A 72,089-nucleotide genomic window follows, 5' to 3' on the forward strand; every position below is an offset into this window, starting at 1 on the left:
TTGGCAGGAGTTGATGTTGTCAGGGTTCAAGACAATGTCCTTCGTTTCCAAGTAGTCAACGACCCGTTGTTCAATCGATTTTGTGTCTTCGTCATTCGGTTCCGTTGCCTGTCTCAACGCACTCGCGTAACTCCTGGGTTTTATCTTTAGGCCTGTAATGATGACATCTTTCTCTCTTCCTTTTGTTCCAGCTCTTCGACCCTCACGTTCAACAGTTTTTTTCTTCAGCATTCCTCTCATTCTGTTGTTTCAGTACCTTTGCTTCACTTTGAAGGTTTCCAGTGATTTTTCCAGCGTCTTTTCCAACGACTTTATCTTGGTATCCGTGTAGATAGATCGTCTTTGATAGACGATAGATTGTCTTTGAGGTTTCGTATCATCTCCTTGACCTCTTCCAAACCTGGATCAGGTTCTGTAGCGCCTGCAGGCGGTTTTTTGACCATTTTTCTTTTCGTCTTGGGCCCAAGTTTTATTTCTCAGGCTGTCCAGCTGCAGCTGTAAGCTGTTAATCTCACAAGGTCGTGTAATCGGAGCGAGTGAACACACGTCCTTTCTCTCTGAAGACCAGGGAGAAGATTTGAAAAGGATAAGGATGAAGAAATTAGTTGCCACTAGGGGGAGCAGTAGGATCAAATACAATGTATTTATTACAATTAATTAATCAAGGAAGAGTGTTGCTGTTGTGCTGTGTGGAACTCTTGTCACTTCTATTGCTCAAAATACAGTAAAGAGAATTAGAGTAGGCGAGTCATGGAAGTGTTGAGAGGGGTTCCCCCCCATTCAACAGGCTCAGAAAACCTTGTCTTTTACATTACACAGCATAGCAACATTCATCCACAAAGTGACTAGTTTAGGGCTTTTTAATTTGTAAATTTTGAATAAAAACACTGCATAGCACCCAACATGATGAATTCATGTTGGGTGTGGGATACATATGTATGTGTTATACGTATATATGCATATGTGTTATCCATAAAATGAAGAGTCCGTCCTAAGACTGCCTCTACTGTAAAGTGCCTTGAAGATACCATTGGTTATGATTTGGCGCTATACCAAATAAAGATTGATTGACAAATAAAGATTGATTGAGTTAGGGTTCATGTTGAAGAAATTTGTGAAATAGTTGTCACATTACAAACAGTTGGATATTGCTTTGATATATTTGTTTAAGTATATATTTTGAGAAATACATGGTTATATTGAAAATTTTGAGATTATTTAGCATTTAATACAATAAGAAAGTTCCAAAAATAGGCACCATTGAGTACCGATACCCAGGTACGGAGTATCAGTACCGTATTGGTTCAAATGTTAAAGGTACCCAATCCTAGGTAGGCCTGCTCTTATTGAAAAAGTAATGCATTGAAAACAAAAAATAAATTTTAAATGCATCCCATAACGCAGGAGTGCAAAACAAACAAAACAATACACCAAGTGAGCTAACACTAAATTAGCAAAACTTTTTTTTTTTAAATTCTGTTTTACAAAATCTAAAAGGCCTTTTTATGTCCTTTTTAGTATGCATTATTGTTTGTTATAGTTGGGTTTTTTCCTCAGGTGTCAGGATGAAGGGTGGGATGGGGTGTGTTTTGTGTGTATATATATCTATGTTTATTTTTTATTTTTATTTATATCGAACTTTCACAGACAGAGATCACAAAGTGCTTTACTGTACGTATCAGCTCATTCACACTCACATTCACACACCTATGAGTTGCCATGCAAGGTGCTAGTCAACCACTGGGAGCAACTTGGGGTTCAGTGTCTTGCCCAAAGACACTTCAACAGATAGACCGGTATCGGAATCAGATTCAGAATTCCTTTATTAATCCCAGGGGGAAATTGCTTAAGTTACAGCCACTTAAGAAAAATCACAGATAAAGAATAAAACATTTAACAAGACGAAAGAAAGAATAAACATTAAATAAGTGTGTAACTAAGTAAAGACTGTTAAAAATAAGGATCACACACACATTACATTAGTAAAAAATAAAGTAAGATAATAATAATAATAATAATAATAATAATAATAATAATAATAATAATAATAATAGTACAAATTAATATACCAATATGATACAGATATTTGCAAAAAACAAGCTGGAGGTTACAGTGATGCATCATACAGTTTGATCGCCTACAGCCAGGAATGATTTCCTGTGGCGCTCTGTGGAGCCACCGTGGTTGGATCAGCCTGGTGCTGAAGGTGCTTCTGTAATTGACCGCACATCAATGGAGTGGGTGGGACCACATTGATCAAGATGGCCTTCAGCTTGAACAGGCTCCTCCTCTCTGTCACCACTGTCAGAGAGTCCTGACAGAGAGGAGGACCCTGTCCAAGGTGAAGGGGATTGAACACCCAACCTCTGGATTAGAGGACAACCCCTCTACCAGAGGTATCTGTACATTCCCGGCACCAGTGTCTTAGTGAAGAGAACGTTCTCTACAGCAGGTGACGTAGTAACTGCGCAGTAGAACATGTTGACCAGCTTCTTTCCTTACAAAGGAACTTGAAAGTTTACAATCCTGAGACCTGAGACTGGAGGCAGCAATGATGATGAACAGCTGCACATTTCCCTCTGCACGTTAGTTGCCGTGGCATTATTATTTATTCATTGTGTTATGTTTTTGAAGCTACTTGATTGTGCGTAGCAAAATGTTTAGTTTCTTGTGTGATTTATGCTGCTCATTGAGAATTTTGTTTGGAAGTCTTTTTTTTTTTTTTTTTACTGAATAGATAGTTTAGTATTAGATACGGTTGAATACGGTTGAAAAGATCGTGTTTTCTTTTTTTTTTCAAAGTCTTTCTTTTTCAACTTTTAGAAAAATACAGGTACACTAGTACAGCTTGATGGTATGATTTATGCATTCAAATGATAGCGTTGCACTCATAGTACCCCAGATACAGAAACTAAGTAAAAAAAAATTAAATAGTTAATACATATTTATACATATAAATAAACCCATAGATACATACTTACATTCATAAACATACACACATAAAAGGCATAATTAAGAGAAGAAAAAAAGAACATTTTTAATGTCTCTTTTATGGGCTAGTCATTATCATTAAGTAGTCTAAAGAAGGTTGGCAGTTTAAATAGAATTATTTCTTTTCAAGTTCATTACTTCCTCAGTAATGCCAGGTGTGTAGGAGGAGTGTAAGAATCAATCTATGTGCTAGAAGTCTACATACAATACCATATTGTGTTGGAATTTTGTAAGTAATTCTCAGAAATGGTTTTGAATATTTTATTTCATTTTATTTGAACAAATAAGAGAGAATGTATAGAGTGGTTAGAAGAACATAACTGCAAAGAGAGAGTGAGAAGACCATTAGAGGTCTTATAAGACCACCTCCCCAAAGTTAATTTAAACAAGAACAAGGCATGAGCAGGTAGGTCAATGTTTTAAATATATTTACACATACATACACATATTAAAGATTACTTGTGTATTAGCATTCTTTTCAGCTGTCGTTTAAAAGAGTCAAAAGTGGATATAGTCTTTGGAGCAAGAGAATCAGAATCAGAAATGTTTTTAATGGCCATGTACAGTTTTAAGGACAGTACAAGGAATTTGTCTTGGTAGTTGGTGCACAAAACAAACAACAACAAAAAATTAAAAAAACAAAGAACAACCCAGCAACAATAATAATAATAATAATAATAATAATAATAATAATGATAAATATAAAGGATGAGGGATAAATAAATGATAGATCGAGAATAAAGGATAAATAGGATAAATATATATATATATATATATATACAGTGCAGCAGATAATGTCATCATGGAGGTGGTGTTCGGTTGTGGGGGGGGGGTTCAGTGGGTGACTTGGGGTGTGTTCATGTGGATGGTGGCAGAGGGAAAGAAGCTGTTTTTGTGTCTGGAGGTTCTGGTCCTGATGGACCTAAACCTCCTTCCAGAAGGGAGAGATTGAAACAGTTTATGACCGGGGTGGGAGGGGTCACCCTCAGAGGCCTGGAGGGGTACAGGTCCTGGAGGGGGGGCAGATTGCAGCCGATGACCTTCTCTGCAGAGTGGATGATACGCTGCAATCTGGCCTTGTCCTTGGCTGTAGCTGCAGCGTACCAGATGGTGATGGAGGAGCAGAGGATGGACAGGATGATGGAGCTGTAGAAGTTCACCATCATCTTTGTTGGCAGACTGAACTTCTTCAGCTGCTGCAGGAAGTACATCCTCTGCTGAGCTTTTTTGATAAGAGAGCTGATGTTCAGCTCCCACTTGAGGTCCTGAGTGATGATGGTCCCCAGGAAGCAGAAGTACTCCACAGAGCTCACTGTAGAGTCTCCCAGGGTGAGGGGGGTGAGGGGGGCTGGGTTCTTCCTGAAGTCTGCTATCATCTCCACTGTCTTTAAAGCGTTGAGCTCCAGGTTGTTCTGGCTGCACCAGGACACCAGCCGGTCTGTCTCCACCTGTAGTCAGACTCGTCTCCATCAGAGATGAGACCGAGGAGGTGCAGCTGTTGGTGTACAGGGAGAAGAGCAGAGGAGAAAGAACACAGCCCTGAGGAGATCCAGTGCTGATGGTCCAGGGAGCAGAGATGGTTTTTCCCAGCTTCACGTGCTGCTTCCTGTCAGACAGGAAGTCTGTGATCCACTTGCAGGTGGAGTCTGGCATGTTCAGCTGGGAAAGCTTGTCCTGAAGGAGAGCTGGGATTATTGTATTAAAGCAGAGCTGAAGTCCACAAACAGGATCCTGGCGTAGGAGCCTGGGGAGTCCAGGTGCTGGAGGATGAAGTGGAGAGCCAGGTTTACAGCATCGTCTACAGACCTGTTGGATCTATAGGCAAACTGCAGAGTGTCCAGGTGGGGGTCGGTGATGTCCTTGATGTGGGAGAGCATGAGGCGTTCAAAGGACTTCATGACCACAGATGTCAGAGCGATGGTCTGTAGTCATTAAGTCCTGTGATCCTCAGCTTTTTAGGGACAGGAACGATGGTGGAGGCCTTAAAACAGGCTGGTACGGTGCATGTCTCCAGTGAGGTGTTAAAAATGTCTGTGAACACTGGAGACAGCTGATCAGCACAGTGCTTTAAGGTGGAAGGAGAGACAGAGTCCGGTCCACAAGCCTTACAGGGGGTTTTGTCTCCTGAAAGTCTATTTACATCTCTCTCTTTGATGGAGAAAGGTGTCTCTGTGGGAGGGGGGGAAGATAGGGGAGAGAGCCTCAGTAAGCAGCTGTGGTGAAACTGTAGCTTTGATGTGGGGGGTGAAGGTGTTAGAGTGAGGCTGGTCAGAGGTGTGAGGGGGGTTGGAGTCAGGTCTGACCCATTGTCTGTCAAATCTACAATAGAAGCTATTCAGACTGTTGGCCAGGCAGAGGTCGTTAGCAGCAGCAGGGGCTCTGGGCTTGTAGTTTGTCATTTGCCTGAGCCTCTCCAGACAGAAGCTGAGTCATTCGCAGAGAACTGATGTTGTAGCTTCTCTGAGTACAAACGTTTGGCTCTTCTCACCTCCTTTCAAACGTGTACTTCGACTCTCTGTACCTGGCTCTGTCTCCACTCCTGAAAGCGACCTCTTTGTCTGCCCTCAGCCCTCTGAGCTTAGCTCTGAACCAGGGTTTGTCATTGTTATAACTCACCCTGGTCTTTGATGGAATGCAGCTGTCCTCACAGAAGCTGATGTAGGACGTCACAGCGTCTGTAAACTCATCCAGAGAACTGTTCGCAGACCTGAAAACATCCCAGTCAGTACAGTCCAAACACTCCTGGAGTTTCTCCACTGCTTCACTGGTCCATTGTTTAGATTCCTTCACCACAGGTTTACAGAGCTTCAGCCTCTGTCTGTATGAAGGAATCAGGTGGACCATCAAATGGTCCGATAAGCCCAGTGCAGCACGGGAAATGGCGTGATAAGCACTGCTTAGTGTAGTGTAACAGTGATCCAGTGTCTTCTCCTCTCTGGTCGGACATTTAATTCATTGTCTATATTTGGGGAGCTGGTGTGAGAGGTCCCCTTTATTAAAGTCACCAAGCACAATGATAAAAGAGTCCGGGTAGGTCCGCTCCATGCACAGGATCTGGTCGGCGAGTGTGCGCTGTGCCTCGCGCACATCAGCTGGCGGTGGGATGTACACACCAACCAGGATGAATGAGCGAACTCACGGGGAGAATAGAAGGGCTTGCTGTTGATAATCAAGGATTCCAGGTGAGGAGAGCAGTGCTGGAGGATCACTGTCACGTCGTTACACCAGTTGCTGTTCACATAAAAGCAGATTTCTCCACCTTTCCTCTTCCGTGTGAGCTCCGCGTCTCGTGCGCACCAACACACCACAGCAGCCATCCGCGGCGCCATCTTGCCTTGAGGAGACATAAATGATTCCAGAGTGAAGGTTCCTGGAGGAAACCCAACTGTGCCATGCAGAGCATTGCCCAGACGGGATAAAGGAGAGCCAGCCCTAAGTAAGTGTGTCCCTGTACTGCATTTAAAGGCTGTAATATCACCAGACCAAGACCGAGAAAAGCCGAGATTTAAAAAAATCTATAAATAAATAAAATTATGTCAAGGTTCAACAGTTAAATAACATTCTCTCTTTAATTTTAGTTTCTTTTAAATACATTTGACGGATAAAAAAGGTGCCTGAAAAAAAACTACTACTGCTACTACTGATAAATTCACAATTATTCTACATATTTTAAAACAAGATTTTTATGTCAGCTGAATGTACAGCAAGTGTTTAAAAGTATTTCTGCCAAGAAATAACACGGTGAAACTAAATAAAACAAACTCAAAACCCTGGAACAGTCATGTGACGAACAGTTGTTGTTGAGAAATATTATTATTTTGGATACAGTGGAAACAGAAACTATAAAATATAGTTATATTGTGAACCTATTTATATTGTAGGGAACATATTATATACAAATATGTAATGGGAGTATAAAGCCACAAAAAACACCACTTTAAAAAGATAATAGACTAATATAAGACCTCTTTACATTTATTTGAGTCATTCTGCGCTTGCGCGACTTGCGGCGATGACGCGCTGGTGACGACATAATCCAAGATGGCAGTGGCCCGAACTACAGCCGACACTATGTAATAAAGCCTTAAAAGACATGGATATAATGAAAAGAGTGGATGGACAGAGGCATCAACATGCAGACTTTCACACGGACTTATTAAACACACACGGACCTCTGTAAACGGAACAGGCTTCACTGCTCGGCTGGCACTAGGACCCAGAGGCAGAGTAAGTGCGTCCTCTGTATTGCATTCAAGGCTGTAATATCATCAGTTTATTATTTTACCAGTTGTTAGAGCTACTGTCTTTATCAGGGAGATAATATTTATTCCTGGTGATTGTTTTTCCAGAGTTTTACTGGGATTTTTACCGGTGTTAATTTCTATCTCCCTTCCGGTCCAAACTGAAACCTTAGCCACACACACACACACACACACACACACACTAAGGAAGGTTGCGGTCACTATACGGGGTGGATTAAATAATGAATAAAGGATTGTTTTATCCCGTTCTTCTCCGTGTTATTATCACATTATAAAAAAGTTTAAAAATAGCAGGAATTAGTGCTGGTCTCGAACGGTCTTGAGGGAAAATCCCGAGTCCGGGCAGCCCGAGTCCGAGACAAGACCGAGTCAAAATGCTTCCGAGTCCGAGACGAGACCGAGACCTTTAAAAACCAGTCTTGGTCTCGAGACCAAGACCGGTCTCAACTACTACAACACTAGTGTGTAGTGCACTCACCAAGACCCTACATGCTTGAGCAGAGTTCATCCCCCCCCCCCCACAAAAAAAAAAAAACAAACAATAACTAGTCAAAGGTCTGGCTATAGGTATCATATAACAGAGACTCCTAGCTAATCTTGTATAATAAAGGTACTATATAATTTACGGGTTTGAGTTGCCAAATTAGCTGTTTTGAGATTAATTACTTTTTTTAAAAATTCCTTTGACCTTGTGGTGGCAAAATTAACAAGTTATATTTACTCATATATCTTACTAAATGTATGCCTGCTTTGAGATGTAACTTTCCATCTTCTCTTTGTCTGTCTTTCTTGGGAAAGTCAGGGGTTCTCACATGCTTCACTCTGATAACACAGCTGATAACTCGAGATCAGTCAGCCTCCACACATTATCAAACACACACTACTCACACAATACACACACACACCTACGCACATTGCACACATGTGACTATATGTGATATGCGATGGCGCCATCCCCGGAGGGCAAACTGACCTCATCCCTTCCTATCTGTTGGGGTGGGGCTATCAATCTGTAAAATATTGTGTGTGTGGAAACTTTTCCAGTTAGTTGTTTTTCCCGGCCGGCCCGGTCAGACATCCCTCATCATTCCGCTTTGTACTCTTTTTATTTAGTTTAGAATAAATCATTTGTTTATTACTTCATCACCGTTCTAGTCTGGTTTTCATTTTTTTGGATTTTTGTATACTTTATTATCTCACAATGGAGAAATTCACTAACCATTCCTTGGAGAACAGTTGGCAGCCATTTTGTGGTGCCTGGAGCTGTTCGGGGTTAAGGGACTTGCTCAACACCCCACAGTGATGGCCTGAACCGGGAACCCTCTGATTACAAGGCCAGCGTCCTTAACCACTAGGCCACCACTCCCTCAATCATCATTTATCAACACAGAGCGTCCATCACAAGTTAAAGCCGAGGTAACCGAAAAATTGGCCCTGACAACTTTTTTTTTTAACCTCTGAAAACAATCTTTGTAGCTTTTACTTATGTCACCTTACCTGCCAGATCAACTCAGCTGACAATTCTCCAATAGACCGTGGGAGACAACTAGGGAGCATAAAATACCAAAATGTATTTTTAGTTCTCTGTCAAAGCAAAATATGAGGAAAAATCTGATTGATGTTACCCACATCCTCAGTGGGGTGTCCTGCCATTAAATTGCAATGTAATATTTGATCTACAAATTAGGCAATCTGTTGAACAGTATTTCTTTCTGAGGGAGGAGAAGAATCATGACCTCAGTGCAGACATTTTGTCCCTAGGCATGCTTGATTCATGCTGGTCTATAATTAAAAGTATAAATAGAGTGACAGTGACATGAACAAACATCCACTTGCGTGTCCTTATGATCAAGCAGTAAATTGACATTCCTGTTTATCTTCATACTTTCCAACTCTAATCACAGCTTCCTGGTGTAGTCTCTATTAATTTAAACTTGGTATTTTATGCTCAACTTGTTTAAAGAAGCCAGCAACCTACACTTAAGTCTACCAATCATGGATTTTTTTTTTTGACTATGGGCTAGCTCGGTAACAGAAGGGGAAAAAAAAACATCTGACAGAAGTGGTTTAAATATTTCAACCTATTGAAACCAGTTTTTCAGTGCAACATCTGAAATCGCAAAGTCCAACTATGTGAGACAAGAGTCCTTTATTCTGTTTCATAGTAAAATGTTTATATTCCTTCTGTCTAATTTATTATAGAATATTGTGCTACCAGATTCACTCCACAAAAAGTCCACAGCATTAAATAAAATAATTAAGCGCGGTATTGAGCGCGCTACTTCCGGTTCCGGGTCAGGTCACCAGTTCATGACTTTACTGTGTCGCAGTTTGTTTGGGTTTAAATAAGATCAATATTGAAAACGTTTAATATTGAAGTTATTTAAGTTAATATTTCACAGTTATTAAAAATTATTCCCGTGACTCCAAACTTCCTTTAATTCACGAGTCAGGTCCACAACACGGCTCCACAATGATTTTTGTTTGTTCTGCGCATGGGTGAGTGCGTTATAATGTATACACACACATGGCTGAAGCGCGTGCGTGTGTCATGTATGTGTGAGAGTGCCGGGATGTACATGCTGTAGGAGGTCATGTCTATGACAGATACCACGGCACTAGGGATGTAACGATTCACTCAACTCCTGATACGATTTGATTCACGATACTGGGTTCACAATACAATTCTCTTACAATTTATTTTACAAAATGGGTCGGTTGCCATGCAGATATTCTGTGCAGTGAAAAAAAGATGCTATGTGCTAGCAGACAGAGCTAATAGAAAAACGTTACTTTTACAGATATTCACGTAATATTACAGATATTCTTTCGGTGCTAAAGGGGTAAGGAATTATTTATGAACATATTTAAGAGTAGAAGGCGGCCAGAAAGAAAGTAGTAGCAGATTCCGCCCGACGCCTCAGCATTTGGACAAGAAAAGGATAAATATATAGCTGTTTAAAAAAAGTACTGCGATTCAATTTTCAGAAAATCGATATCAACCGTGGTACCTATGAATCAATTTTTAACACTAGAAGTCCCGTCATTTGATCTTTATACCTATAAAGCCCACCTGAAGGTTTTTACCTAACACCTTCTCCTAAACTGCAAACAGACGCTTTTGTTACGTAAACAAGGCACCACAGGAGGGGGAGCTACTTTTTTTCAGTTCTTGCTGAGATTTAATGATGAGGAGTGTGTGACATGAGAAATATACAAAAAAAACAACTGGGATTTGTTTTTTTGTTTGCTTTTATCATAGTTTAGGAAAACATGAAAATAGTACAAAACACAAGTAATAAAACAAATATTTACAATTTTAAAAAGTATGCATTATTAGGTGTGTGTGTGTGTGTGTGCGTGTGCGTGTGTGTGTGCATGTGCGTGTGTCATTTCAGCACTCACTCCCTCACTCAGCATTGGTCAGAACATACCTGGCACTGCCATGGTATGTTCTTTCTACATTTGCCACATGTGTATTTGTAGCAGTCAACACATCGTACAGAGGCACAATTTTTCTTGCATCGATGGTTGACCTGCCACTTAGCCCTTTTCCCAGGATCAGGTGTGGGAGGTTGTTGAAGAAGAAGTTGCTCCTTGCATGCCTTCTTCGCATCCACATGAGAGTTAGACAACTCTGTTGCAAGCTACAACTGCGACTGGCCATCGCCGTGTTCCTGTGCGCACACTGTACTCCCTCACCATCTGGTCCATCACATCTATGCCGCACTTTGTGGTGTTGTATTGGGTGATGGTGTTTGGCTTCCTTTTGGTGGTATCCTCAGTCTCAACCATGCTGTGCATGCTGCTGAGAACGTAGACGGTCTTCTTCCGTTTGGGCGCATACACTGTCAGCGTGGCACCAGTGGTTGAAAACACCTAATAAATAAGATAAATTGTTATTTTCACAGCACACACAATGACACAGGTGTTGATGAAAAAAGACCTGCAACATACCTGAGTGGTGAACTGAATGCGGTCTGTCCGTCTAATTGACAGAGGAATTTCCCTGCTAATTTTGTTAACTGTGCCAAGGATGGTGGTTTTCAGGCTAAGCAGTCGTTGTGCAAGTGACAGCGATGTGAAGAAATTGTTGGTGATGACAGTTCGGCCCTTGTTCATGAATGGTTCCATTAGCCTCATCACCACACTCTCTGACAGTCTCTCCCCACTAGGACGACTGGGGTCCTTGCCAAGACATGGGAGGATTTTGCAGATGTACTTGGATTTCAAGTCGTAAGCCACCCAAAATTTGATCCTAAACTTGTCAAGGTTTTGTTGCAATGTACTGCAGGAAACAACAGCGAGTCTTTGACGGGAAAAGCTGTTCATCAATAGTGATGTGTTGACCAGTGTTGTAGGATGTGATGCAATTGGTGACAAACGATCCCCACACATCGGAAATTGCAGCAAACTTATCGGTCTCCGCTCGCTCACTGCGCGTGAACATTTCTTCAAAGCGTAGGTGTTGCATGATGTTTTGGAAGCGGTTTCGGGACATAGTTGCAATGATCTGTGGGTTTCCAAGGTTTGCTGACCAGCTCAAATGAATTCTCATTTGAGGTCAAGCTACAAGCTATTTCTATAAATATGTAAATTCGGACCATTTCACATCTGGCCGGTGCCCCTACATGACAATGAGAGAAATGGTCAATCGAGTCCTCTGCTTGTTATACATGAACGATCCTCTCAAAACGCCCCTGTTTTTACGCCTCTTTTTGTGCCACAGTCAGACAATTGAGCAACAAACAAGTAAAATCTGCATTACAGTTGATGATACTGATATCCGATGTGAGAAGCAGTATTATAGTAAAAGCTCCTCTGTTTCCTACTTTTGTATTTTCTCTATTTACTTCTATTGTTGATAGTTTTTTTTTTTATTTTATTTACTTTTTTTAACAACTGTAAAGTGTTTTTGAAATGTGCTTATAAATAAAATGTATTGTTATTATTGATAGTAAAGCTAGATTTCCGAGTGTGAAAAGCACAATATGAGTTCTCACTTTGAAAAGGTAAATTTACGAGGTACACCATTCTCTAACCAGGTCCATGATTATTTTTATTAGATATTATTTTACAAATTTGAAGGAAGTGCACAAGATGGACAGGCCGATAAGTGAAACAGCACTGTTTAGCTGATTGATTTTTTAGCTTGTGTGTAGCATTAGCTTTAGCAGCTAACTCATCACTTCTACTTTGGAGGCCTAATGCGGAAATACTGAACCAAAGCGAGAGTGTGAAAAGGCTTGTAGAGTGTGAAAAATTCCTCTCCCCCTCCCCTGCTCAGTCCTCCAGCAATGGTCACATTGCTTCATTTACAAATGAAAGATGCTGATTGTTGGTGTCAGTTTAAGCTGAGGGTCTTTTGACCCATTGCTGGGACTTATAGGAGGTCTGGAAAATCCTGGGACTTCTAGTGTTAACTGCCTTACGATTAATTGTTACATCCCTACAAGGCACTTTTTCCCTTTCAAACAGAGACAAAGAAGATGAGAACAGGAATTTACAACTGTTAGTTCTTCCCCCACTGCTCCTTGAAGCACATGGCAGAATCTTTTCCCTTTGTGCTCTACTGTTCTCCAAGAATTAACAATGAAACATCCTAAAAGCAAACACAAATTTCTGATAAAAGTTTGAAATGTATTTTTCTACACTGTCAATAAGTCAAGGAGATCCTTAGAATAAGATCATATAATTGTTTTTACAGTTAAAGTGTTCCTAAAGAATATTTCTCATTAACTTTGCATAAAGTATATCATGTTTGGTGCCAGAATAACTGTTTTGAAAGTTATAATCTAACTGGTTTCTGAGTTATATTCATATTTCTTGTTCCAAAAGGTTTCTCATTCATTCATCCCTTATCACACATACATGATAGCCACACCCCACCAAACATCCAAAGCAATCTAATTGGCTCCCGAAAACAGGTCGACCAGTAGAAGACCACGATAAAACTGAAGCGGAAAATTCAAATCATTGGATTTCGGTGGTGTACGTTATTTAAGTCAGAACCAGTGGAAACCTGCTGACTAAACGAGCTGTGAAACTCGCTGAACACAGGCCAGAACCAGGTCCAGGAAAGGACCCTTTCGGACACACTCCAGCGGTACAGAGCCACGCTTTGCTGCTTCAGACTCCTCTCGCCAGTCCGCTCTGCCACAAGAGACGGACCACCGACCACGGACCCATCAGAACCGAGGTACTCTGGATCTCAAATTCTAATCGGCCATAAAGTAATCGCAGCCACATGGATCCACACTGATCTTCTCATAACTCACACAATATGACAACAACATACTAACAACACACTAATACACACCAACAACACATTTACACACAAATATACAAACAACATAACAACGTGTCTCACCTTATGAAGATGAAAATCAGCAGAAAATAAAAGACTGAGTGAACAGCTCAGAGTCAGGACACGCACGCACGCACGCACGCACGCACGCACGCACGCACACACGCACACACACAGAGAGAGAGAAATCATGACACTTTAACTCGATTTCAGATGGCACCTCTTGGCAAATTACTGTAATATTATTAATAATTTATATATAATTATCATCACTCCTTGTCCTAGCTCCTCCCCCTACAATGCTGAACGCACACAGAGCTGTTTAGAGAGAGTTGCAACTTATATGGTGTTGCAAAAAGGATTATTTTTCGTGCTACTTCTGGGTCTGTTTTTTTTCTCTTTCAACAACCTGTGACAACAACCTGAGAGAACCCACAGAGGAGATGGAGGTAGCGACAGGTAACGAGACGCACGTATGCACACAAAATCTGATCATTTCAGCTCAAAATAATGTGAGCAGCTGTTTTTCTGAGGGTGCACAGATCCTAGATGACTTAGATAGTTTATAAATGTTATGACTGGACTACAATTGAGTTACAAATAAGTAGTTTGATATTTGCAACCACTGTTTATTTGTCAAAAGTCACATATTAATTCAATTCAATTAAACTTTATTTATATAGGGACGTTTACAACAATAGTCATCTCGTAGCGTGAGATAACAGGCAACAAATTGTGTTATCATTGGTTTCTAAGGAGGGTTTACAGGGGCTGAATGGAAAAAAAATGTTTGAAGATGAAAAGGTCTATTATAGCTAAGTGTGTGTAAATACTGTATGTTTAAGGGGAGTAAATGGATCGCTACAAAGAAGTTTACGCAGTTCAAAAGAAACAATCAGAACTACACCGGTTTTCTGTATTTGGTTTTTTGTTTTCCTGTTTCTGGTTTAGAATTAATAAAAGAAAAAAAAATCTGTTTTTTCTATTCTTTTATTTGGTTTTGAAACAAAATAACCAAAGAACGAAGGGTACTATAATTACTAATTCACTAATTCACACTCTGCTATGCTAGTCCTGAACCCTAAGTGTCTCACTTAGGGTTCAGGACACTTGGACACATAGATGGTATAGACTGGGATCAAACCCCCAACCTCTATCTCATTAGAATAGTTCTGTTCCAATGTAAGACAATCAACTCAAAACATTTAAATGTACATTAAAATAATGTTTAGTTCAATGGTACGTACCATATCATCTTTTTTTAATAAACACACACACAACAATAAATGAAACCTCTAAAGTTAAGATAATCTAAATTAATTAAATTCAATTCAACTTTATTTGTATAGCGCAAATTACACCAAAGTCATTTCAATGCGCTTATCAAAATATAAAATTCATAATAAGAAAGAGAAAACCCAACAAGATCCACATGAAAAAGCATTCAGCAACAGTGGGAAGAAAAAACTCCATTTTAACATGAAGAAATCTCCAGCATTCAGAGGTGGCAGCCATCTGCGTGGACTGGTTGAGGTTACGGAACAGAAGGACCAACAGAACAGGATAGAGAGATAGAACATCAGAGTGTCTCAGACTAGTTGAGCCGTGAACCACAGATCAGGAAGTGACAGCATCAGCTTCACGACACCTGAAACAGAGCAGAGAGAGAAGGACGAGGAGAAGACACTGACTGCAGAAAAACATGAGACATTATTATCAAGTCAGCCTGTCTTGGGCCTCTCTCCCAGTGGCCTAATCAGTACTTATTATAAAGGTGACCAATCTCTTCCTGTTTATTGATAAGCTACTCCAAGGTCTGTAAATGCGACCATTCACAGACGAGCCCATGTCCGCTCTAGTGGTTATGTTATGATTCAGTCCTGTTTATGCAGACTGTAAATCATAACCAGCTCCATCATAATTTGAATCTCTTCCTGTGTATTTGTAATCTAAGGCGTAAACTGATGTGTGCCTCAGGATCTCGGTGCATTCAAAATGCCATCAATGAAATGCACCTGCGTTGGTTGTCCATAACATACCATAACCCCACCACCACCATGGGCCACTTTATCCACAATGCTGACATCAGCAAACCGCTCACCCACACCATGCCACACAGGCTGTCTGCCATCTGCCCTGAAAAGTGAAAACCGGGATTCATCCGTGAAGAGAACACCTCTCCAACATGCCAGATGCCATCCAATGTAAGCATTTGGCCACTCAAGTCGGTTACGGCAACAAACTGCGGTCAGGTGGAGACTCCGATGAGGACGAGCATGCAGATGAGCTTCCCTACGACGCTTTCTGACAGTTTGTGCAGATGTTCTTTGGTTATTCAACGCGATTGTTGAAGCAGCTGTCCGGGTGGCTGGTCTCAGACCTTCATGGAGGTGAACATGCTGGATGTGGAGGTCCTGGGCTGGTGTGGTTAAACGTGGTCTGCGGTTGTGAGGCCGGTTGGTTGTACTGCCAAATTTTCTGAAATGGCTTTGAAGACGGCTTATGGTACATAAATAAATAATCAATTCACATGTATTTATATATTTATTTATTCATAGCTTTATATATATTCATGTTCCAGGTTCTTCACTTTTTCTAAGAAATCTCTCTTATTTCCTATCAAAAAATGGGGAAACACGAATTAAATATAACACTCACACACACACATGCACTAAAAAATATTAAATGCGAAATAAATACTTTTATTTGTATGAATTTATGTCCATTATCAGATTCTACCTAAACCACTGCTTTGGTACAAACTTTATTTATCAATTCATAATGTACATGTTCCGTAGAATTAAACCAGGGAAATCGCACCCGCTATTTTACTTTGCACCCACAAATAAACCCCTTTAAAACACTAAAGAGTCCAGAGTATGTACACCTCTTTGTACATCCAACCTTCAAACACATACTAATTTGGCCATAACTGACTACTCTACTTAAGTTCCCACATGAATACATACTTCCGACGGGCACTGTACTAGTGGGTTGTAATTATGTTACTGAATTACTAAATTGGTTGCTTGTTTAGTCTGATGACTCTTAAAGAATTCCCTTTACCAGCTGTTTGAAGTGATTTCAGACAGTTTGGTGAAGCTCACAGGTGTTTATGCAACTGCTACCAGTAGTAATTTCTGAGGTTTTTTTTTTTTTTTTTTTTTTTTTAAAAGAACTTCCTCAAAGGAATAAAAGCCATATAGTTTCAACAAAGCTATTGATAATGATCCCAATCCCATTTTCTGGAATCTTCATTACATAATGAGATTATAACGGCCAGATGTCCAAAACTACATTTAAAAAATGGAAATTCCAACCCTCTTGTATGAGTTGATGAATTAGTGAAATTCATTTTAACCATGAAAAACAGACCAGAGAGAAAGTAACATATACATACAGTAAATATACAAACTAAACTGTCCATATAGGATTGGGTAATGCCCTTACCATAAATCATTTTAACGTCTCAAGTTGCAGCAAACTTACAGTATATCATTACGTGATCATTAACTCATCTGTGCTGAATTCGGAAGTATTTAGAGGTTCTTAGTCCTTTAAATGGGAAAGATTAAAAAGTAGGAAATTATGGTAATCTCTACAATTAAAGATAAAAACATGCACTTTTGTGTTGTTCACAGAGAGAAACACCTTTTAAAGAAATGTTCCTGCTTTTTGCTACATTTTCACAATGAGGTATAAAAATCAAACTCAATCAAAACTGATTCTCAAGATTTCAAATCAATCGTAAAATGTAGGATTAACAACAAATAACTTTGTACATTACAAATATTGTGTGCATGAGTTTCAAATACTTCCTTAATTACAAGTGTAATCTGTAAAGTGTAACAGGATTTTTTTTTTTTTTTTTTTTAAAGAAAAATGTACTTGAAAGAGACTACTTTCCTCAACAGCTTTACCCTCCCACAGCTAGCTTTAGAACAAAAAACAACCTTAGACTCCCCATTGACTCATAATGAATTACAAAGGGCTTTAGACAGTCGTCCGACAGGCAAAGCACCCGGTCCACATGGATTCCCAGCTGAATTTTTAAAACAATTATGGTTAATGCTGGACACTTTTTTTTTTTAGAGTGATTCAAAGTAAAGGCTGCGTAATCATGGCCCTAACTTTAAAAACAATTCTCTACCGTGAGCTTTTTTCAGTCGTGTTGTGCGTCGCTTTGGATAAAAGCATCTGCTAAATTAAATTGTAATCTTTTTTGTTTGTCAGTGTTCTTGTGCTAGAGTTTGCTGTTCCTGATCTGTGGTTCATAGTTTAACCAGTTTGTGACACTCTGTTTTTTCTCTTTATACTGTTCTGTTCTCCTCTTTCTGTCCTTTAAGCCCAACCAGTGGAGGCAGATGGCTGCCACCTCTGGGCTAAATAACTACCAAATGTGGACAAAAACTGCACAGTTACCAATCAATTACACCCGTCAACACAGAAATCAAAAATCATCTCTAAAGCACTCACTTCCAGATTACAAAAGGTAGTTCAGTCAATCTACCAGAGCCAGTGGCTTACAACCCACTCACACCAAGAACCTTAGGACACACACACACATCTATATCATAGACTCTTTGTATGTTGCACACTGTCATTTTGCACTGTATTCTATGTTTGCTTTTAACAAATAGCTGTTGCACTCAGTCCCTCTCTTTACTTATCTTCAGTGTCTGAGTAACAGGATGTTTCCCCCTATTTTCTGTATCCATATGTCATATACTGAGCAGCATAATTTAATAAATCAGCCTCTTCACTGCTTAGCACTTGAGTCAGATAATTGCTATATTTAAAAGGTTACTTTTGAATAGAAATTTGTTTGCATGGCAAATTCAAATAAATTGGTAAGAGCAGTAGAATTAGTTTTTATCAACTAATCAACTAAATAACTTAGACTGTAGTGTTCATTTACCCCAAAGGTGCTACAATTCCATATTCCTGTGCTGAAGACGTCAGATGAAAGCTAATGACATCAAAGAAGCTATGGAGAAAGGGAACATTGTCAACATACCATGAACGACACTCACCTCATGACCTGATATAACAACAACATCAGCAGTGCTCAGGTTTGACAACAACTCCACCCTTTCTAGCAACTACATCCCCTGAACTTTTATTTTTTTACATGGGTAGATACTGTATGTAGACGAATGACAGATTTAGTTTTACCGTAGAAAACAACACTAAAATCAACAAAGACTTTGGTTGTTGATCTTATTACAACCATAGAAATCAACCAAAAAATGTGGTGTTATGCATATGAGCCACGCACACACACACACACACACACACACACACACACACACACACACACACACACACACACACACACACCACACACACACACACACACACACACACACACACACACACACACACACACACACACACACACACACACACACACACACACACACTCTAGAAAGTGGTTTTAAAATTTTGTGAAGTTTTCGTCACCTTTCGGCTGAGGAGAAAGAAAGAATGGCTGTTTTAACAGTTTTAGAGCAATTCACAGACACAAATAATATTACCCTCTATATAGAGTTGAACCAAAGTGCAGCGCAAACGATCAAAAACAGTTTCACTTTTAGCAGCTGAATTCAGCTCGTATCACCTTTATCAGCTGAGCTGACATGTTTTTTGTGACTCAAACAAAACAATAGAATATCGTCTTAAATGGATTATTTCTGTGGCCAGAAGAGGTGAGGAGGACAGAAAAGTGACTAAACAGTTCTGGAGAGTGTTTGAAACAGCTGGCTTTAGTTAAATGACTTACGCTCAGTATTAGTCATACTAGGGCTGGGCAATTTTGCCTAAAAAAAAAAATCTCAAATTTTTTAAAGAAAAAATTGAGTTTCAATTCGATTTCTTTTTAATGTACTTAAAAATGAGTGTAGACATCAGATATTTTGTAAAAAGTGCAACTTTATTGCTGTGATTGTCCTCAAGAAGTAAAATGTACAGAACAATCCCAAAATAAAAAGTGAATAACACTCTGTCATTCAACAATTTCAAGCTTTACCCAAGTTTAAACAAAAGTGCAACAGCAACTTCACAGTTGCTTAAATTGTCTGATTAAGAAATCAGATAACTACATATCTTATAACATATAACAATACAATTATGAAAAATACTCTCTTTCCTTAGCATCTCAGCATAGTGCAAATAAAACATTAAACATGCCTGTGGCACACACAGATATCCTACTCAAAGGGTAAACAAAGAGGGGGCTGGCTCACATCGCGGTATGGTACCCACAGGAACAAAACGCAAAAAAGTTTAAAAAAAAAAACTTTGGTGGAAAAATGAATGAATGAATAAATAAATTAATTAATGAATACAATAAATTAATTTTGCAAAATAATAATAGTTTTTATCTACAAATTCAATAAATCGATAAAATTGATTTTTTGTTTTGTTTTGCCCAGCCCTCAGTCAGACTCATAATCAGAGTAGATGCTTAAGTAGCAATGTGTTCTACTTCAACGTGCTGCAGTGAAAACAATATGAAGTGTTTGGATTGCCAGCTTTTGGAATTCTACAACCGCCAAACAAGGAAGCCACTCGGGACTTGAACAAGCCGTTTTTAAAGAAAAAGTTTATAATTTTAAAAAATATCGGATTTGTTTACTGAAGCATAGAGTGTTTTGTTTCTAACTTCAAGAAGCATATTTTGCAAAAACCCAGAAAATCACAATTTTTTCAGAAAATAAAGATTTTTGCCTTTTGTCTCTCATAGAGACTTGTTCCTGGTTTTCTGATGGAACTTCACATTTACCTCAGCTTAGACCTGAACCGCTTGAGAGGAAAAATTCAATCTATTGAATTTTCACACCATATTTTGTCAAAGTTTCAAGTAGAGTGCATGCTTAACTGTAGGAGTGTATCCCTTCGTTTTAGCAACAAATCAATTCAAATCAAAATTTGTTGTTGCCTATTGGATTCAAGGACGATATTGGTTAACGATTCGATCCATAAGAATTCAGTGACTTGAAATCGATTCAGTAACTTTTTAGCCAAAATACTAATTCAACCAGTGTGACTGAAATCAACCCCTGAATACTGTACAGTGCAGGTGAGGTTTGATAGAATCCTGATGTTTCTTGGAAGAGAATCATCTGTAAATGTTTCATGGAATCAAACCAACACTTCAGTTTAAATTAACAGCATGTTAACTTTTCCGCTCTTGTTTTCAATGCTCATTATTTTTTCACTAGAAATACATATTAGGTTTGCCTGACTCTTTTGCTTTGTTTTTTCAAAATGAAAATAATACAATATTAATGTAAAAAATTTGAATGCAACCAAGATCTGTTCAGGTTAAATGAGTGTTTGAACCTGCTACTTTTTGTCTCGATGCAGAGCTAACATTAACGAGCTAACACGACACGTGCTGCTGCTGCGTTCTCCGTTGTCTTTCAGCACTTCTGACTTACCTCCAGTGTGTGTGAGCTCACAAGGCGTGTGAGGTGCATTATTTGGTAGTCAGTAAATAAAAGTAAGCAAAAAAAAAAATTATTTAAAAAAAAATGTTACGTGCAAGCAGAACGCTAAACGCCAAGAGTTGTTTTAAGTGTTCAAAGTTACCCAGTTGACCATCAATAGTACTCCAAATCTCTTTTTTTAAACCTTTACTTGCATCATTTTTTTTTTTTACATTTCATGAATGTTGTAAATTGAATATAAATAATAGTAACACAATAAAACAGAAGTGATTGGCGAGGAGCAGAGTTGATGAGAGGTGAACTGATCATGTAATTAACACAAAAAAGGACAAGGAAGAAAGTCCAGTCACAGGTAATTCCCAAGCTAAGGAATGTTTGTAAATGCAATTTGCATCAAAATGCATTTTGTTTGGGTTGAACACAATAGATAAAGTTGTCAATTCTGACTCATAGTTCCACAATAATAAAAGCACATAATGATGATGGTTTAGGTCGTACCTCACAGCACTGATAGAAAATGTTAAATAGGTTGAAAAGGAGTGTTGTGAAACGTAATACCTTGTATGAAATGTAGCCGGAATTGTAAATTTACTTAATTAAAAATCTGAACAAAAACCACACCCACACACACAGTAACAACAACAACTCAGTTCTAGATGATGAATACATTCTGTACCATTGTTTTCTCTGTTCAAAGATTGCTGGTCCTTCCAGTTAAACAAGCATGGCCTTCCTCATACGCTTCTCTCCAAACAATCATTGTATGTATTGAATATTAAAAAAAAAAGGCATCAAAACAAAGCATATGCACTGTAAACTTTTCTTTTAAATGATGGGAAACAGGTTGACATAGAATATTCTTTTTTCACACTTCAATCAAATGTTTCTTTTTTCATCAATCGTGTGTTCATTCATAAAGCACAAGTTATTTAATAAGTAAATTATAGCTGCTTCTTCTAAAGCTACAGTATATTGGGATTTTTGGCTCTGGCCTGCTTTGCTTTATGAGTTCTGGGTTAGGCTTCAACATCCTCCGACCCCTTTAGTAATTCCCCTTGTGTAAGTTCATGCTTATTTATGTGGAAACTACAGTGATAAACAAAAATAAAACCCATTGAAGGACTGGCATTTGGTCCAGGTATTATCCACAGATGAATGGACGGGTGGGTTGAGAAGGTTGATAGAACGTGAAATAAAACAGAGTAGGAAGGACACTGACATTTTGTGTTCCACATAACCATGCCAATGTTGTTGAATCCAAAACTGAAGTGATGACTTCAAGGTTTCGAACAATAAAAACGTCAAATGGGTGTGTTTGTCTTGCACAATAACAAAGTATGAAATAGTTGCCGTTAATGCCCTATAATTAATGTAATAATGGAGCGATGCAATGCCGTCAGTTTTACCTGAATAGGTGGGGCAATGATCATCAGTACCACAGAACCTGTGACAAACTTGCTTTTTTTTCTTTGAAATACATAATCAAAAAAAATGTTCACAAGAATCTGTGGACGTAATACACATGGATGCTGAAGACAAACGCAAACAGGGCTGCAACTGATTTTTAGATCAACATTTAATTCAATTCATTGGAACAAACACATTTTCATCCCTGACAATAGGAGTTTTAATCTACTTAATTACTAGGAGGAACTGTTGAAGCATCACTCCAAAAAATTCAACTAATGTTGATGGAATGTCACCGAGGCACAAAGCCCGCCTTCCATTATCATCAAATGATTAATGTTACTTTCTCAGTGAAAATAAACAGGGTGTGAGAGCATATTAAAATCTTCCTGTACAAAAAACAAGGAGTGCCTGAGGACTCATGCTTTAATAATGGGACTGAATAATTACAGGAGGTGTTTTCAACTGCGCTGCATTTAAGGTGTGAGTTGATGCTTTTATAGTTTAGTTCCAGGGAAAGCTCAGTTCTCACTTATTCAAAATGTTGAAGCTGATCCTCTCTGTGACGGTCCTCTGGACATTCTTCAGTAAAGGTAATTTAACCGATGAATGGTTTAAGTCGGCATCATTTAAACTTAGTAGCCCACTGTATTTCAAACATTTCATATTTATTGAATTTTTAAGTTTTTTGTCCTAATCTCTGGTCTTCAATATATATTGTGTGTCTTGCCTTTACATGGGTTTAAGTCTATGTCTTTACAGTTCAAGTGTAAAGAGTTTTTAATATTCTTTGTATAACTTATTGTTCATTGTGTTTTTCTCTTGTTCTTGACTTTGATTGTGCGGTGACCTTGGGGACCTTGAAAGGCGCCTTAAATAAAATACATTATTATTATTATTTAATGAGTACAGTTTTTTTTTTTTTTTTTGTTTCTGCAAAAGTCTTTTGAGCAAAAGGTTGAATTTCCCTATTAATTAGTGATACAACAAAAATTCGGCCACCAAGACGTCACTGAAACAACGTGGCAAAAACAGGATGCTAATAATGTAATGACGCAAGTAAACACCGCGGCCAGCACGCGCTTGTCTGGATACGTATTTACGATGTGGATGTATTTCAGTGCATCTGAGCACTAAAGCGTCTTCTAAGCAGCGGTTGAGACGGACCGTGGAGTGAAACTTTCTCACATATATTTAGTGGTGAACATTATCATTCTTAATCACCAAATTTTGTTGGTTACTGAGAAAAGTTTAACCTGTGAAAAATGTACGGTTAATATTGCTGCACAAAATTCATTGAACCAAATAAAAAGCCGTACAAATACAAGTTTGTTCGATTGTATTTGTCATTATAAGCTGTCATTACACTTTGTGCAACCTCTTTATTACATTTTGACATTGTGCAGTGGTGACGTAATGGTTAAGTAAGCTGGCTTGTAATCAGAGGGTCACCGGTTTGAATCCCACCTTGGCCATCACTGTGGGATGTTGAGCAAGTCTTTTAACTATAACTGCTTGTGTTGTACGTCACTTCAGCTAAAAGCATCTGCTAAATAAAAATAGAATCTTGTAATACATATCGGCTTTCAATTTCAGTATAATAGAATAAAGTGGAGTTTATTACCATTTGTACAAGTTCAAAATAGGTACAATGGCATTCTTGAGCATGTCCCCCAATCATAAGGGAAACATAAAACCAAGAAGACAGTGCCCTCTTATATAACAGGACATGATTTAAAAAAGATGAGGAAAGTAGAAGTGAAAGGAATGAGCAGAGTAATTGTTACCTGATGCGCTAGTTCAGGAACAGCTTTGTTAAAGAAAAACAAAATGGGCCAGAAAAAATTCCAAAGCTCACCAAGGCTTGAAGTATCTTGGTTGACTGTATTAAACGTGGAGATGGGAAAGAATAAAGAAAAAAAAGGGAATGTACAACATTGTGGGATTTCAGAGAATATGCCAACATTATAATAATTAAACTTACTTGAAATTATGTTTTTCTCATTACAGCTGCAGCACTTGATTGTTTAAGTTGCAATGGTACATGTTCAACTGAAACTACAGTTACATGTTCTACACTAACTATGTGTGTAACTGCCACCATCACAGGTTGGAATAGTTTTTTTTTTTTTTTGTTTTAATCTCCAATGCACAATAAACTTTTTTCTGTAATTAACATAGTCCATCTTTATTTTGTAATTGCAGACACATCAATTGTTTCTTCTGACACAACACGATTCCACAAAGGATGTGCATCATCAGCTCTGTGTCCAATCACAGGCTCTCAAACATATGAACTTAACTTGGGTCGTTCAGGTGCACTGATATCTGCTGAGTGCTGTGACACTGATGGGTGTAACAATAATACCTTACCTGGTAAGTACACGCTTCCATTTCTTAATAAATATTTAAATGTTTTAAGAAGCCTTTACAACATTCAGCTTGTGTATTATAATAATAGCCTTGGTTTCAACTTCATTATAATGAAATTCTTTAAGTGTTGTTTTTATTGTGCAATCCACTTAATAAAGAACTTAAAAAACTAAAGGATGTAAAAAAAAAAAAAAAAAATCCAATATTGACTTTAGAAGTTAAACTATGTACCTTTATATGTACTTGTTTGTTTACATAAATACTTATTGTTTCAGCTCATACTCAGTCACAGACTCCAAGCGGTCTCCAGTGTTTCTTCTGTGTATCAAACACCAGATGTGATGTTTCAACCTCGTGTAAGGGAGACGAGACCCTGTGTATTCAAGGAACATGTGAGTCATGTGATAATTGTAAAGACTTAAAGAAAGTTAATGTAAATTCACATATGCTCAATCAGTAACATCATTTAACACATGCTTTCTAAAGGATATAAAAGCACACATTATGATTGACAAATTGGGTAAAACACAATAATGATGTAAAAATGAAGGACAGTATTTTTTAGGAGTTTCAGCTTATATAACTTTTTATATAATAAATCAATAAACTGGACATTTTGGGTAAGCTTTAAAAGATATAGTGATATTAATAAATTTGTGTAAAAAAGTTTTTTTTTTTCTAAATGCTAGAGGGTTATTATGAATACATTTAGAAAATTGTAATGTACTCAGAAAATAATTACTAAGTAAATGTTATATACAATGTCTTTGCTTGACTACAAAATGGCCAAAATAATTTTTCAAACAAAAAACTATTCATTCTCTGACTTCATTTCACAAAAAATCCCACAATAAAATAATTGCTTTGTGAATTTTACCAACAGTATTTACTGTGTTTTATTGGATTCACATCAAACCAGTGAAGTGTCCTACTGCTTGTTGAATAACAATGACATACAAGATGTTTGAAAAATCAACATTTTTTTAGGCAATCTCTTGAAATAGGTTCTTTACAAATACCATCAGAGGAGAATCATTGTTAATAATCCATATTTTAATCCACAGTGAACAATGAAGCTTATGGCTGTGTATCACAAAGTGTGTGTACTGCAAGTAGAAGGCTGGGAGAACTACCATTATTACCAGAGTTAGGAACCTTCAGCTCTGGACCAAACTGTTGTAATACAGAAAACTGTAATGATGGAACTACAACTACCACACCTCCTACTACAACTACCACACCTCCTACTACAACTACCACACCTCCTACTACAACTACCACACCTCCTACTACAACTACCACACCTCCTACTACAACTACCACACCTCCAATTACAACTACCACACCTCCAACTACAACTACCACACCTCTAACTACAACTACCACACCTCCAACTACAACTACCACACCTCCAACTACAACTACCACACCTCCAACCACAACTACCACACCTCCAACCACAACTACCACACCTCCAACTACAACTACCACACCTCCAACCACAACTACCACCTCTCCTACTACAACACGTGAGTTTAGTTTCTCGTGTACACTTTATATTATATTTATTTGTCAATGTTTGCTTTATCTTAAGAGTCTGATGTTTAAAATATAATTTAATGTTGTTGTATGATTTTATCTTCACTACAGCTGGAGGACTTAAATGTCTAAGTTGCACTGGTTCATGTTCAACTGAAACTACAGTTACATGTTCTACAGAAACTATGTGTGTAACTGCCACCATCACAGGTTGTAATAGTTTTATCTCCAATGCATAACGTATTGAATACAAGATAAACTCTTTTTAATTAACATAGTCCATCTTTATTTTGTAATTGCAGACACAGCACTTGGTTCATCTGACACAACACGATTCTACAAAGGATGTGCATCATCAGCTCTGTGTCCAATCACAGGCTCTCAAACATATGAACTTAACTTGGGTCTTTCAGGTGCACTGATATCTGCTGAGTGCTGTGACACTGATGGGTGTAACAATAATACCTTACCTGGTAAGTACACGTTTCCATTTCTTAATAAATATTTAAATGTTTTAGGAAGCCTTTACAACATTCAGCTTGTGTATTATAATAATAGCCTTGGTTTCAACTTCATTATAATGAAATTCTTTAAGTGTTGTTTTTACTGTGTGATAGACTTAATAAAAAACTTAAAAAACTAAGGGATGTTAAACAAATCCAATATTACTAAAACTATGTATATCTTTATATGTACTTCTGTGTTTTATTTAAATACTTATTCCTTATTGTTTCAGCTCATACTCAGTCACAGACTCCAAACAGTCTCCAGTGTTTCTTCTGTGCATCACCCACCAGATGTGATGTTTCAACCCCGTGTACGGGAGACGAGACCCTGTGTATTCAAGGAACATGTGAGTCATGTGATAATTGTTAATCAGTTTTCCTTTTTTTAATTATTGCATTTATTTTCATTTTTACTTTAGCTTTATTAGAATATTTAAAAATATATATAAATTAAAAAGTTAATGTAAATTAAAATATGCTCAATCAGTTAAAAAATTACTATAAGCTTTCTAAAGGGAATAAAAGCACACATAAATATTGAGAAAATCAACAACACAGTAATTCTCTAAAAAATGAGGCCAGTATTTTTTAGGAGCTGCAGATGATATAACCTTTTATGACATAAATCAGTTAATGAATATTTTAAGGAGGCTTTTAAAAAAAAATAAAAAAATATATTAATAAATTTGCTAACACCTTTGGCCAAAAGGTTTAGCCTGAAAATGCTTGAGGGCAATTTTTAATAGTGCTTAGAAAATTGTTATATACTTAAAAAAATACATGAAAACTGTTATTAAGGAAATGTATTGTTTATTGTCTTCACTGAAAAATGCTCATAATAATAATTCTAATAATCGGACTTTCTTCCAAAATAATAATAAAAAAAAAAAAACCTAAACAATAAAAAAAAAAATGCTTTGCAAAATTTAACAAAAATATTTGTCTTTTATTGACAGGTTGACTTAGCAATGACATACAAGAGCTAAAATGTAGCCATAAAATGTTTTAAAAATCAACAATTTTTTTAGACATTCTCTTGAGTTATATTATTTAGAAATACCATCAAAAGAAAATCAGTGTTTAATAATCTATATTTTAATCCACAGTGAACAATGAAGCTTATGGCTGTGTATCACAAAGTGTGTGTACTGCAAGTAGAAGGCTGGGAGAAATACCATTATTACCAGAGTTAGGAACCTTCAGCTCTGGACCAAACTGTTGTGATACAAATAACTGTAATGATGGAACTACAACTACCACACCTCCAACTACAACTACCACACCTCCAACTACAACTACCACACCTCCAACCACAACTACCACACCTCCAACTACAACTACCACACCTCCAACTACAACTACCACACCTCCAACTACAACTACCACACCTCCAACTACAACGACCACACCTCCAACTACAACTACCACACCTCCAACTACAACTACCACACCTCCTACTACAACTACCACACCTCCAACTACAACTACCACACCTCCAACTACAACTACCACACCTCCTACTACAACTACCACACCTCCAACTACAACTACCACACCTCCTACTACAACTACCACACCTCCAACTACAACTACCACACCTCCAACAACTACCACACCTCCAACCACAACTACCACACCTCCAACCACAACTACCACACCTCCAACGACAACTACCACACCTCCTACTACAACTACCACACCTCCTACTACAACTACCACACCTCCAACTACAACTACCACACCTCCAACTACAACTACCACACCTCCTACGACAACTACCACACCTCCAACTACAACTACCACACCTCCAACCACAACTACCACACCTCCAACCACAACTACCACACCTCCTACGACAACTACCACACCTCCTACTACAACTACCACACCTCCTACTACAACTACCACACCTCCAACCACAACTACCACACCTCCAACTACAACTACCACACCTCCAACTACAACTACCACACCTCCAACTACAACATGTGAGTTTAGTTTATCATATGTGTATCTTTAAAATTTTTATCTTTGCTTTCTCTTCAAAGTTTGATGTTTAAAATATGCATTATTATTGTTGTATGATTTTATCTTCACTACAGCTGGAGGACTTAAATGTCTAAGTTGCACTGGTTCATGTTCAACTGAAACTACAGTTACATGTTCTACAGAAACTATGTGTGTAACTGCCACCATCACAGGTTGGAATAGTTTTTTTTTTTTAATCTCCAATGCATAATAAACTTTTTTCTGTAATTAACATAGTCCATCTTTATTTTGTAATTGCAGACACAGCACCTGGTTCATCTGACCCTCCACGATTCTACAAAGCGTGTGCATCATCAGCTCTGTGTCCAATCACAGGCTCTCAAACATATGAACTTAACTTGGGTGTTTCAGGTGCACTGATATCTGCTGAGTGCTGTGACACTGATGGGTGTAACAATAATACCTTACCTGGTAAATACACGTTTCCATTTCTTAATAAATATTTAAATGTTTTAGGAAGCCTTTACAACATTCAGCTTGTGTATTATAATAATAGCCTTGGTTTCAACTTCATTATAATGAAATTCTTTAAGTGTTGTTTTTACTGTGTGATAGACTTGATAAAGAACTTAAAAAACTACTGAATGTAAACAAATCCAATATTGACTTTAGAAGTTAAACTATGTACCTTTACATGTACTTGTGTGTTTTACATAAATACTTATTACTTATTGTTTCAGCTCATACTCAGTCACAGACTCCAAACGGTCTCCAGTGTTTCTTCTGTGCATCACCCACCAGATGTGATGTTTCAACCCCGTGTACGGGAGACGAGACCCTGTGTATTCAAGGAACATGTGAGTCATGTGATAATTGTTAATCAGTTTTCCTTTGTTAATTATTGCATTTATTTTCATTTTTACTTTAACTTTATTAGAATATTTAAAAATATATATAAATTAATAAGTTAATGTAAATTAACAAATACTCAATCAGTTAAAAAATTACTATAAGCTTTCTAAAGGGAATAAAAGCACACATAAATATTGAGAAAATCAACAACACAGTAATTCTCTCAAAAATGAGGCCAGTATTTTTTAGGAGCTGCAGATGATATAACCTTTTATGACATAAATCAGTTAATGAATAATTTAGGGAGGTTTAAAAATATAGAGTAATATTATTAAATTTGCTAACACTTTTGGCCAAAAGGTTTAGCCTGAAAATGCTTGAGGGTTTTTTTTAATAGTGTTTAAAAAAATGTTATATACTTCGAAAAATACATGAAAACTGTTATTAAGGAAATGTATTGTTTATTGTCTTCACTGAAAAATGCACAAACTACTTTTTAAATAGAAAAACTTTTGTTACTCGGACTTTCTTCCCCAAAAAAAAAAAAAACCCTAAACAATAAAAAAAAAAAAATGCTTTGCAAAATTTAACAAAAATATTTACTGTTTTTTATTGACAGGTTGACTTAGCAATGACATACAAGAGCTAAAATGTAGCCACGAAATGTTTGAAAAATCAACAATTTTATTAGACATTCTCTTAAGTTATATTATTTACAAATACCATCAAAAGATAATCATTGTTATTAATCTATATTTTAATCCACAGTGAACAATGAACCTTATGGCTGTGCATCACCAAGTGTGTGTACTGCAAGTAGAAGGCTGGGAGAAATACCATTATTACCAGAGTTAGGAACCTTCAGCTCTGGACCAACCTGTTGTGATACAGAAAACTGTAATGATGGAACTACAACTACCACACCTCCAACTACAACTACCACACCTCCTACTACAACTACCACACCTCCAACTACAACTACCACACCTCTAACTACAACATGTGAGTTTAGTTTATCATATGTGTATCTTTAAAATTTTTGTCTTTGCTTTCTCTTCAAAGTTTGATGTTTAAAATATGCATTATTATTGTTGTATGATTTTATCTTCACTACAGCTGGAGGACTTAAATGTCTAAGTTGCACTGGTTCATGTTCAACTGAAACTACAGTTACATGTTCTACAGAAACTATGTGTGTAACTGCCACCATCACAGGTTGTAATAGTTTTATCTCCAATGCATAACGTATTGAATACAAGATAAACTCTTTTTAATTAACATAGTCCATCTTTATTTTGTAATTGCAGACACAGCACCTGGTTCTTCTGACCCTCCACGATTCTACAAAGGATGTGCATCATCAGATCTGTGTCCAATCACAGGCTCTCAAACATATGAACTTAACTTGGGTCGTTCAGGTGCACTGATATCTGCTGAGTGCTGTGACACTGATGGGTGTAACAATAATACCTTACCTGGTAAATACACGTTTCCATTTCTTAATAAATATTTAAATGTTTTAAGAAGCCTTTACAACATTCAGCTTGTGTATTATAATAATAGCCTTGGTTTCAACTTCATTATAATGAAATCTTTAAGTGTTGTTTTTACTGTGTGATAGACTTAATAAAGAACTTAAAAAACTACTGAATGTAAACAAATCTAATATTGACTTTAGAAGTTAAACTATGTACCTTTACATGTACTTGTGTGTTTTACATAAATACTTATTACTTATTGTTTCAGCTCATACTCAGTCACAGACTCAAAACGGTCTCCAGTGTTTCTTCTGTGCATCACCCACCAGATGTGATGTTTCAATCCCGTGTACGGGAGACGAGACCCTGTGTATTCAAGGAACATGTGAGTCATATGACAATTGTTAATCAGTTTTCCTTTGTTAATTATTGCATTTATTTTCATTTTACTTTAGCTTTATTAGAATATTTAAAAATATATATAAATTAATAAGTTGATGTAAATTAACAAATACTCAATCAGTTAAAAAAAATTACTATAAGCTTTCTAAAGGGAATAAAAGCACACATAAATATTGAGAAAATCAACAACACAGTAATTCTCTAAAAAATGAGGCCAGTATTTTTTAGGAGCTGCAGATGATATAACCTTTTATGACATAAATCAGTTAATGAACATTTTAGGGAGGTTTAAAAATATAGAGTAATATTAATAATTTTGCTTACACTTTTGGCCAAAAGGTTTAGCCTGAAAATGCTTGAGGGTTATTTTTAATAGTGTTTAAAAAAATTTTATATACTTCGAAAAATACAGGAAAACTGTTATTAAGGAAATGTATTGTTTATTGTCTTCACTGAAAAATGCACAAATTACTTTTTTAAAAAGATAAACAGACTTCCTTCCACAAAAAAAAAAAAAAAAACCTAAACAATAAAAAAAAAAAAATGCTTTGCAAAATTTAACAAAAATATTTACTGTCTTTTATTGACAGGTTGACTTAGCAATGACATACAAGAGCTAAAATGTAGCCATAAAATATTTGACAAACCAACAATTTTATTAGACATTCTCTTGAGTTATATTATTTACAAATACCATCAAAAGATAATCATTGTTATTAATCCATATTTTAATCCACAGTGAACAATGAAGCTTATGGCTGTGTATCACCAAGTGTGTGTACTGCAAGTAGAAGGCTGGGAGAAATACCATTATTACCAGAGTTAGGAACCTTCAGCTCTGGACCAAACTGTTGTGATACAAATAACTGTAATGATGGAACTACAACTACCACACCTCCTACTACAACTACCACACCTCCAACTACAACTACCACACCTCCTACTACAACTACCACACCTCCAACTACAACTACCACACCTCCTACTACAACTACCACACCTCCTACTACAACTACCACACCTCCTACTACAACTACCACACCTCCTACTACAACTACCACACCTCCAACTACAACTACCACACCTACTATTACAACTACCACATGTGAGTTTAGTTAATTCTATGTGTACATTTTATAATGTTTGTTAAATTTTTATCTTTGCTTTATCTTCAAAGTTTGATGTTTAAAATATGCATTAATAGTGTTAAATTATTTTTATCTTCACTACAGCTGGAGGACTTAAATGTCTAAGTTGCAATGGTACATGTTCAACTGAAACTACAGTTACATGTTCTACAGAAACTATGTGTGTAACTGCCACCATCACAGGTTGTAATAGTTTTTTATATTTATAATTATATATATATATATATCCAATACAAAATGTCTTGAATACAAGATAAACTTTCTGTAATAAACATAACAAACATAGCCAATGCATAATAAACTTTTTTCTGTAATAAACATAACCAATCTTTATTTTGTAATTGCAGACACAGCATTTGGTTCATCTGACCCTCCACGATTCTACAAAGGATGTGCATCATCAGCTCTGTGTCCAATCACAGGCTCTCAAACATATGAACTTAACTTGGGTCGTTCAGGTGCACTGATATCTGCTGAGTGCTGTGACACTGATGGGTGTAACAATAATACCTTACCTGGTAAATACACGTTTCCATTTCTTAATAAGTATTTAAATGTTTTAGGAAGCCTTTACAACATTCAGCTTGTGTATTATAATAATAGCCTTTGTTTCAACTTAATTATGGTGAAAAGCATTGTTTTTACTGTGCAATCTATTTAATAAAGAACCTAAAAAACTAAAGAATGTTAAACAAATTCAATATTAGTAAAACGATGTGTACCTTTAATGTACTCGTGTGTTTTACTTAAATACTTATTCTTTTTCATTTCAGCTCATACTCAGTCACAGACTTTAAACGGTCTCCAGTGTTTCTTCTGTGTATCAAACACCAGATGTGATGTTTCAACCTTTTGTACGGGAGACGAGACCCTGTGTATTCAAGGAACATGTGAGTCATGTGATAATTGTTAGTTGGCTTTTCTTTGTTCATTACTAGAGTATTAATTTTCATTTTCATTTTGCTTTTTTGGAAAATTAAAAATATATGTTATTAAGTTAGTGTAAATTAAGCAGGGCTCAAGACTGCGACCAAAATGGTCGCATCTGTGAGTATATTTTCAGTGCGTGTGAGTGAAAATTTCATCTGGTTGCATCCGTGCGAGTGCGACCTCATTTTGGACGGAGTGGCTGAACGCTTCGTCACGTATAGAATGCACTTCTCTCTCACGCACGCACACTGCGGGTGAGAAGACAATGCACACTCATGCAACTTGGCTGTGAGTATAAACGCCAACGCGCTCTTTTGGAGTGCGCTCGGCCCGCGAACAGAGCCACACATAACGAGCCAATCACTGAGTTCACACTCACATTGAGAGCAGCAGTAAAAATAAAGAACGTGCTGAGCTCAGCAATAAAGCGTGTACGCTCATCAGAATCATCATGGAGGGACCAAAACTGATGGCCTATGATACCAGGCCAGATTTTCAGCTGTGGTTCTCTCAGAACAGGGGTCTGCAATATGTGGCTCTGGGTCCTATTGTGGCCCTTTGACTCTTATGCAATGGCTCTCTATAGCTTTAAAAAAAACTATTGAAATAGTTATTTTCTTACAGAGGCTATTAATGATTAATGACAAATACAATCAAGATATAACAATTTGTTAACCTAAAATAAATCACGTTGTGCAATGACTCAGCACATTCCTACTTCACCTCCTGCAACATCTACAGATCATCAACTTTCCTCCACCTGTGACTAACCCTAAGTTTTAAATCCCTGGTGAGAAACTAAACCAACAAAAACACTATTCTGGAAGAAAATAGAGATTTTAATTGTGTGGGAACAGATTCATTTAACCACCAATGTACAGGTTAAATATGTATGTTTTATGTGTGGCCAAAAGAGTAAAAAATATTATTTATCTGACTTCATTCCATCAAAACCAGTGAATTATGCTCCTACTGGTTGACTTAACAATGACATACAAGAACTTTAAGAGTAACTGAACCCCTGCTTTCTGCTGAGCTGCCACTAGGAGGGAAATGTGAAAAAAAAAATGTCTGTGCACAGAGAAACAAAGTAATACACACAATGATGTGTCTGTACATACACACATGGCAAGTTTATAAGCTGAACATACAACTACAAGCACACAATCACGGCGTGAAGCGCTCACACAGCAAAGATCTTGATCTTCCATCACCTTGCGCACATAGCGATAAAACTGACACACGTCCGCGCTCACACAGAGACAGAAAAGAACACACACATAGCATAGATGTGTCTGTAAATACACACATAGCTTTTTTTTTTTAAGTATTGTTTTTTTCTTTACAAAAGCCCTTTGAGGAAAATCAGTGTTAATAATCCATATTTTAATCCACAGTGAAAGATGAAGCTTATGGCTGTGTATCACCAAGTGTGTGTACTGCAAGTAGAAGGCTGGGAGAAATACCATTATTACCAGAGTTAGGAACCTTCAGCTCTGGACCAAACTGTTGTAATACAAATGAATGTAATGATGGAACTACAACTACCACACCTCCTACTACAACTACCACACCTCCAACTACAACTACCACACCTCCCACTACAACTACCACACCTCCAACTACAACTACCACACCTCCAACTACAACTACCACACCTCCAACTACAACTACCACACCTCCAACTACAACTACCACACCTCCAACTACAACGACCACACCACCAACCACAACGACCACACCTCCAACTACAACTACCACCTCTCCTACTACAACTACCACACCTCCAACTACAACTACCACACCTCCAACTACAACTACCACACCTCCAACTACAACTACCACACCTCCAACTACAACTACCACACCTCCAACTACAACTACCACACCTCCAACTACAACTACCACACCTCCTACTACAACTACCACACCTCCAACTACAACTACCACACCTCCAACTACAACTACCACACCTCCAACTACAACTACCACACCACCAACCACAACTACCATGCCTCCAACCACGACTAACACACCTTTAACCACAACAACCACGCCTCCAACCACAACTTCCACACCTCCAACCACGACTACCACACCACCAGCTACGACTACAACTGCACCTCCATCCACAACAACCAGACCATTCACAACTACAACTACCACACCTCCAACTACCCTGCCTCCATTCACAACTACCACCGCTCAGCCAACTACAGTAACTGGAGGTCTGCGGTGTCAAAGTTGCACTGGTTCATGTATAACTGAAGATACAGTGACATGTCCTGCAGACACTATGTGTGTTACAGCAACAATCCTTGGTACTATTTACTTTTTTTTATTTAAATCAATAACATTTCTATTTAAAATGTGCTTTCTCTATGATGAACTGCCTTAAGGTAACATGAGCAATCTTTTTTTTTTTAAACAAAAGAAACCAAACCTGGTTCACCTGGAACAACACGCATCTACAAAGCATGTGCATCGTCAACTCTGTGTCCAAACACTGGCCTTCAGGATTATGAACTTGACTTGGGTATTTCAAGTACACTGATATCTGCTGAGTGCTGTGATACTGATGAGTGCAACAATAATACATTGCCTGGTAAGTAGATGATTTATTCAAATTGTATGCACCCATTGAACGATATAAGCTTCTTTGTAATATTAGGATAATGGTTTACATCTAGCGCTTTGGTCATGATCATTGGTTGTTAATATTAAAGCATTTACTGTTATTTAGAATGTGGATTATGCTCTTAAAAAAATATGAATTAGATTAAGTCTGTGCTTTTGAGATTTCCAATCATGAACTCAACTGCTCTTGACTTTGTAGAAGCAGTTTATCACCATAGTAATCAAATTAGTCAAACAACTCTCATTTTACGTTGCAGTACTGACTCGGTCAGAGAACCTCAATGGTCTCCACTGTTTCTTCTGTGTCAATGGTCGATGTGACCTCTCATTTGACTGCCAAGGAAACGAAACCTTGTGTATTCAAGGCACATGTGAGTAAAACAACTTGTTGATCAACATTATTTTTAAACCTTTATTACAGCTTTTTCCCCCTTATTTTGAAAGATATTTTGAGTTGACCAAAGATTTCCTTTTTGGTTTATAAACTAATAAAGCCATAAAAGGTTTGGTGACACATTACACAACTAAAAAAATGGATGGAAAAGCAACACAAGTGTTCAATAAAACTTTTCACATTGTTACTAAAATTCCTTTTAATTCACAGTGACTAATGAAGCTTATGGCTGTGCATCACCAAGTGTGTGTACTGCAAGTAGAAGGCTGGGAGAAATACCATTATTACCAGAGTTAGGAACCTTCAGCTCTGGGCCAAACTGTTGTAATACAGATGAATGTAATGATGGAACTACAACTACAGCCCTTCCTACTACAACACCAACTACCACTTCCACAACTACCACATCTCCAACTACAACACCTCCATTCACAACAACAACACCACTAACTACAACTACCACACCTCCAACTACCCCGCCTCCATTCACAACTACCACCGCTCTGCCAACTACAGTAACTGGAGGTCTGCGGTGTCAAAGTTGCACTGGTTCATGTATAACTGAAGATACAGTGACATGTCCTGCAGACACTATGTGTGTTACAGCAACAATCCTTGGTACTATTTACTTTTTTTATTTAAATCAATAACATTTCTATTTAAAATGTGCTTTCTCTATGATGAACTGCCTTAAGGTAACATGAGCAATCTTTTTTTTTTTAAACAAAAGAAACCAAACCTGGTTCACCTGGAACAACACGCATCTACAAAGCATGTGCATCGTCAACTCTGTGTCCAAACACTGGCCTTCAGGATTATGAACTTGACTTGGGTATTTCAGGTGCACTGATATCTGCTGAGTGCTGTGATACTGATGAGTGCAACAATAATACATTGCCTGGTAAGTAGATGATTTATTCAATTTGTATGCACCCATTGAACGATATAAGCTTCTTTATAATATTAGGATAATGGTTTACATCTAGCGCTTTGGTCATGATCATTGGTTGTTCATATTAAAGCATTTACTGTTATTTAGAATGTGGATTATGCTCTTAAAAAAATATGAATTAAATTAAGTCTGTGCTTTTGAGATTTTCAATCATGAACTCAGCTGCTTTTGACTTTGTAGAAGCAGTTTATCACCATAGTAATCATATTAGTCAAACAACTCTCATTTTACGTTGCAGTACTGACTCGGTCAGAGAACCTCAATGGTCTCCACTGTTTCTTCTGTCTCAATGGTCGATGTGACCTCTCATTTGACTGCCAAGGAAACGAAACCTTGTGTATTCAAGGCACATGTGAGTAAAACAACTTGTTGATCAACATTATTTTTAAACCTTTATTACAGCTTTTTCCCCTTTATTTAGAAAGATATTTTGAGTTGACCAAAGATTTCCTTTTTGGTTTATAAACTAATAAAGCCATAAAAGGTTTAGTGACACATTGCACAACTAAAAAATGGATGGAAAAGCAACACAAGTGTTTTATAAAACTTTTCACATTATTACTAAAATTCATTTTAATTCACAGTGACTAATGAAGCTTATGGCTGTGCATCACCAAGTGTGTGTACTGCAAGTAGAAGGCTGGGAGAACTGCCATTATTACCAGAGTTAGGAACCTTCAGCTCTGGACCAAACTGTTGTAATACAGATGAATGTAATGATGGAACAACAACTACAGCGCCTCCTACTACAACTGGTGGGTCTACAACTACTGGACCACCAACTGCAACACCAACTACTACAACTGTTGCACCAACTACAACCACTACACCACCAACTACGACAACAACTGCATCACCAACTACAACAACTGCCCCACCAACTACTACCACCACTGCCCCACCAACTACTACAACCACTGCACCAACTACTACAACCACTGCCCCACCAACTACTACCACCACTGCCCCACCAACTACTACCACCACTGCCCCACCAACTACTACCACCACTGCCCCACCAACTACTACCACCACTGCCCCAACTACTACAACCACTGCACCAACGACTACAACCACTGCCCCACCAACTACTACAACCACTGCACCAACGACTACAACCACTGCCCCACCAACTACTACAACCACTGCCCCACCATCTACTACAACCACTGCACCGACGACTACGACCGCTGCACCAACAACTACAACTGCTGCACCAACTACTACAACTACTGGTCCACCAACTACTACAACCACTGCACCAACTACTACAACCTCTGCACCAACTACTACAACTGCTGCACCAACTACTACAACTGCTGCACCAACTACTACAACTGCTGCACCAACTACTACAACTACTGGTCCACCAAATACTACAACCACCCAACCAACTACAATTGCACTACAAACTACTACTACAATGACTGCAGCACTAACTACATCAACTGCACCGACTACAACTACTTTGGCCACAGACACAGGTACTTCATATTATGTTAAAAATAATTTAAAATGCTGTATTAAATTTTGTTTACTTTAATCTTTTAAGCAATTCTCTAAATGGGGACTAAGCCCAAAAAAGGTCAAATTATAAACACATAATTGTGTTTTAAACATTTTAAAAAATTATAAACATGGGTTCAACCAAGAAAATCTATGTTCTTTAACCTGCAGTCCTGAAATGATAATCTAAGTTTTTTAACAAGCTCTGTACTTTTTTTTCTTTTCGTTCCAGGACTTCAGTGTCTATCCTGCTCAGGATCATCTTGTTCCAGTCCAGTGTCAGTGACTTGTTCTTCAGAGACTATGTGTATAACAGCTTCCATTAAAGGTAATCTTTGTCTCTTGTTATGAACATGATTTACATGAAGTACATTTACTGTAACATGTTTTTAGACAAACTAAACAAACTGAATCCTATCTTTTATCTTGTGTTTGTAGATCTTTCATCAGGAGATGAGAGTTTTTTCAGAGGATGTGCTCCTCCCACACTGTGTCCACACAACGGCACCTTTAAGTTTTCTACTGATGTGGTGGATTCATATAAAATCATAGATGCTGAATGCTGCGACACAAACAACTGTAACTCAGAAACTCTGCCTGGTAAGTGATGATGGAGGAGATGATTTGTTGGAGTAGAAGAGAACCTATCGGTCTATAAAATGAATATTAAAAGAAAACATATCTGTATGTTGCATTTGCATGACAACGTTTTCATTTCTGTTTTAGTTCCTGTTCAACAGGCAGAAAATGGCCTTGAGTGTTTCTTCTGTCTCTCTGGCACCGACAGTTGCTCGTTTACTGTCCGATGTGAAGGAGCACAGGACCGCTGCTTTGATGGACATGGTGTGTTTTTACAACTGAGTTTAGGGCTGCAGCCATCGAATATTTTTGTAATCGAGCATTCTACTGAAAATTCCATTGTTTAATCCAATAATCAGAGGAAAACATATTTTTGTTTGGTTAAAGAGAAATTATACATGACAAAATAAGACATTCCACTTAATGAAGGAACAATTGGTTTCTTTTTTTTAGACAATCGACATTTTTATTTTCATACATTGCGCAAAGCAGCAAATGGTAATTGCAACTCAGGAAATATGACTAGAAAATATTAAAATAAATAAAACAAATGTATTATAAAATAACTTTTAAAGGAATTTATAATAAAAATTAAATAAAATAGAAAAAAAAGTGGAAAACAAATTACTTTTTGAGTCTTTGCAGTGTTCAAATTGAAATTATAATATTTGCTGTATTTGATCACATCTAAGTGCTTCTTGATAGCTAATCCATCAATGGCTTGAGAGCTAAATTTGACAACTGCCTAGCTAGCTTATCATGTTTTTATTTTCCCATCTTCTTTATGATACAGATCTGTGTTAAACGTGCAGGTTTAGGACTATAATTACGCATCAACAGTAGTCATACAAAAACCTGGCCCTCCGGAGCACGAAGCCTATTAATTTAACTTCTGGTAATATAGTAAACGATGCAAAACTGCATAATAGTTATTTTTAAAAGTGCAACTGAAAATGTATTTTGTGTCTTAACAATTGGACTCTAAAAAAAAAAAAAAAAACGGTCATTTCATTGTATTCAGGTCAAATATTTGTTTGGACCAGCAGAGGGCGCTGGTAACCCAGAGATTGGTTGGCATGCAGATATCTTGCAGTGAAGAAGAGATGCAATGCTAACAGAAAGAGCTAATAGAAAAACGTGACTTTTACAGAAATGCACGTAATATTACAGATATTTTGTGGTGCTAAAGGGGTAAGGAATCATTTATGAACATGTTTAAAAGTAGAAGGCGGCCAGAAAGAAAATATTAGCAGATTCTGCCCGCCTCCAACACTTCTGGATAGCGTTTAAAAAAAGTACTGCGATTCAATTTTCACAGTATCGATGTGAATCGTGATACCTATGAATCAATTTTTAAATGCAATTAATCGTTACATCCCTGCACTACATTAACTTAATTTTGATTTGTCTTGGTTCAGCCACTGTTGGAGTAAACCGGATTCCTTCAGGGGAGTTGCTACAGCATTTAACACATATTGTTGTCGTATGCCAGGGCTGTCTGAACATGTGTAACAGTGTTCACCAGCTTAAAATGCTCCCACGCTATCAACATTTCGTTTTTAGTAACTTTTTACTCTCAACATCGCGTCTGTCCTTGATCTTTACACTGCTACACGGACACTCAAATTATTCGAGAAATTGTTTCAGCCCTAATTGAGTTAAATATATAAATATCGTAATGGCTTCATTCAAATAATGTGACAAGAACAAGGTATGCTTTAAAAAATTAAATGGGACACAGTTACAGCTGCACATGCTTGGATTTTTTTCCAGTTTGTAGAAATAATTAAAAAAAAAACAAAAAAAAAACCTTTATTTCATGTTTTCATTCACAGTCTCAACTGATAATAGAGTTCTACCTGTTGCTGGCTGCACATCAACAGATGTGTGTGAAATTGCTCCTGATCACGGTGTACTGCCATTTATGGAAGGAGTGGGAAATCTAACCAGTGGACCAACCTGTTGTGGAACAAACCACTGCAATGATTTCACAGAACCAACAACAGCAGGACCAACTACAACTCCTATGAGTACAACAGGTATTAAACCATCAACAGGTGAAAAAAACAGACTATGTTTATTCTTTAACTTTCAGCTCCACAAAGATAAACGTGATTATAGTCAGCGTTAGAATAATTATAAAAGTGCTGATTACAGTCTTTTACCCACAAAAATTTAGTTAAATAAAAAATCTGTGATAAAGACAACATATAAACAAAACTGCAACTGCATTAAGTGTTATTTTGTAAATAATGTTACAATTTATCTATGAAATCTTTAAGAAAAAAAAAATGCTATGTTGAGAACACCCATCATTACTATTTCACATTTATTAATGAAATCTGAAGGTAAAATTTCACCTTTAGATATAGCCACATAAAAAACATCCTAAAAATGTAAGGTGCTAAAATGTTCTCACTGGTTCTCTGACTTTCTTTGTTTGTAATAATCTCACATATTCCTGTTCTGTTTCTCCTCTAGTTCCAGGACTTCAGTGTCTATCCTGCTCAGGATCATCTTGTTCCAGTCCAGTGTCAGTGACTTGTTCTTCAGAGACTATGTGTATAACAGCTTCCATTAAAGGTAATCTTTGTCTCTTGTAATGAACATAATTTACATGAAGTACATTTACTGTAACATGTTTTTAAACAAACTAAACAAACTGATTTTTATCTTTGTAGATGTTTTATCTGGAGATGAGAGTTTTTTCAGAGGATGTGCTCCTCCCACACTGTGTCCACACAACGGCACCTTTAAGTTTTCTACTGATGTGGTGGATTCATATAAAATCATAGATGCTGAATGCTGCGACACAAACAACTGCAACTCAGAAACTCTGACTGGTAAGTGATGATTTAAGGGTCACTATATAGTATCAGAAAAGTAATGACTCAAAATCTGTCTATAAGAACAATAATAAAGAAAAAAAATAATCTGCATGTTGGATTTTTAATGACAGCATTCTCCTTTTTTTAGTTCCTGTTCAACAGGCAGAAAACGGCCTTCAGTGTTTCTTCTGTCTCTCTGGCACCGACAGTTGCTCGTTTACTGTCCGATGTGAAGGAGCACAGGACCGCTGCTTTGATGGACATGGTATGTTTTTACACTAGAGTTATCATTAAATATTTGTGTGGTTTGTCTCACTTGAAATGTTTGGAAAGAATGTATTTTTGAAATAAAAGTATGTTTTTAGACGAAAAACAACAGATCCAAATGGAGAAACATTAATATTAATAATAATACACTAGATCTATTATGCCATTTATGAAAATCATTTTAGTAAACGACAAAGACACAAATGTACATGTTTGCATTCTTCAGTTCCTGTACTCTACAAGTTTGTGTTAAAGAGAAAAATAATCATTTATGTCATGTTTTCATTCACAGTCTCAACTGATACTGGAGTTCTACCTGTTGCTGGCTGCACATCAACAGATGTGTGTGAAATTGCTCCTGATCACGGTGTACTGCCATTTATGGAAGGAGTGGGAAATCTAACCAGTGGACCAACCTGTTGTGGAACAAACCACTGCAATGATTTCACAGAACCAACAACAGCAGGACCAACTCCAACTCCTATGAGTACAACAGGTATTAAACCATCAACAGGTCAAAAGAACAAAGACTACATTGATTCTTTGATTTCTCAAAGCTAAACCAGATTGCCCTCAGTGCAAGAATCTTTATAGTACAGTTGGCACACAGTGTTTCACAAAAAGACGAGGTAACTGTTCATGTAAATCTGCTTTCACAACGAGATGAAACTAAAGCACTGATGAGATTTACTCTTCACAAGACTTAACCAAACAAGTACATGACAATTGCAGCTATAGTTGTGATCCATCTCTCTAAGTGTGGGATTTTTCCACACATTGTTACTTTGACATTATTATTTCAGAACCATGATTCAGTTCCTCCACGATTTCACTACAAATTTGTTTGAGATATGACTTAAATTCCTTAAAATAATTGTGTCAAAAGTTGGAGTTTTTTTTAAGGCTTTGTATTTATAAATTTCTTCATGACAATACAGAGAAGGGCTCAGATTCACAACAATGCAACACTATATCTATAATTTCCAGCAAAGTTTGAAGAAGTTTTTAATGAAGAAAAAAACAAGTAGTGCTTTTCCTGTAAGAATCTCCTTGATGCAGGAAAGCAACTCTATGAAAGGACAGTATTAACATCAATCCTCATACATGTGTTAAATAGATACTGTGTATTTTATTTGAATGTGATGCAAAAAAATTATTTTTAGCTACCAAAAATGAATCAGTTTGACCATTTTACATGATCAGGTACATACTGTATTCTCTGTACCCCTATGACAATGGCAAAACACGTGCACGCAATCATGCACAAAAATCACAGTCCACCTGTAATATGTGTACGTCTATTACCACTAATCGATAAAAATAATAATTTATTCTTTATTTTATTTTTTTTACAATATATAATGTTTAAACTCGTCTACTTTCTCCTTATTTCTGAACTACCCAAGCAGAAGTACCACTAGGTGCCGGTAATAGATCTGAAAGCAACTGCTTCAATTATGATAACTTGTGACTGTGATCATTGAATTTCTCCAACTCCTGGAAATGTTTGTTGATATCGATAAGTGCCTGTCAAGCAATGACTTTTAGTTGTGTTTCACCACACTATTACACGCAATGCAAAACAATTTACCTCCACTCTCACGCAACACATCAGGAAACTGACTGGCTCTTTGTTTAGCCATATTATTTGATGATAAATAAAAGCGTTTTGATAAATAAAAAGCAGTTGTGTAAGATGTACATGATGATGTACCAGGGCAGAGGGGCCTGAGCTTAATCAGATAGGTCAACATAGCCAAAATGTTGCGGTCATTGGACAGAGCACGATTGTGCAGGATTTACGGGGATTGGCAGAAATATCATTAGTAGTTGTGATAGCAACATAGCATAATACTGGAGGGATTGTTTATTAAAATATGAAAGCAAATAAGGTAAACTTGAATGTTAACATGCCTAAAGAAATCTATCCTTGTGATTTGAGTTATTACAATATTCTCACTTGTCTGACCATAACTCAGCTTATATTTGTTCTATTGGATAAATTCGAGTAGTTTCTGAAAGCTATTGAGTGGCTCTTTACAGCCAGTATCGTGTCATTACAGAAATCGTACTCACACGTGACAGAATTATTACGATTGTCGCTTTGTTTTGATGAAATCATTGCCATTTTTGTTTGTCTAATATTTTTTTAAAAAAGAAATGCATCTTTTTTGTTCTTGTCCCAGGACTTCAGTGTCTATCCTGCTCAGATTCATCTTGTTCCAGTCCAGTGTCAGTGACTTGTTCTTCAGAGACTATGTGTATAACAGCTTCCATTAAAGGTAATCTTTGTCTCTTGTTATGAACATAATTTACATGAAGTACATTTACTGTAACATGTTTTTAAACAAACTAAACAAACTGATTTTTATCTTTGTAGATGTTTTATCAGGAGATGAGAGTTTTTTCAGAGGATGTGCTCCTCCCACACTGTGTCCACACAACGACACCTTTAAGTTTTCTACTGATGTGGTGGATTCATATAAAATCATAGATGCTGAATGCTGCGACACAAACAACTGTAACTCAGAAACTCTGACTGGTAAGTGATGATTTAAGGGTCACTATATAGTATCAGAAAAGTAATGACCCAAAATCTGTCTATAAGAACAATAAAAAAGAAAAAAAATAATCTGAATGTTGGATTTTTAATGACAGCATTCTCCTTTTTTTAGTTCCTGTTCAACAGGCAGAAAATGGCCTTCAGTGTTTCTTCTGTCTCTCTGGCACCGACAGTTGCTCATTTACTGTCCGATGTGAAGGAGCACAGGACCGCTGCTTTGATGGACATGGTGTGTTTTTACACTAGAGTTATCATTAAATATTTGTGTGGTTTGTATCACTTGAAATGTTTGGAAAGAATGTATTTTTTAAATAAAAATATGTTTTTGGATAAAAAACAACAGATCCAAATGGAGAAACATTAATATTAATAATAATACACTAGATCTATTATGCCATTTATGAAAATCCTTTTAGTAAACGACAAAGACACAAATGTACATGTTTGCATTCTTCAGTTCCTGTACTCTACAAGTTTGTGTTAAAGAGAAAAATAATCATTTATGTCATGTTTTCATTCACAGTCTCAACTGATACTGGAGTTCTACCTGTTGCTGGCTGCACATCAACAGATGTGTGTGAAATTGCTCCTGAACACGGTGTACTGCCATTTATGGAAGGAGTGGGAAATCTAACCAGTGGACCAACCTGTTGTGGAACAAACCACTGCAATGATTTCACAGAACCAACAACAGCAGGACCAACTACAACTCCTATTATTACAACAGGTATTAAACCATCAACAGGTCAAAAGAACAAAGACTACATTGATTCTTTGATTTCTCAAAGCTAAACCAGATTGCCCTCAGTGCAAGAATCTTTATAGTACAGTTGGCACACAGTGTTTCACAAAAAGACGAGGTAACTGTTCATGTAAATCTGCTTTCACAACGAGATGAAACTAAAGCACTGATGAGATTTACTCTTCACAAGACTTAACCAAACAAGTACATGATAATTGCAGCTATAGTTGTGATCCATCTCTCTAAGTGTGGGATTTTTCCACACATTGTTACTTTGACATTATTATTTCAGAACCATGATTCAGTTCCTCCACGATTTCACTACAAATTTGTTTGAGATATGACTTAAATTCCTTAAAATAATTGTGTCAAAAGTTGGAGTTTTTTTTAAGGCTTTGTATTTATGAATTTCTTCATGACAATACAGAGAAGGGCTCAGATTCACAACAATGCAACACTATATCTATAATTTCCAGCACAGTTTGAAGAAGTTTTTAATGAAGAAAAAAACAAGTAGTGCTTTTCCTGTAAGAATCTCCTTGATGCAGGAAAGCAACTCTATGAAAGGACAGTATTAACATCAATCCTCATACATGTGTTAAATAGATACTGTGTATTTTATATGAATGTGATGCAAAAAAATTATTTTTAGCTACCAAAAATGAATCAGTTTGACCATTTTACATGATCAGGTACATACTGTATTCTCTGTACCCCTATGACAATGGCAAAACACGTGCACGCAATCATGCACAAAAATCACAGTCCACCTGTAATATGTGTACGTCTATTACCACTAATCGATAAAAATAATAATTTATTCTTTGTTTTATTTTTTTTTACAATATATAATGTTTAAACTCATCTACTTTCTCCTTATTTCTGAACTACCCAGGCAGAAGTACCACTAGGTGCCGGTAATAGATCTGAAAGCAACTGCTTCAATTATGATAACTTGTGACTGTGATCATTGAATTTCTCCAACTCTTGGAAATGTTTGTTGATATCGATAAGTGCCTGTCAAGCAATGACTTTTAGTTGTGTTTCACCACACTATTGCACGCAATGCAAAACAATTTACCTCCACTCTCACGCAACACATCAGGAAACTGACTGGCTCTTTGTTTAGCCATATTATTTGATGATAAATAAAAGCGTCTTGATAAATAAAAAGCAGTTGTGTAAGATGTACATGATGATGTACCAGGGCAGAGGGGCCTGAGCTTAATCAGATAGGTCAACATAGCCAAAATGTTGCGGTCATTGGACAGAGCACGATTGTGCAGAATTTACGGGGATTGGCTGAAATTTCATTAGTAGTTGTGATAGCAACATAGCATAATACTGGAGGGATTGTTTATTAAAATATGAAAGCAAATAAGGTAAACTTGAATGTTAACATGCCTAAAGAAATCTATCCTTGTGATTTGAGTTATTACAATATTCTCACTTGTCTGACCATAACTCAGCTTATATTTGTTCTATTGGATAAATTCGAGTAGTTTCTGAAAGCTATTGAGTGGCTCTTTACAGCCAGTATCGTGTCATTACAGAAATCGTACTCACACGTGACAGAATTATTACGATTGTCGCTTTGTTTTGATGAAATCATTGCCATTTTTGTTTGTCTAATATTTTTTTAAAAAAAGAAATGCATCTTTTTTGTTCTTGTCCCAGGACTTCAGTGTCTATCCTGCTCAGATTCATCTTGTTCCAGTCCAGTGTCAGTGACTTGTTCTTCAGATACTATGTGTATAACAGCTTCCATTAAAGGTAATCTTTGTCTCTTGTAATGAACATAATTTACATGAAGTACGTTTACTGTAATAATGTTTTTAAACAAACTAAACAAACTGATTTTTATTTTTGTAGATGTTTTATCAGGAGATGAGAGTTTTTTCAGAGGATGTGCTCCTCCCACACTGTGTCCACACAACGGCACCTTTAAGTTTTCTACTGATGTGGTGGAGTCATATAAAATCATAGATGCTGAATGCTGCGACACAAACAACTGTAACTCAGAAACTCTGACTGGTAAGTGATGATTTAAGGGTCACTATATAGTATCAGAAAAGTAATGACCCAAAATCTGTCTATAAGAACAATAATAAAGAAAAAAAATTATCTGAATGTTGGATTTTTAATGACAGCATTCTCCTTTTTTTAGTTCCTGTTCAACAGGCAGAAAATGGCCTTCAGTGTTTCTTCTGTCTCTCTGGCACCGACAGTTGCTCATTTATTGTTCGATGTGAAGGAGCACAGGACCGCTGCTTTGATGGACATGGTGTGTTTCTACACTAGAGTTATCATTAAAAATTTGTGTGGTTTGTCTCACTTGAAATGTTTGGAAAGAATGTATTTTTTAAATAAAAGTATGTTTTTGGATGAAAAACAACAGATCCAAATGGAGAAACATTAATATTAATAATAATACACTAGATCTATTATGCCATTTATGAAAATCCTTTTAGTAAATGACAAAGACACAAATGTACATGTTTGCATTCTTCAGTTCCTGTACTCTACAAGTTTGTGTTAAAGAGAAAAATAATCATTTCTGTCATGTTTTCATTCACAGTCTCAACTGATACTGGAGTTCTACCTGTTGCTGGCTGCACATCAACAGATGTGTGTGAAATTGCTCCTGATCACGGTGTACTGCCATTTATGGAAGGAGTGGGAAGTCTAACCAGTGGACCAACCTGTTGTGGAACAAACAATTGCAATGATTTCACAGAACCAACAACAGCAGGACCAACTACAACTCCTATGAGTACAACAGGTATTAAACCATCAACAGGTGAAAAGAACAAAGACTACATTTATTCTTTGATTCTACAAAGCTAAACCAGATTTGGCTTAGTGCGAGAGACTTTATAATACAAGTGCCAGACAAAAAGATGAATTGTTCATGGATATCTGCTTTCATAATGAGATAAAACTGATAATGCATTTTTTCGATGCACTCTTCTCAAGACTTTAAACAAAAAAATACATGACACATTGAAATTGGAGTTACAATCTCTCTCTAAAATGTAGGATTGCTCAAACATTGTTACTTTAACATTATTATTTGAAAAACATTATTTAGTCCCTCAAAGATTCCACAAGAACTTGCAGCCTATCTTAAATATCCCGATATTGGGCCAACTTTCTAAAAAATATTTGGCAAAATTTGCTGTTTTATAAGTGCTTATTTTTTTTCCAAATCTTTTGCGTAAACAGGTCAATTTTTCAACAAACTGATTTTTTTTTAAAATTTTTTTACAATAATACATGACAGGGCTAAAATTGACAACAATTTAACAACATTTTTATAGTTTTGATTACAGTTATAAGGTTTTAAGTAAAAAGTACTAAACAGAAAATTAGTGGTTGTTTTGGTTCAGCAACAAAAAAACTAAATTCCTGGAAATAACTTTTGGTACTTTTCCTCATAAGAATCTCATTGATGCAGGAAAGCCACTCTTTGAAAGGAAGTGTACTGCAGTGCAGGTGGCGCATCAATCCTCTCAGACATTTGAAATAAACAGATACTGTGTATTCTATCAATGTTATGCAATACAAACTTATTTTTAGCTGCCAAAAACTAATTGGTTTGAATATTTCAGATTATATACTCTCTTCTCTATATCCCTGTGAAAAATGAAAAGCATGTTTGCACAAACACAGACACAAATCACAGTCCACCTGTAAATACTGTACATGTATTCCCACAATTAGATAAAAAAGAATAATTGATTTAACATGTATTTATTTGATTTTTTTACAATGTATAATTTGTAAACTTGTTGATTGCTTAGTGTCTGCACTACCCAGGCAGAAGTACCACTAGGTGCCGGTAATAGATCTGAAAGCAACTGCTTCAATTATGATAACTTGTGACTGTGATCATTGAATTTCTCCAACTCCTGGAAATGTTTGTTGATATCGATAAGTGCCTGTCAAGCAATGACTTTTAGCTGTGTTTCACCACACTATTACATGCAATGCAAAACAATTTACCTCCACTCCCACGCAACACATCAGGAAACTGACTGGCTCTTTGTTTAGCCATTTTATTTGATGATAAATAAAAGCGTTTTGATAAATAAAAAGCTGTTGTGTAAGATGTACATGATGATGTACCAGGGCAGAGGGGCCTGAGCTTAATCAGATAGGTCAACATAGCCAAAATGTTGCGGTCATTGGACAGAGCACGATTGTGCAGAATTTACGGGGATTGGCTGAAATTTCATTAGTAGTTGTGATAGCAACATAGCATAATACTGGAGGGATTGTTTATTAAAGTGTGTAAACAAAAAATAAAACGCACTTTACATTCATACGCCTAAAGAGGACTATTGTTTTGATTTCAGATTATTAAAATATTCTCACTTGTCTTTTGATTTTTTGTTTGTGTCTAATATTCTCATAAAGTCATGAAATGTTTTTTCTTTTTGTCCCAGGACTTCAGTGTCTATCCTGCTCAGGATCATCTTGTTCCAGTCCAGTGTCAGTGACTTGTTCTTCAGAGACTATGTGTATAACAGCTTCCATTAAAGGTAATCTTTGTCTCTTGTTATGAACATGATTTACATAAAGTACATTTACTGTAATATGTTTTTAAACAAACTAAACAAACTGATTTTTATCTTTGTAGATGTTTTAGCTGAAGATGAGAGTTTTTTCAGAGGATGTGCTCCTCCCACACTGTGTCCAAACAACGGCACCTTTAAGTTTTCTACTGATGTGGTGGATTCACATAAAATCATAGATGCTGAATGCTGCGACACAAACAACTGTAACTCAGAAAATCTGCCTGGTAAGTGATGATGGAGATGGTTTGAAGTTGAAAATATTCCAAAATGTATCCTTAAAAGGAATAATTAGAGAAATGTATCTACATGTAGCATTTAAATAACAGTGTTCTACTTTCTGTTTTAGTTCCTGTTCAACAGGCAGATAATGGCCTTCAGTGTTTCTTCTGTCTCTCTGGCACCGACATTTGCTCATTTATTGTCCCATGTGAAGGAGCACAGGACCGCTGCTTTGATGGACATGGTGTGTTTTTACACTAGAGTTAATAAGATACAATAAATAAAATCGTACAATCAATTACAAAGGCAATATAGAGAATCTGTTATTATGTGACACATACACAGCTGTACATATTTGGACTTTTTTTAAGTTCCTGTAGTCTACATATGGTTACGGAAAAGTGATTAAAAAAATAATAATTTATTTCATGTTTTTATTCACAGTCTCAACTGATAATGGAGTTCAACCTGTTGCTGGCTGCACATCAACAGATGTGTGTGATATTGCTCCTGATCACGGTGTACTGCCATTTATGGAAGGAGTGGGAAGTCTAACCAGTGGACCAACCTGTTGTGGAACAAACCGCTGCAATGATTTCACAGAACCAACAACAGCAGGACCAACTACCGCAGGTACCAAACCAACAATATAATTTATTAAAGAATAAAATGATGAGGAATAAATAATGAATGGTATAATTAACAGAATACAGGTATGTCAAAAAAAATGGGTTGGTTTTTATTTTATTCTCAGCACTTGAAAAGTTAAAAAAGCATGTTAAGCAACAATTCAAAAGAAATACTTTTAAAACTTAATAAAGAAAAGTTACTCCTTTTAATGTCAACCAATTGCAATTCGGCAGATAAGACCCCCAAAAATGTCATGTTATTTATATTGTCCATGTTGCCTTCCCAAAGGACACAATTACATTATCGGGGATTAAGTGTTTTCAAGCCATGTTATTAGTAATTTTGCTGACTTTATTCATTCTGTTGCAGCTCCACCCCTCCGATGTAAATCGTGCACAGATTCAACATGTTCAAGTGAAGTTACAGTGGCTTGTACTTCTGAGACAATGTGTATCACAGCTTCTACCCTAGGTATTTTTGGTCTTTTCTTATCATTGATAATTAAATGAAATACGCAATGTGATAGTCTTTTAGTCATGCTAACACTGATTTTCTCTTTGAAGATGTTGAAACTAATGAAGAGAGCCGTTTCAAAGGATGTGCTGCCTCCTCCCTTTGTCCACGCACTGGCACTTTTGATTTTTCCACTGACACGGTTTCTTCTAATGCTCTTATAACTGCTGAATGTTGCAACACGGAAAACTGCAATTCAGAAAATCTGCCGAGTAAGTTCTTAAGATTAGTTGTTTGTTTATTGATGAACACATGATCGTAAAATAATGTAGTCATTGAACTATAACATTCAGAAAGTGAAATGTCACGTAAAACATGACCTAATGTTCTTTGTTCCAGTCCCATCTACTCCATCAAATAATGGACACCGGTGCTTCTTTTGTATCCCTGGAATCCCAGTCTGTAACTTTTTAGTCCCATGTCAAGAAAATGAGAACTTCTGCTTTGATGGACATGGTTTGTCTACCTTTTTATTTTGTCAATAAATTGAATTTGGTTTCTTGAAGTAGTTTTATACAAAACTTGTGAAAGTAAAATTATTGGAGATTGCATGTTAGTAACCAAGCTTTTGCAGGGATTTTTTAATCAGCATTTTCTAAATATTAAGGCTACAATCAAAACGATACATTTGTCCCAGTCCTCCCAGTGATAATGTAGAGTAAATAATTATATTGTTGTTCTCATTTACAGTAAACACCGGTTCTGGGACTTCACAAGTTGCTGGTTGTACAACAGCAGACGTGTGTAATGTTGCTCCAGGTCATGGAATGCTACCATTATTGCCCCAGGTTGGGAACTTCACCACTGGGCCAAACTGTTGTGTGCCCAACCTTTGTAATGATTTTACAGAGCCCACAACAGCTGGACCAAGTACAGCAGGTAACAAATTATAATTAATTCAAATGAAATGGCAATGATTATTATTGTACTTTCTGCACTAATAAACTTCACAAAATGTGCCAGTAAATAAATTACTCTTTGGCCACTTAACCACCAAATAAACGAATTTGTATGTAATTTATACTAGGCAGTCCATGTGCATAGGTTGTCTGGCCCAGTAACACAATTGCAATGTTGGGAGATAAAGTGACCAAAACCGAAAAGCCTCTGGTTATTGACAGCTCATTTGATGCATCACATTATCTGTTTGCTGACTGTTTTTATTCTGTTGCAGCTCCACCCCTCCGATGTAAATCGTGCACAGATTCAACATGTTCAAGTGAAATTACAATTACTTGTACTTCAGAGACAATGTGTATCACAGCTTCTAGCCTAGGTATTCTTATTCTCTTATTAGCAATAATCAGGTGAAATACACAATGTGATGGCCTTTCAGTCAATATTTACACTGATTTTCTCTTCAAAGATGTTGAAACTAATGAAGCGAGCCGTTTCAAAGGATGTGCTGCCTCCTCCCTTTGTCCACGCACTGGCACTTTTGATTTTTCCACTGATGTGGTTTCTTCTAATGCTATTATAACTGCTCAATGTTGCAACACAGAAAACTGCAATTCAGAAAATCTTCCAAGTAAGTTTTTTTTTGATTAGTTGTTTTAGATGAACAAGTGTTTGAAAAATTACGTATTTCTTCATGTATTATTCTCTGAAAGTACAATGTCACCCCTTGTATAACATTAAAACATCTTTGTTCCAGTTCCAACTAGTCCACCAACTAATGGACAACGGTGCTTCTTTTGTATCCCTGGGACAACCATCTGTAACTTTCTAGTCCAATGTCAGGGAGAAGAGAACTCCTGCTTCGATGGACATGGTTTGTCTGCCACTTAAGTTGTCTTAGTCTTGAACTAAAAATATGCAACTGAATTTTTGGGAAAACCTTGGCACTATGGTAACAAAATATGTTTTTTGGTCATTTCTTTCAGCTATTTGTCACTAATTAGGTTTACAGAATTACAGATCTTTCCCAACATTTTCCTACTGTGTTTTTATTATTACAAAACAAACTAATTTCAATGTTGTTCTCAACTATAAAACACGTTCTGAACCTTAGCAAGTTGCAAGATGTACATTTTTCCCAGCCTTTTCTAACCATATTTTTTCTGTGGTAACGTAAAAGTAACACATATTAATATTTACAGTAAACACCGACTCTGGAACTTCGCAAGTTGCTGGTTGTACAACAGCAGATGTGTGCGAGATCGCTCCAGGTCATGGGATGCTACCATTATTGCCCGACGTTGGGAACTTCAACACTGGGCCAAATTGCTGTTCGACAGAACTTTGTAATGATTTTACAGCAAGCAGAACAGTTGATCGCACCTCAGGTATGACGCACTCAAATTTTTGCTATGAATGTTTTTATTTTTGACTTAGAGATTTTTTAATGCAAAATATGCCAGTTGAAATTGTAAAAAAAAAAAAGCACTTCATTCTTTAAATAACCATATCGAAGGTTTTAAAGCTGTAAACTTTGGCCTCGTCCACACGGAGACAAAACGAAAATGCTTACCCCTTAAATGGCTAATTATGTGTGCATCCACATGGAAAGGCAGAAAATGCTGTAGTTAGCATACCATGTGACGCTGTAACCTTGCCACAGAAATACACCGAAACAGGGAAGAGGACACCAAGAGAAAGGTAGCATCTATTTGCAAGTATGTCTGGCTTAGGAGTAGAGCTTTTTTCTATTTGGTCTTTATTTGGTCATAAAGAGAACCACCACATAATTTTTAAGGCTGTGTTGCAGTTCCTGCATGACACTGAAAGGTATGGGAGGATCTACTTCGAACAATAAAGACCAGTAGAGGGCAGTAATGTGCTTTGTGGTTACAACTCTGCCGTATATACAGAGGCAACCCAGCGGGTGGCATTTACAGACTTTCCCGCTCTGAGACGTTTTCTGAAGTTATCGGATTCAGCTTCGAAATCTTCATTGCCGTGAGGACCAGTTTCTCCTGATCTTTTTGAGTCATTAAACCTTTCACTCTGGAAATGTTCTTTAGGTGGTGGAAGATGTTTTTGTGATAGATTTGATCTGACTGCTGAAATTTATCAAATATTTTGTTGAATGTTAAAAATTGACTCAGTTGGTTGAAGACCACCTTCTCAATGATCTTGACTATGAATGGAAGGTTCTGATTGGTCTATAGTTAGCCAGTATAGAGACATCCAGTGTTCTCTTTTTTAACAGAGGTTTAACAGCAGCTACTTTCAGGGATTTTGGTACAGTGCCTAATTGGAATGAGCAGTTAATTATCTGACACAAATTAGTGATAATTGACTTTACAAAGAAGTTGAAACTTAACTGTTCAGACAACAACCAGTCTCCATTTAGACGGGGGCCTTTGTCTTTGAAAAAGACTTGTTTTATAGCAGAGCGGCATCTGTGTTTGGGAGTGTGAAATTCCCACAGCCAATTACCAAACCGTCTTCCTTTGGCTAAACAAACAAACTTTTTTTTTGGCCAATAAACTACACGTTGAAGTAAAAGACATGGCTACATAAGCATCTATTTGAATTAAGAGTCCGATGAGTCCAGGAAAATGTGTTTATCACAGCAGTAGTAGATTAAATCATAATGTCAACTGTTTGAAACACTCAGCAAAGTCACTCGGCGCAGACAACGCTTCCTTCTCCTTCACACTTCTTTGACCACGTAAATAAGCCATTTAAGATGGTATTCCATTGTTTTTTCCTACTGCTGTGTCACATTGAGTCAAACAAGCAGAGAACACGTCACCTCATTTGATAAAGGTAATACAAGCGGCTCCTGAAAGTGAAACAATTTTTAAAAGCTTGTGCTGCACTTCGCTTAACCTATACATTGAATGGAAATATATTATTTGTGGATGAATCACAATAAAATGATTCAAACAGCTATTCACAACCATTGCTGGGGGTTGGGTTAATGTAAACTAATGCAAATGCACAGACTTTGTTTCTGCCCTCTCTGCCTGCTGCTCTAAGGTGACAAAAACTTCAGAATCTTTGAGGAATGTTTTCTCCCATGTGTACTTTAGGGAGTGACAGCGTTCAAACTGCCATAACTTCAGCAAATATTAATAGATCCCTGTGTGTGACACTATTGGAAAGCTTAGAATCCACACTGTCAGAATCTGTAAATAACTCAAGAAGTCCCATTTTCTCTTGGCCCGTCACATTTCCTGACCTTCAACCACTTTTATTAAGATTTGGTGTAAAATGTGACACTGCGTTATCTTTCTAAAACAGTCTGAGTTTTTGAATTAAAACACACATCAAGATTTATGTACTGTAAGTGCTTCAACTAAGTGGTAAAATGTAATAAGGCACAAAAAGCTTTGTGTCTGGTGTTCATTACAATTCATATTTTTATTTTATATTTACCATCTACTGTTTGCAAACCTGAGGTGGGACAAGCCAAAAAAAATTGTATTGTAATGTATATTTTTCTTTATAAAGGTGAACAACTTCAATGCAAAACTTGCACAAATTCAGATTGTTCAAGTGAAGAATCACGTACATGTTCTACAGCGATGTGTGTGTCAGCTGCTCTCCTTGGTATGTGTTTCACTTTTTACAGTAAAAGAGTTTATATACGATGTGTTTCCATTCTCAACAAAATGCATGATACCTTTGTAGTGACCAATAATGGAGTTGAAGAACGAGTGATCATCAAGGGATGTTCAACACCAGTCTTGTGTCCAAACAATGGCACCAATGACTTTTCACTGAGTTTGGGTTCTTCAAGTGTGTTAGTAGCTTCTCAGTGTTGTGACTCAGAAAACTGCAACACAAGAACTATTGCTTGTAAGTACAATGCACTTCAATTAAAAGCAATGTATTGAACATGCAGAATTAGTTATCATTAATAAAAACACTGTTTCCTTAAACTTTAAGCCAACTTATGTTTTTTGTTTCAGTTCCTGCTGTTGAAACAGTTAATGGTCTGGAGTGCTTGAAATGTGTCCCTGGTACCAGTAACTGTTCATCTACTCTGGAGTGCCGAGGAACAGAGAACAACTGCTTTCAGGGAACTGGTAAAAAAAAAAAAAAAAGATAACTGCATATTTACTTACAAGACTTTAGATCTAAACAATAATTTAAATTTGTAGAGAGATGCGTCACAGTGATCCTATTAAATGTTTTTATTTATTATATTTGTTGTCTCAACCATCTATGCCTTTACATTTAATGTTCTGCTACACTATGAACCATTAGTAATCATTTTCTTTTTTTTTTATTTTCCTCCAGTGACAAACAACAATCGTACCTTCACAGTTGGTGGTTGCACTTCATCAACATTATGTGCAACAGTTCCAAACATAGGGATTGATGGAGTCTTCAACAATTTGGGGGTTTTCAATGCTGAAATATCATGCTGCAACACAAGTTCATGCAATGCAGACCTAATGAATACAGGTGGCAATGTTGCACCACTTCAAACTACAAGCAATGCATTTCGACTCAGACTAGGTGTTACACTCCAGTTCCTTGGTCTCCTATTTTTCTCTCTCTATCAAATACCTTAATTCAAGCTGACAACACTGGGTAGCCCATTCAGCTATTGTTTTTATTGATCTTAAGCAATCTGTTTTTGTTGACATCAATCTGTAAAACATTGCACACGATTTATTTTATTCCATGTCTTAGATTGTTATATGGGGAGCCTATAGAACTATGGGGTTAAGTCTCTTGATTGATGATTATTTATTTATGGTAGCGGTATGCTGTAAAGAAACAGTAGGACGAACAGAAAATGAAGTCTATTTAAATTCTATTGTGAAGAAAAACTTAGTGTGTGTATGTGCGCCTGAGTCTGTGTGTGTTTTGCCATATATAGTCAATATGTTGTCGTGGATGAAATTTCATTTTATATACTTTATGATGCCCTGTGACCCTGAAAAGGAGCAAGCGGGTCATAAAATGGATAGATGAATGATTGAGATAAATTATTATGTGGGTTACTGACTTTGTTGCGTTGATGTAATATTCTCTCCAGCCTTTTCTTTTCCATCTCTAATTTTGGATATACCATACTTAAAACTACAGCTCCCTCAACCACAACAAAAAACCTCCAAGAACAACACCACCAATTACAACTACCATAAATCCTGACTTTGTTATTGTAACAATGTAATGATGGAGCCAAAAGTATTTAAATTAGAAGTTTTTAAATAATGCGGTTACAAAAGAGTCTACAAAAGCAGCATTATGTCAATCTGTCCTATGCAGCCATGATTACTGATGTCGCACTTCATCTGTGATAAATAAAAAAGATTTACTCAACTTGAGGTGTAATATTCTTTTTCTCTTCTTTTTGTGCTGGGATATACCATACTTATATCAACAACCAATTGAAAAGCACGTACAGTATGTGATGTGCCATAGCAAGAGCAGGAATAAATCAGCATGAGAGAAACATAGCAAAGGGGACAAAAAACATTGTTTTCTGAATAGACAGTGATTTTCTTTTCTTTTTTGCAAAATACGCTAACGTAACTCAAAGAATGCACTCCATGCTTCAAATAACTGTATCGGATGTTTTAAAATGTTCAACTTTGTGCTTGATAATGGCTTGTTTTATTGATAAGCGACTGAAGTGCTTGGTGGTGAAGAAAATCTGAAGCTGATTAACATACCGGCTTTATTTTGCTATTCGCATGATTATGTTATTGGTTTCGGCCAATAAACTCCATGTTTAAGTAACATGGCTACTTCTGTATCTATTCTGAATATAAGTCGAACAAACTGCTTAGAGGGGAGGTATGATAAAAAAAAAAAAAAAGTTCAATTTCCTCCCTCCCTTGTTCTTCCACATTTTGTAAAAAAGTCAGCTCAAAACAGGCAAGTTGGATTTTGCCCGGCAGGTGACGTCACCTACCAGAAACAATTCCTGACAATCCTCTCCTCCTACCATGGACATAATACATGACTCCTAGAATATGAACTCCTCCCTCTCCAACTATCTAACATCTAAAACAAACATTGTGGTTTTTTATAGGATATATATTATACTTTATTGCCATATATGTAAATGCAAACTGCACTACTGGATGCCCAAACTGCACTTCTTTTTCTGCTGCCGATCGTGTTGGGAGATACTGCTTGTAGCCACGGCCATTGTCCACACACATCAGCTGTTAGCATTGCGTGCTAATGCTACACAAGCCTATGCAGCGAGACCCGACATTGCTTGTGAAGTGAGGAGGAAACGATGGGGATGTTTACAGATTCATGGCTCACAGCGCTAACAATGGACTCGGTTGTGGAATTTGATGGCTTCCAACTCTTACGCGGTGACAGACGACGGAGTGCGGTAAGCAGAAAGGACAGAGCCTGGCTGTGTTTGTGTGCAGAAAGGAGGAGCTGCTGCTGCTCATCCTTTATATCAGGGGTGCTCAATACGTCGATCGCGATCTACCAATCGATCACAAAGGTAGTATTGGTAGATCGCATGGCATCAAAAAAATAGACATCAGGGGCTGATGCCAGCCTATTATCCATCCCGTCAAAAAAGCGAGGGCTTAAAATAGGAGGTAACTCGCTGACTAGCTTGTTTGCTTTGCTGCACTTAGCGCCGTTGTTTGCGCATGCGCGGTGACCTAAAGGTCAGCCTATCAGCCATCCCATCACTTGATTGACATACAGGGCAGCCAGTCAGATGACTACTGAATTTTTCTGACCTTTAGGTCACCGCGCATGCGCAAAAAACAGCGCTAAGTGCAGCAAAGCAGCAGAGAAGATATTTCGGTCGTTTAAAAACGTTATTGAGAAAACTCAGCTTCCAGTGTACAAATTGGTGTACACCGTTGGAGCACCCGCAACGGTTGGCCACGTGAATTGATTTATTGCCAAGTGCAGGCAGAATGATGCTTTCCCAGACTTCCTGAATTACCATTGCATAATCCACCAACAAGCGTTATGTGCTAAAATGCTCAACATGAAAGAGCTCATGGATGTGGCAACGAAGATCGCCTGTTCTATTCGAGCCAGATCTCTTCAAAGATGGTTATTCCGTGCACATCTGGAGAAGGCTGACTGCGACCACTCTGAGTTGTTGCTACATACTGACGTGAGATGGCTTAGTCGAGGGAAATTCCTGCAAAGATTTCGAGAGCTCTGTCCGGACTTTAAGAAGTTTTTCTGTGTAGCTGGACATGCAGAATACTAGCAACTAAATGACGATCCGTGGCTGTTAGACTTGGCATTTTTAACCAATCTGACAAAACATGTTGAATGACCTTAATGTACAGCTGCAAGGAAAAGACAAAACAATGTTCAATATGATCAGCTCAGTTAATGCTTTTGAACAAAAGATGCAACATCTCTCCTCAAAGCTGCAACGCCATGATTTGGCAAATTTCCTAAATCTGGCGACAGAGCTGGAGACGCAAGAGAAGGCATGCGTGCAACTTGACAGTGCACGCGACACGGAGCAGATTGACAAATAGACAGTCAGAGTTTGACAAACGCTTTCAAGACTTTTCTTTACTTGAGCCAGTCGCTACATTCATGTGCTATCCTTTTCGGGAAGATGCTGATGTTGATTCACTCGCATCAAAAATTGCAACACTGTTTGACCTGAACTCTTCTGGAGTGGAAGATGAGATTTTGACTCTAAAAGCCGACATTGAGCTGAAGTCAAGAGCTCATGAAACTTACTCACAGAGGTAAAGTACCCCAACATGAGGAAATGTGCATTATTCGGCTCCACTTATTTATGTGAGTCAGCCTTTTCCCACATGAAGATCATTAAGTCCAAGTACCGTTCCACCATGGCTGATGAACATTTGGAAGTGTGCTTGAGGCTGACTGTCAGCAGCTACTGTCCGGACTATGCATCCCTCGCTGATTCAGTTCAGTGCAAGTCATCAAAGTAAACTCGGGTAATTACAAAAAATGTTCATAGTTAATTATGTTGTGTTCTGCAAAATTTGCTCATGCGGTTATGCAAGGTACATCAACATACATTGTACATGTAAAGAATCCTCAATATATGTGAAAATAAATATATGTGAAATATATGTTTTGCATTTTTGTGGTGGGTAGATCTGGGGTAGATCATTGTTATAAGTAGGTCACATGCTGAAAAAGTGTGAGCACCCCTGCTTTATATTATGCACAGGTTTGTATTCAGGGAACTTTACTACAGCCGTCAGTAGGCATGTTAATGCAGATCAACCTCTCAGTGACTTTCCCTAAATGCTCTGCATCCACAATGTTGTTAGCAAAACTACCGTTTGCACAAAAAGAAAAAAAATAAAATAAACTTAACGCAACACAACATTAGTAATGATGTGAGCACATCTGTGGTGTGTGATGATGTGTTTCAGAGAAAAGTGTCAAGGTGCATGAAGTGTTCAGAAACGGTGTTCAGGTGGGCGAAGATAAAACCTGCCAGCGAGCAGGTTTAGTTTACGGACAATGTTGCCATGGTAACATACTTAGAGAAGAACATACCTCGCGTTTAGAAATGGGATACTCAGAGTTTCCCTCATTTGAGGCCACACATACTCAGAGTTTGAACATAGCCCACATTTTTATCTATACTAGAAATTAGTAATGAATACAAGAGCTAAATAAAGGAATAAACTAAGCATGCAATAAAATTTGCGAACTGAGTTAAAGTGAAGTATGTATTCATATAGTGGGGGCTTAAGTAGAGTTACCAATTATGGCCAAATGAGTATGTGTTTGTAGTTTGTATGTACAGAGAGGTGTACATACTCTGTACTGTTATAAAGGGGTATATTTGCAGGTGCAAAGTAAAATAGCTTGTGCAATTTCTCTGGTTTAATTCTATGGGACATGCGCATGATAAATGTGCTTGGTTTTTTTTTTTACTCATTTTTATATTTTTTTTATTTAGTGTATTTTTCTGTTATATGTATTTTTGTATCTTTCAGTTGTTTTTTTGTGCATTTTTAGTATAATTATAGTTTTTTGTTGCCATTGTCGTGTGATTCTGCAGTAATTGTTTATTTTTGCATCTTTTTTTTGATGTAGTTTTGTGCATTTCTGTTGTCATTTTGTGTATTTTTTGTATCAATGTTTAGTTTAGTGTATTTTGAGTCATTTTCATATTTTTGTTGTTTGGTGTATTTTTCTGTAATGTATGTTTTTTTGGAGTCATTTTATGTGTTTTGGAGCCTTTTTGTATATTTTGTGCATTTCTGTTGTCGTTTTGTGTAGTTTTTGTATAAATATTTCATTTTTTGTTTTACTTTAGTAATTTAGTATATTTTTATTATAAATAATGTGTTAGAGTTTAGATTCTTGGTCTGAGCCCAAGCCCAACCCGAGTTCGGCCCTCATTTTCCCGCTCAGCTGTTTCTATTACTTTATTATTGTTTTTTATTAAACAAAAACACTTCTATATTGTTGTGGTATCATTTCTAAAGTGATTTCTGCTAGTCGTGGAACGGGATATTGACGGCGTTGAGTTGCGTTTTATTGTTCAACATTCACTGAATATTATTTGCTGATTTTGCGGAATCCTCACTTGCTGCTGGAGCGCAGAGAACAAATATGATTGCGGGCTTCAGTCAGGTCTGCGCTACACGCACGGGCCGCCCGGTCTGGTCTGCATACTGTAACAAACTAGGTTATATGTTCTGGTTATGTTCCACTTGTGTGTATTCAGTGATTAACTGGTTAACTGTGGTGATGTTGAGATTTCCCATGGCCGAGAAGGCATCATGATTACATGCAACTTTCTCTGCCAATGCATGTCTTCGTTTACATGTGTTCTGAGTGTTGATTGGCTGGGAGGCTGGGGAAAGGGCGGGCGTAAGCGGGGAGAAGACAAGGAAACAATTCTGTTCCCACGGTAGTGTGAGTGTATGACTGTGTAAGACGGTTGTTTGTGTGTTTGTTTATTTTTGGCAGGTTACTATGACCTCCATTAAAGCCTGTAAAACTGTGGTAATGGCTCAAGGCACGTCATTACAATACCTTTAGAGCAGCGGTGAGTGTGCGTGCCCCCCCTCTCAGCCCTCGCTGCGCGAGGAACCACACTACTGATCTATCGGCTGCAATACGTTCAATAAAATAATTATTTAAGTCAGGTTTGCTTCGGGCTCTGGCCAACAATTTAAGCCAATGGGTCGGGCATTATGCCCGCGGGCCCGGGTCCGGTTGGGCTGGATTTTTTGGGCCCAATCTAAACTCTAGTGTGTGTGTGTGTGTGCACGTGTGTGTGTGTCGCTACCTCCATCTCCTCCGTGGGTTATTTCTCAGCCGCAACCACATAATCTGTCACAGGTTGTTGAGAGATAAAGAGAGACCCGTTAGTACCACAAAAAATAAACGTTTTGCAACACCAAAGTCGCAACTCTCCCTAAACGGCTCTGTGCATTCAGCATGTCCTTCCAGGTACTCTATGCACGCGCATCAGCCGTGTGTAGGTGTGCGTTTACATTAAAGCTGCTAGCATCTTAACGCATAGAATAATATAAGAACAAATTCTCACCCTTTCGCAGAACAAATGATGATCAGAATCAGAAAGGATTTTATTTGCCAGGTACAGTTTAAAAACAGTACAAGGAATTTAACTCGGTAGTTAGAGCAAAGACTCATCAACACACCATTGTGGAGCCGTGTTGTGGACCCATCTGCTCACAAAATAGTTACATTCCTCTGTCTAAAGAAACAGACAGTTTGTGATAAGGTCGACTATTGGCCGTCCCCACAGCTGCCGCCCCCAGAGGAAGTGGAGTCTGTGACCCCCCATTTTAAAGGAAGTTTGGAATCACGGGTATAATTTTAAAGCATTACAAATAGTTTTTATCATTGACCTTTTTTAAACCCAAACAAACTGCGACAGTGCTCACTACCAAGAGGGAGCAGTAATCTTGAAATTAAAATGAACGTTTTGCAACACCAAATTACTCCAAAATAACAGATGCACACACTTGTGGTATTTGGAAGCCATTGACAAAGTTTCAGGTCAAACACATACCGCGTTGGGGAGATATGCACTCCACACTTCATCCAATCACCTACCGATCACTGATGCTCTTTGACACTGATAAATCCACTCAAGACTAAATTGGTTTCAGTGGTTTAAACACAAGTTCTTTGCTTTGCTGAAAATGTCCAGGAATGGAAATGTGCCCCACGTAAAATACTTTAACTACACATTATTTAAGACAAAGTTCATAACATTAAAACATATAGAAAAAAACATTTTAAATTTAGAATTGAGTGTGAGTTATAATGTATAAACCTTTACATTACCTTTCCTATAAATTACGAAACAAAAAAATCTTAAACAAAGCAAGCCAGATAAGCAACCTTTTACTGATGTGTATGTAACAAAGATGGACTAAGTTGGTACAAAAAACAGCCTGCAATACCTTTTTTTTATAATTATTAAAGTACCATCTTACTCATAATCAAAATGTAACAATGATTTGTGTAGCAGTTAGAAGATAGGCCACATCTTTAAACATTAAGGGTGTAACATGTCCTGAACACCTCACCAGGGAAGCATATGGGAGGGCCTACAAATTGGCTTTTCTCAATGCCAAGGAGTTGCGGCTCTACATTATGAGATATGTCTTTTGGCTCAGCTCCCTCTTTCCAAAGACAGATCTGTGCACAGTCTGCATCTCTGCAGATGCTGCACTACTTTGCATGTAGATCTCCTGTAGGGCTGGGAGGTATACCGATATGGCAAGTGGATAGTGCCAATGCTAACCTACCGCAGGACACTGTCGTGTGAAATCAACATCTGAACTGGCTGACTTTACTTTGTCGTTGTGGATCCCTCAAATCTCAAGAGCACAAATTTCAAAGCAAATTTCAAATAATGTTTTATACTTAAATATTACTTTTTCTACACTGAAAACAATGTCTATGAGCGGTGACAACTTGGTGATAATGTTGAACTTGTACACAGCATCACACCATCAGAACAGTTTAAACTAAAGTTAAAAACAGGCTCTTCCTCTTGGCTGTAGTTATACAGTTTTGAACAAAGTCACGTATGTTTTGTACTGTTCATTCCGACAAGACAGGGTCTTCTGTCTGCTTGCATTGGTTGCAAATGTGATTTCCAAAATGTCGCATCGCTGCAGCAACCTCAGCTTTGAACCATATTTTCTCTGGCTGTCTTCTTGGCCGAGACTCTTAACCAGCATGTTTTCCTGAGAGATATGTAAAAAAGAAAAGACAATTATTGACAGGTATTGGAACAAAATAAAGGCCCTTATATTTACTGCCTTTATTTTTCCTCTCTTTTTGTCTTTAAATTTACTGTATCTTGCCTTTATTATTATCCCCCACCACAAAGTGGATGGGGGATATAGGTTTGAGCTTCGTTCGTCGTCCGAGTTAAAGGGGACAGCTTTTCTCAGAAACTGTTTAAAATAGGATAACCAAATTCTGTGTTATTATTTTTACCCCCCAAGAGGCCCCAAATGAAAAAAGAAAATGAAAGTTGTTTGTGGTTTGTTAAGTCTTATAACAGACAAAATTGCTCAGTTTTTAATTTTCAAAGTTTGTGACATCACAAGTGAAATCAGGAATGTGTTGCCAGATCAGATCATCTTATTCCAATAAAAACAGCCCAAACGCGAACCACGAATCGAGCATCCCTGTGTTTGTGACACAATGCGACCGCAGTGGCTGAACTTAACAGTGGACTATTATCTTGAATGGATTATTCCTGTCATCTCTACATGAAATGATGACAATAAAGCAATTTAGAAGCTCAAATAAGTGTTTGGAGCAGGAGAAACAGCTCCTTTTGCTGTTGAAGCTGCTGTTGCTGGACGACGCCATTACAGTCTATGAACGGTACATACACGTCACCAAACCGTGTTTTTCTGACTCACCATCACAACAGCCGCTTAAATAGCCATGTGTTTTTCTGTAATGTGCCGTTTTTTGGCTGAAAACAATAACAAAAGTGTGTGAATAGCAAAAGAAAGTCGTTATTGATCACCTGTGATAGAAATACCCACAGCCCGGTTTCAGAACTGGTCGGAAATGTGACTTTTCAGAGGCTAAAACTCTAGAAAACAGACGAGTTTGGGAAAATAAACCTCAAATACTATGTTTTTGGGATTCTTAGAACAAATGGAGATGAATGAAAAATAGCATAATATGTCCCTTTAAGTAATTTAAAGGCCTACACACTGGTCTTACCTTCATATTAGTCTCTCCTTCTGTGGATGTCATTTGTGACAGTATCTCTGATAAAAACAAAGGATTTTTGATGCATGTTTCATCAATAGAAACCTGATTTGCAGAGAGAGAACCAAATAACTTACCATGGTTTACAGAGCTATGGGTCTGCTTCATGTCTCTACAGCCTGATGAAAGACCAAGGCCTTCCCTGTCTTTAGGTCCTTTGGCCTCTTTGCTGCTGTCCTCTGAGTCACTGCCACTGTCCTTAGCTTCAGTGTCACTGAATGATACCTCATCTAGAAAAGGCTATTCATAGGACAAGAACAGGGGAACTCTCTCTCTCTCTCATATAGAATTCCCAATGGACATGGATGTCATGTCCAAGAAAGTCTGCAACCTGGTGAGGTTCCCTTGTTTTTCAAATTTAGGTTTTGAAACATTGTGGCAACATGTTTTCGAAGTTGAGTTGACCTGAGGAGCTCCGGGTGCTTTGCTCCTCACTGGCTTACATAAAAACAAGAGCAATCCTGTCCTCTGTAGGAGCTCAGTGCTCGGGGTCTTCCAAACAGGAAAACATTTTCATCACAGACCCCACATTCCTTCCTTATGCTAGTCAGTAATAACAACAAAATGCATCAATTTTATATAGCGCTTTTTAGGACACTTAAAGTCGCTTTACAGAATTAAGGGATTATTCTTTCAGTCCACGCTTATTGGTGGTAAACTACTATTGTAGCCACAGCTGCCCTGGGGCAGACTGACGAAAGCGAGGCTGCCAAAGTGCGCCATTGGCCCCTCCGACCACCACCAACACTCACTAAACGAGCAAACTATGTTCCGTTTATTTCATAAAACATTTTAATAAGTTACCCCATCTTAAATATACAGCCTCTCTGTATTTAACTGAACGCAGCTGAGACTAACGCAGGTGTTGTAATTAACAGATTTGCCCAATGTACCGGTTTACTAACATTTCAAGAACAAACAATGCCATAACAAGTGGTAAATTTGACATGTAATGCTATTTCACGGCTAATATTCAAGAAAATGTGTAAATATATTACTTACTTGATCCAGCGTGTCCACCGACGAGCTGCCGACTTTCGGGAAACTACTTCCTGTTATGCCCATATCCAAATGACGTCCCCCCCCCCCCCCGCATCTGTGTATTTGTGTGTGTATGAAAGTGCAGTACCAATGGAAACCTCTTGAATGTCATACACACAAAAAAATCAGATGAGGGGATTATACTGATACACTCGAAAAAGTCATAAAAATGATGTTTAGAAAAATACTTTTATCCCAGCTGTGTAGTAAGCTCACATTTTCCTCATTTCAGAGAAAAATCATTTAGTACATACAAAATTTAAAAAACAAGCCATGAATTAGACTGACACAGATGAAGTGACCAAAAAGCACCACTATATGCAGCAAAGTCTTACTGTATACTAAGCATAAACCCTGCTTAAGCTAATAAAACTGAAATAAAAAAAGTATCTCTCACACACAAACACACACAAATACTGCCACGAGCGCGCACACACAAACATACTCAAACACTTGTGTGCGCACATACAAACACGCACTCAAACATTCGTGCGCACACACTAGCATAATGCTAGCTACCAGAGAGGCTAACGATACATTTCGTCTCTTCCAAACAGAACAATATTAGCATGTAGTGAATTTTTTTTTTTTATAAACAAAAACTTTAATGACTAAGCTCTGCAGGTGAAGCAAAGGACTGCGCGACACAGTCGGTGACACATAATCACACGATGCAGCCAATTTGTCTGCATGAGAAGAGCATTCAGTTGGTGCTCACCAGAAATTGACGTGACTAAAGCACATTTAAGACCTATCTACTCTCTTTTGGGTATTCTCGTGGTCCCTGGGCTGTTTGATGTTGCGTCACCACCATTATACACCCCTGCTTGGGCGGCCAGGTTCTGCGACTCTGCCACCTCACGGCTATGCGCACCGCATGCAGGTGTGGCGGTCTGGCTGGACCCTTTTTTGGGGGGCTGACCGTGGCAATAACTAAGGCTCATTGCGCGAGAGGCATCAAGAAAAGGCGATATGGCGCGTTCTGGGGGGCTTGGTCGGGGCACCTGGGGGCCGGCGGGGCAACTTTCAGAGTCCCCTTGGTGCCCGAGGCAGCTATGGGTGTGGTCATCGTCCCTGGGCGGAATGCTCAGCAGGTGCTGCTTTTGATCTGGGTCCTTCTGGTCTAGGGTCCGGTCCCTGCTGGCTCTGGGCCCACTGGCGGGCGCTCACCAGCTGCCCGTTCGGTGCAGCCCTGGCCGTCTGCTGGACGTGGGCCTTGGCTCCTCTACTGGGGTCTCAGGAGGGGGGCTCTCTGGGCCCTCCCCTCCGGGGTTTTGGGTGCGGGGGTGTTGGCAGGGGGTCGGTGGTGGGGTGTGCTGGGTGCTCGTCTGGGGCTTTCTCGGATGTGTATGTGGGAGGCGGCAGCTGCTTCTCGGTCTGGGATCTCGGGGGCGTCTGGGGGGCTGGCCTGGTGACACTCTTTCTGCTGGCCTGGCGGCGCCTTGGTTTGCAGTAGCGATTTTTGGACATACACTGGTCTACGATGCACTGGCATGCCTTGGGATGTGGGATAAAACTTGTATTGGGCTTATCTTTAGACACGTTGATCCCATATACCTGCTTTAGGTATAAACACGCACTCCTTCCCTCTGTCCACAGCCACCACCATTATACCCAAGCTTCACACTTGTCACCAGACAGGCTTGATTACACAACACAATAAGCACAATAATTTCTACTGCAACTTCACATCTCACTTTAAAATAAACAATTCTTCCCCACCCTTTACATTTTCTACCTTGGGTCCCAACAAACTACGCGTTTCACCCAGCCTGCTATCGGCGACAAAAAACGCTTGACTTGTGCACTAAAGTGTCAAGATAAAACAGCTTTGAAGCAGTTTCGCCAAAGATGCTGCATTCCAAGAACAGCTTGATGAAAGTTACTCCTACCATAACCACTTCTTCAAAGCCATCAACAAACAAACTCAAGCAGTTTTGTGTCTCCCAATGTGTCATGATAAAATGTATATATACTGGGTGATATGGACCAAAATTTATATCTGGATATGTTTTCTCAAAATGTTGATATATAATATTAATCTCAATATTTTTAACTCAATAAAATTTTACCAGAAACAAAATTTGGAGTTTCATTTGCTGATGAAAAATGCCACACAGGCACATTTATTAACACACACAGCTGCACTTTTGACTTTTTATCTAACGGTAAAACCGTTTCAGTGGAAACTTACAGTTTACAAAATAAAAGTCAGTGGTTGGAGCAACATTATTAGAATATTACATTCTAACAACATTTCATCAGCGCTACAGAAGACGAGATCATTTAAATTAGGTTAATTTAAACTAAGGTGATGAAAACTTAATCAATAAACCGGCTCAGATTCAGTAAACCATTGAACACAGAGGAAATTGGGTGACATCAATGCAATTGTCATACATCTTTATATGACATAAATAATTACCAATAAAACGGAGGAGTCAGAATAAAACATGTCACTACAACTTACGTTGTATCTAACATAAGTTAGATATTCCAAAATAAAGTTCAAGTTATAATATGAAAGTACAAAATAATGCATTCAGAGTAAGAGGTAGCATTAAAAGTTTCCTTTTACCTTAAGAAGTGTGTGCGTGTGACCGGAGCACTGAAATGGACAGAAGTGCTGCTGATGTCACGGCGGGTGTTTCCTCCTTGCGCTGCCGTACGGTCACACCCAGGACAAAGGACGAGGGTCAGGGAACAGCTACCTTCGACGAACAAGTGCGTGTCTTCAGTGCTTTGCACTTGTGAAACTCGGAAGAGCCACTCGCGTTAGTTAATCTCCGGCGGTGCCATCTATGTTTTGGTCAGACGACGCATCGGCGCGCACATTTTGCATCGACGTATTTTTTGCGTTGACGTCATCGATTGCGTTGACGCGTGGTCCTGGCCCTATTTGAAGCATTAATATTAAATCATACAATTGCAATGCTGTATTTTTATTGAGGTTAGTACACATTCAGAAACATAAATGCAATTTGATTTACAATTGGTATAATAATTTCTTATAATTTCTGGCCTTGGTTTTCGGTCAAGAATTTTCATTTCGGTGCATCCCTAGTTTCTATACTACTAATGACACTGGCGGCCAAACTGGAAACTCATTTTAAACATACACTTTTCCAAAGCACGTCTGCACTAATTAACAATACAGGAATGTGTATGTAAATGACGGAAGTATGTGTTGACAAAGCATGCGCGTCGGACTGCGGGGGTAAAGGGTACCAAGTACGCATGGCCCAAGGCAGGGGGGGCCCTCAGAAGTCTGTTTTATATACATGTACGAAAATGCATTTCAAACATTTTTACAATATGTATATTGGAATGAAAAGGGCCCTGAATGAAAATAAGCAGGTTGTTAAGCACAGTTTTGCACTAAAACAATGATTCATGTTGCATCAGGCCTTAGCTACCACCCCCTTTAAAACAGTACAAATGGTACGACCCAGATGTGGTTTAGCACTGTGGATGTGACAAGGAGTGGAAGATAAGAGAAACACATAGCAGCATGTTTTTCCTCAAGAAAGGAAAACCATGCCAAAAACAAAAAAAAAAGAACGTGAAATTAGGGAAATCTGCTGCTTACTCAATTTTTCAGAAGTGAGCTTTAAAGCACATCTTTATTAGGCAATACATAATTTTGTTTGAAAAAAACTACATGCACTCTTGCGCATTTAAATTCCTTTTGCACATCACATTAATAGGAAATTAAATTAAAAAGAAAAAATATTTTGAAGACTAAATTTTGCAGCCACCAAGTCTTAAGTTTTCTCATGCTGTTGTGGACTGATTATTAGTACAACGAGGTAGATTACATAAGATTATTCTTCTTTCTGCTCCCTTTCATTCAGAAGTTTGTAAACTTATGTTATTAAATTGTTTTTTTTTTCTTTTTTAATGAATGGAATATATATATATATATTTTAATAAGTAGGTCCCCATGATTCGAATTATTATATCTTTACCTTTTATTAACCTTTGTACACATTTGCTTTGTGTGTGTTAGTTATATCCCCCGAAAAAATTAAAAATTACCAGCAGCTCTTAAATTGTAGCAAAAACATGTCACAAACACAATATTCAATAAATAAATAAAATATCATAGAACAAATTTATAAAATACAAGCAATGGATATGGAGTTTTTTCAACCTTGGCTCAGGATCCCATGTGGGATTGCCTGGAATTAAAATGGGCCCCCTTTAATGTAGTAATAGTTAAGGAAAAAAATTGGAGGTAAAAAAGGATTAAAATTGCATTTTATTTTATTTATTTTTTAAATTATTTTTCAAATACACATCACACACAATAAAAATCAAATAACTGTGTCCTGTACTTAACTTTCTCAAATATAAACCGAGTTCAAACCAAATGCAGTATAAAAATATCTAAGATGGCTGTGACGGAGTAGCCCCGTCAGCTAGTGAAACGACGCTAACGCACACATATACATTCACACTCACTCAGACCAGCTTTTCCTTACCGTTTCATCCGTTTACCACGGTCCTTGTCATCAGCCACCGCAGCCGCCATGGGTGCACACTTGGCCGCTGCTCAACTCCTTTCCCATCCATAGTTTTCTCCAAGTTGCAAACATTTCACCGGTATACGCCACTCATTCATACACTCACCCAGCCAACCTGAGTGAATGCGTCATATGCAGGGCGCGCATAAGTGACGTCACGGGACATCAGGTGACTTTACGGTTGCAGTAAAGAATTATTTTATTTTCTCTTTTGGGGAATTTTTGAGCCGTTAGTAAATATATTATTGTGGTTAGTTTTTTTTGTAGTTTGTTAAAAATACTTATCTTGTGATTTGGTTTCTGTGTGTAGAGAGACTGTTGGTTTTCTTTATTTT

At 37.6% G+C, this 72,089-nt stretch overlaps 1 protein-coding gene across 1 annotated transcript; it reads left to right on the forward strand.

Moving 5' to 3' along the window:
- The first annotated feature begins 28,765 nt into the window (after positions 1 to 28,765).
- Positions 28,766 to 57,748, forward strand: LOC114462498 (mucin-2-like). The gene is made up of 48 exons (XM_028445387.1): positions 28,766 to 28,824; positions 28,939 to 29,037; positions 29,126 to 29,296; positions 29,566 to 29,682; positions 30,446 to 30,679; positions 30,794 to 30,892; positions 30,985 to 31,155; positions 31,424 to 31,540; positions 32,297 to 32,660; positions 35,178 to 35,956; positions 36,070 to 36,240; positions 36,530 to 36,643; positions 36,877 to 37,284; positions 37,397 to 37,567; positions 37,857 to 37,970; positions 38,203 to 39,102; positions 39,357 to 39,452; positions 39,563 to 39,724; positions 39,851 to 39,967; positions 41,539 to 41,742; positions 42,185 to 42,286; positions 42,385 to 42,546; positions 42,680 to 42,796; positions 43,091 to 43,294; positions 44,985 to 45,080; positions 45,179 to 45,340; positions 45,474 to 45,590; positions 45,885 to 46,088; positions 47,781 to 47,876; positions 47,976 to 48,137; positions 48,271 to 48,387; positions 48,682 to 48,885; positions 50,552 to 50,647; positions 50,746 to 50,907; positions 51,030 to 51,146; positions 51,347 to 51,535; positions 51,902 to 52,003; positions 52,096 to 52,257; positions 52,385 to 52,501; positions 52,736 to 52,924; positions 53,220 to 53,321; positions 53,412 to 53,573; positions 53,700 to 53,816; positions 54,145 to 54,330; positions 56,447 to 56,545; positions 56,627 to 56,794; positions 56,908 to 57,024; positions 57,239 to 57,748. The coding sequence occupies exons 2-48, from the start codon at positions 29,013 to 29,015 to the stop codon at positions 57,514 to 57,516; spliced, it is 8,640 nt and encodes a 2,879-aa protein (XP_028301188.1). The 5' UTR covers positions 28,766 to 28,824; positions 28,939 to 29,012; the 3' UTR covers positions 57,517 to 57,748.
- The last annotated feature ends 14,341 nt before the right edge of the window (positions 57,749 to 72,089 follow it).

Source organism: Gouania willdenowi, chromosome 4 (genome assembly GCF_900634775.1).
Source record: "Gouania willdenowi chromosome 4, fGouWil2.1, whole genome shotgun sequence".
Classification (NCBI taxonomy): Eukaryota; Metazoa; Chordata; class Actinopteri; order Blenniiformes; family Gobiesocidae; genus Gouania; species Gouania willdenowi.

What these genes read in the sequence shown, in the direction of transcription:
- LOC114462498 (XM_028445387.1), top strand. Translation starts at nt 29,013, where the DNA reads ATGTGTGTAACTGCCACCATCACAG. An exon ending in TGTTACAGCAACAATCCTTG is followed by an intron (nt 35,957 to 36,069) that starts GTACTATTTACT and finishes TTTAAACAAAAG; the next exon opens with AAACCAAACCTGGTTCACCT. An exon ending in AGCAGGACCAACTACCGCAG is followed by an intron (nt 51,536 to 51,901) that starts GTACCAAACCAA and finishes ATTCTGTTGCAG; the next exon opens with CTCCACCCCTCCGATGTAAA.